The sequence below is a fragment of the Thalia democratica genome, chromosome 2 (assembly GCF_965202585.1).
Source record: "Thalia democratica chromosome 2, ktThaDemo2.hap1.1, whole genome shotgun sequence".
Lineage (NCBI taxonomy): Eukaryota > Metazoa > Chordata > Thaliacea > Salpida > Salpidae > Thalia > Thalia democratica.
The window spans coordinates 49,358,693-49,430,781 of NC_139166.1; the positions used below are offsets into that span (position 1 = coordinate 49,358,693).

Genomic DNA, 72,089 nt, shown 5'->3' on the forward strand with positions numbered 1-72,089 from the left:
ATTTGAATATTGAATTTTAGAAAAAAAAAACTAATTTAAATTCAAACTAAATTAGCGCATCCTGTATACTATACGTGTGATATAAGGGTGTTTTTACTTATTCTATTAATATAAGTTTAATTATCTAAAAATAGTCTCAAGCAAAAAAGTATAAAACAAAATTGTCAACAGAGTCATTAAAATAAATAATTTGCAACATATTGTTGCTGAACAGGAAAATACACTACTAGAGCCATAATACAAACAAGACTTTAAATTATTTCTACACAAATTCTGAATAGCATAATAACTCAGTTCAGAATCGCATAAAAGTAACAATATTAAAATTGTAATCATTATAGATTTTTGAATACTCAGGAAAAAATCATCATGGAGTTAAAAGAGTCAATTGATCTCAGTTATGCTTCTAAAATGTATTAATTATAAATTATCAAATCTTACGGAGTCTGTGATATATTAAGATACAATTCTCTCATACACTAACATACTTTATCAACTACAATAAGATACTATACAAAACTTGCTGTAACAAAACTGTACATCTTAATTATTACGATAAACGAAGTTATAGCTATGTTTAAAACCTTAAATTCTAAATAAATAAATAATTAATTATATGAATCATTAATTAGTGATCTAAATTCTTCTAGATATCGTAAACAAATGTGTCTTTTTTTAGACAATATTCTTGTATTTTTTAACACGCTAAAACTATACAACACAATAAACATTCGTTAGTTGGCAAACTTTGTTCAATAAAAAAAATAAAATATATATTTCAAAATAAATAACTTTTGTTAAACTTTTCAAAAAGATTGTAAATTATTCTCGTTCTTTTTAGATTGTAGTACTAATAAACTTTTTCCTATACCTTATATCATGATAAAAACTAAGAAGCTTTTAAAAACTAGTTTGATTCAGTTTTTACTTATACATAAAAAATAAAAATTATATCTTTAAAACACTAGATTTGAATTATTTTTAAAGATTAATTTTTAGGAACAAATCAAGCAAAGTTCATTAAATATAAAAATAGAGTTAAATTGTACCTATTACCTAAAAAATACATACTACTAAAATAGAAAACATTCTCTTAAAATAACGACTTTTTAGTTCTACAAGTTTTTTAATTTACTTTTATTAGCTAAATAAAAACTAAAAGACGAATATTTTTTTAGATTTATAAAAAGTATACTATTTTAATATATATCAAAAGCATTTCTTTAAATCGAGTCTGAGTATCAAAAGTATTAACTTTTTCTTTCTAGTTCAAACTTGAAAAGCAGTTTACAAAAAATAGCCAAACTTGAATTTACTTGAATATCCTAAAGTGGCTGATAATAGCAGTTGTAGAACTTGTCTTGTAGTTTAATGGACGCATAACTAAACAAAGTTGGACTACCAAATTAAAACTCTTTCTAGATTAGAGTCATTACACCCTTAGCAATTCAAGCTGCAAAGGGGGAGGGGGGGGGGGGGGGCGTGACGAGTGCAGAAGCCATGAGTGGGTATTTTAGAAACGTTTCACGGGAAATTCAAACCTCACACTAGATGTTCTGGGATTAGAATTTACTTTGTGTTGAAAAAAAAATGTCTTAGAAAAAATTTATGGGAGATTTGAAACTTACACTACATACTTTTTTGTTTCAAACTTCTCATAAATTACACTATGTAATGACTGGGGACGATCATACTTTAATTTTCTGAATAATGCGTATATAAAAATGATTTAAATGAACAAAATTATAAATGAACATAAATACTTATTCATAATCATTTTAGTTAAAATGTTTGATACTTTACTAGATTTTTTTGATTATCCAAAGGATTTTTTTTAAATATTAAATAAAATAAAATTCAAGTATACTTACTTTAAATTTAATTTTTTGTTAGATTAACATTACCATTTAATAAAGTCTAAAAATCTAAAAACTATATGAAAAATACAAATAAGTAAATTAAAATTTAGTTTTAAAGTTACATAAATGTACTTTATGACAAACAATACTGATAACTTTCATTCAAAATATTGAGAGAACTATAAAAAAGACTTATTAAAGATAACAGTACACACTTTGTAATAAAAGTTATAAAAAAATATTGCTTAAAAATTTATAAGCACATTTAAAACACATACATTTAATTTATTTTCATAATAGTAAAATAAAAGACAAAGAACACAAGTATAGAGACTATAAAACTAAATTGTTATTATATTATAGTAAAACATAAAAAAACAATAACAACTTAAATTTACTAACCCTTATTAATAATTAAAAGTTACTAGTTAAAACTAAGATGTACAAACTACTTTTAGGTTATAGTTTAAAACTTAAAATAAAATTATACAATGCCAATACGTTGAAACATAAAAATTCAGTTGAAACTAATAGTGAATTACAACTTTAAGATATTTTTTTATGAAAAACATATGCAAAACAAAAAAGACTGAAAAGGGAATAGTATTTACAATATAATACATATTTTTTAGTTTTTGTAACCTCTTTCGTATGTATATATCTTCTTAAACAGATTTTATTAATTCAGACTTTGTATTTCTAATACAAAAAATCTAAAGAAAGGTTGATAATAAAATGCTTTGTATACATACTTTATTTCTACTTTGTATAAATATAAACACTTCGCACATTTAGTAAAAACAAGAACTTTACGCTTAGTGTTTAATTCCCTCAAGGCAATAAATATACTTTCATCAATAAAAAAAAATCAGTAAAATCATAAAACGTTGTCCTAAAAACGAACTAAAACAGTGACTTAATTATTTAAAATTAAGTAAGTTAGTAAAACTAAATAAAAAGTAAACTTAATATTATTTGTGTCTAGTTTAGAAAATATTATTTACAACTTTCTTCATATATTCTTTTGCTTCCACATCCTTTGCCTGCAATTTATTCAACTAATAAACTTAACTTGCATACCATTTAATGAAACATAAAACTAAACAATTTTTCAGGAGACAGTAAAACATGAAACTGATTTTCACTATTTTACACTTTAATTTTTAAGTTGTTTCAATTATCACTGCTTCATAATCTATTAATACTTGGTATAAATTAGTAAGATTTGACAAATACATATTAAAAAGGCGTACCATTCTTTTAATTAAGTTTTTTCGTGTCAACAACACACTGTAAAGCTACTACCAGGGTTCGTGCGCAATTTTTTTTTCATTTAGCCTGACTGAGACCAATTTAGCCTGACATTTTTTCAAAGTAAGAAAAACCTCCTTTAGAAGTCATTTTAGGTTTTGAGAGGTCTTGATTAGTACTATTGTGATCTCCGACTTCAACCAGCTTTATCTCAAAAATAGTTTGAGCTTTAAAAATCTGCAAAAAGCAACTCATAGCTTAATTACAACTCAATAAATTAAGACTAAATTGTGAAAAAGGTGATTAACCCCCCTGTGCCATTTACATAACAAATTAAGTGATAAGTTTTAAAATAAGTGTTATATCTAATCGATTACTAGTGTAAAAATTTAATATAAATTACTAAACACATTTGTTCAACTTAATTTAGCACCAAGTAAAAACATTATAACCAGAAGATTTATAATAAAACAATATGCATTGTCGTGTTTTATTAAAATTTAAAATGAAACGCTTACAAGAGTATAAAATAAGTAAAAAATGTTTATTATAGTACTTTGACTAATACTTAATATTGATACATAATTATAAATCTTGAACTCTAAATAAATACAGTGATTGTTGATGTCGTATCAGATTTAAAAAGCTTTCACTTAAATTAAAAAGAAACTTTAATATTTTGTTCTTGCAAAGAAAATTAAATTGTACCTAAAATTTGTACTCCCACAAAACTTAGTACTTATATCTTAAAGCTAAGTTTTAGTGTTGTGAATATCTCTGATAACTTTAAATAAACAGTAAAATATATGAATAAACTGCTAAGAGTTTTAATTTGAAAAGTATATGGTATAAGCCTTTAAATTAGAAATTAAAACAGTTCAACCAACTAAGCTCTGAAAAACATAGCTGATGTAAACAAATTCAAACAAACAGCTAAGTTGTTGAACTAAACTGTAATGTTTTAACTGTATTTTTTTATGAATTTTTATAATTATGACGTATATAATCTACTCAAAACAAAATAATGAAAGTTCTTAAAATTTTTTTTAAGATTTAACAAAAGGTTTCAAGCATTTATTTTTACAAATACTGACTGATTTTGTCTTTAATAACTTAATCTTTATTTAGAAATATTCTCACATCTCCATTTGATCTTAAAAGATTTCTCAATTTTTTCTATCAAAAGTTTTTAAGCATTTGAACTGAGAAAAACTGAGGTTCTCAAATTTTTAAATAAAAAAACTGATTTAGCCTGACGTTTTTCAACTTTTTTCAAAAAAAATGATTTAGCCTGACTGAGCCTGATTTAGCCTGACGCGCACGAACCCTGACTACTTATTTCACTTCATCACTCATTTAAATTATAAAAACTTCAATTGCTAGTACAAAAAATTAACAATTACTTTTGTAATAACAATTCACAATAATCTTGCATCAATAATTTCAGATGGTAATTTGATCACGTGACCTTCCATTTCCTTGCTGACATCAACTTGACAGCCCAATCGGGAACTGTATAATGTTTGAATATAAACAACTCGTGGAAAGTTACATGTTTATATAAAATGCATTTTTTTTCAGTACCAAAAAAACTGTAATGTTACCAGTAATAAGTAATATAAAGAGAAATCTAAAAATTTAAAAATAACTTACATTCCTTTTTTAATATTTGTTTTAGATATTATAAACCATTATAGTTGAATTTATTTATATTTTTTAAGATTAATTTTTGATAACTTATTTTATTTGAGGTACATCTTGAATTATATTACGTTAAATTTTAAAAAAAATGAGCAGTACAAGTTTCAGACACTTTTTTTAATACCTTTTTGTTTCGTGTTGTAATCTCTGTCAAAGTTTTATACAAAAACCTGGTTAAACAAAAACAAAAATTTTTATTTGTGCTTATACAAGAAAACAAATAAACAAACAAGGATTAACAAACGGTCTGTAGTGCCTTTTTTAGTTAATTATAAGTTAAACTACATTTTAGTTTCTGCATTTTTACAACTTCAAATTTTTCGTTTAACTTTATCATTTTGTATAAACTATTTGATGTAGTTTTAGAAAAAATTGTTTAAATGTAATAGTTTGGTAAATTTTTGGTTTACTTTATTTTAGTTGTACCTTTAAAGTATATTTTGTACAAAATAAGTATACATCGTTTGAAGTTCATTAAACAAATTATACTTTAAATAAAGAGCATACTTTTGGATACCGCTCAGCTTTATTTTCTAAATAAGGACTATTCAAATAAAACGATTTCAAAATTTAAACTTTGTGCACTTAAGAAACAAATTATAATTTTAAATTTATAAAACACACACTTTTAAAACCTTTAGACTCAGAAAAAAAACATTATGTATAATAACTGTGCTAACAGTCAGACTTTCTTTGAAGGTTTTTACTCTCTTCTAGACATTCTAAGTTTTTATAATAAAGCATATCCAAATCAAGGTTTCCCAAAATGGCCTATTACAAAAATTAAGGGGGGCTATGGGGCCATAATTCCAAACTTACACTAGATATTCTTGAGTTAATGATGAAGAGCAGAAAAGGACTTTAGGCGTAATTAATGGTAGTTTTTTGAGAAACCTTGTATGAGGGGGCAATAGCTTTTTTATTTCTTCATAAGGGGCCTTATGAAAAAAAGTCTGCAAAACCCTTACTTAGATCTTATTTTCTGAGTAAACTTAGAACTAGATTGCACTGCACTACTATCAAAAGCAGTTTCTGCGACAATTTATGACGAGTTTTCTTCTCGTTAAACATCATAAGGTAAAATATCAAAGAAAAGTTACTGTAACAGCCTGACCAAACAGCATTCAGTAGCTTCTCTTAGATATGTACACATGACGAGTCTTGATGAGAAGAAACTACTCGTGAATAGTGGCAGGAACTGCTGTGCAGTCTAGTGCGAATAGTATGATAGTAAAAATCATCTCATTTGTGCTATTAATCGCCAAAATACTGCTACCTTTAAGTTAAGGTTATTAAAAGAATTTTTATACTAAACTAATTTAACTAACTTATTGAAACTTTTTACATGCTTCTTGAGTTTTTAAATACATAGTTAGTTCTTATAACTATACAAGTATAAAAGTATCACTACTTAAGTATTCTTTTTAATTTAAAACATTATTTTTTTGGTTTTTATGTTTTATAAACTTTTACAATGTTTAAACTTTAGTTTTAACTAATGTTATAAATGTGAAAAGTATATTTTTCCTTTTCACTATTTTTGTTTATCAATTTTAATGTGTTTCCATTAGTTCGAAAGCTTGTATTTTTTATCATTTATTTTCTGGTTTCAGTAATAATTAGAATTTGAAAATAATTTAATTATAACCACAAAACTTATGGCTTAAAAATACGAAACTTACAGGCAGGTAGATGTATTGAAATAGAATTTTCTTTATTTTAATGAAATAAACTACACTTCTATTTATACCTTAAAAAATATTTTTTAACAATTGTCTACGCCAGATTGGTAAAAGAACTTATCGCTATTTTAAAGTTAAACATTTGAAATAATAATATTAATTTACTTAAATTTTTTTTTTCAAATTTCAAATCGTAACGGTTTAACCTGTTAACTTATATATTACCAATAATACAAACTAACGTGTCTTCCAACCCACACGCCAGATCCAGCATATCCTCTTCCTCCATGTCAAGCTCCTCTGATTCGTCGAAAATTTCCTCCGGCATAATCACGTGACACGTCGAACAAGCGAGCACGCCGTCGCAAGCTCCTATTTGTTGATGACATTTTGGATTACATTTAAATTTCTAGTAGTTTGATTTTTAAAAAAATAAACTGTTTGATATTAATAAAAACAAATAGATTATGTTGCTTAATACCAAAATGAAGTAAACAGCTCTTATTTCAAACTAAAATTTAAATACACAAGTGATCAAGACACACAAGGTATAAAAAAACAGCACGAACAACAAAAATTCTCTTATTTGCCTTACTGTCAATCAGTCAAAACAAGCATTAGAAAAGCTTTTTTACAACTACTAGACAAGTATTTCAAACAGGACCACAAATTAATAAAAAAAGAGCAGTTAAAAAATGTCAAACAGTAGCATTATTAATGTTAAAAGTAATAATTAAAAGACACAACTGAAAACTCTTAAAAAACATAAACGATGAAGAAAACAATAACAAATAAATGTTGCCTTAATAACAAATGCTTGGTCAAATATATCATATATAAAGCAACAATCAGCTCCACAAGAGAATCAAGAAACTAATTGGGGTCAACAAGTGGCACTTTTTAAATAAGATAAAATAACAACAACGATGACTTCGAAATTTTAAAAGAAAAGAAAACAATACTTTCTAAATATATATGGAAACTAAAAAATAACAATGTTTACTTTGAAATAGAGTGGAAAATAATTCATCATAGAGGACAATCTAAAAACCCATACATTATTTGTAGCAGCTGAATCCTTGAAAAAGTTGAAATTGCCAATGTTAATAGTAGAGAAAATTTAAATAAACAGCATAATTTAATCTATATATGTTCTCATTTTAAAACAACATTTCAAAACTTGAACATTATCTGTATTGTTAGCACATGTTTGAATTTCTTTTGTACAAAGTTTTATTTGTATCACCTTTTTAAAAAAAGGTCTTATCCAAACTCAATTACTTTTGTAGCAAACTTGAAACTCCAAACTTGCATGCGCAATGCAAGGAAAATTAACAGATCTTCAACTAAATTTACAACATGATACTAACAATAATATGTTAACTTTTAATATTACTAAGCCTTTGAAAAAAACAAGTATTCACTATCTGAACAAAAAAGTTGAAAAAGAAATATCAACTAAATTTTACTTTATTGCAGTTTTCTGTTTACTTACCACTAAACTATCCCTTAAATTTAAGTTAAAGCAATAAGAAGATTGTAAAATTCTAAGCAGGCACTTTAGATTTTGAGTTACTTAGTTATACTCGTAAAGCAGACCAATGGCATCAAAAAGTATTAACTGTAAGAACGCAAGTTTAACATTTCAAGATAATTTCGAGTTTTATGGTTTTAACGTATAGTTCTTGTTTTAATAGTTTCGATTTACTTAATTTCCAAAGTTTAACACTTCATAACATACAATTATACCAACCATAACCAATTAAAAAAAAAACTATTCTAACTATTTTTTCGAACCTACATAATTTGTTTTGTCTAATACAATTTTAAAACAAGAAAAAAATATTCAATATCTACAACTTTAACAAATATTAAATATTTAAACTTTGAGCTTTTGTCAAAAGATAATGACTAATTTTGTTTATTATTTTCTAGTTTTTGTTTCTGCTTCAAGTAATAACTAATTTCTCAATTTACAATTTATTTTCCATGACTTTTATATGCTTTTGAACAACTATTTACTTAAAGCATTGACGAGCTTTTAGAGCGACATTTTGCTGAATAAATTTTTGAAAACATAAAAATATATTTCATGCAATATCTGAACATGTAGTAATTAAAATTCTTTAAAATTTACTACAATAATTTAAATATTACAAAGTTAAAATAAAAAACAGTACGTTGTGTTTTAAATTATACTTCCGAACATTTTGATAAAACGACCTTAAACTATGTAATATAGTTCTGAGGAAAACCAAAATATTTTTAAAACGTTTAAACATAACATAATTAACATACTATCAAGAGTAATAACTTATTTACTTATCATTAATAAATATAAAATATACTTAAATTAATATAAAATTTAAATAAATAGAAAAATCAATACATAAAATAATGGTATTGTTAACTTATAATTATATTCATGAGCTACTACTAATAGTTATTTTCAAACCCTACTTGATCCTCATTAATGATCAAGAGCAACTAATAACATATTTAAATGATCCATTGTGTCCTAATTACTTTTTGTGATTATTACTTGTATAATTTTGATTGCTTGTTTAGTTTTACTCAGATTTATGCTTGTTTAATTTGGTGGTTGTATTTTTAGGTTGTTTTTCATAAGAAAATAACCTAATTTTGAAAGCTAGCTTAATTCTTTTTTAATTAAATAGCGAGTTATTAATAGCAATGCAGTTGTATATTAGAACTACACAACAAAAAAGATTTAAAATAAACTTTTGGAAACTAGTTTTTAGACACGTTCTTTTTTTCAATAATAACTCCCTACAAATAGTTTTTTTTTTATGTATAACATAAGTAACATACAAAATTTAAAAGAAACTGTAAAAGAAAACTGCTAAAAGCTGTAGAAGATCATTTATTTTACATGAATTACCATTTTTACCTTTGTAATTTGCACCTTATATGTTTGTTCTAAATTTAAAAGCGTTTACTGTTTAATTGATATTGCTTTTATCTGTAAACAACTATAAGTAACTTGTACAGAAGTTGTTTTTAAGATTAGCTAGCTTAAAGTTATCAAAATTTCATTGACAAGTCATAATATGTATTTTTGTGATTCTTTAAAAAAATTTGCTGCTAATTTTGTTTATGTTTTAATGAAACGCTTAAAGCGTATAAACTATAGTAAACAAATCGAACATTAGTTGTTTTTTTTTTTTGTTATAATAATTATCTTATATATACTTAGGATAAAGTTTATAATAAGATTAAGTTGTCAAAATAAAAGCTATTCAACTTATGAGTGATTTTGAATTTTTTTTCTTATAAAATTAATCATTATGTATACTTCCTATTTGACTGAACTAAAATTTTATTTGATAGAGAACAGCTCTTGACGAAAATTTCAAATTAATTTCTAAAAAGGTAATTTTTAATCATAATTTTTTTTTCATTTAAAAAATATCACCTAGCTGTTTGAATTACTTTACTATTTACTCTTTAGCTATTACTCAAGAAATCAATTTATTAATTATAAAAATAATTAAAGTATTACACAAGACACTAAGCATTTACTCACCAAAAGATTCAAAATCAAGATCATTATCCCTGATTACATCTAATAAACTGTCTCCTATTCTTGCCTTAACTGGATGTTTCTTTCCAAAGCGATCTTGAAAACTCAATTGCCTAAACAATGCGTTGAATAATAATTTAATATTATTACTTTTAAGACACTAAATATCTTATTTTAAGATTACAAAAAAAAAACAAATAGCTTTATTAATGTTGTTTGTAATTACAAAGGACTTTTATCATTTTGAAAACCATATGAATCAATAAAAAAATTAGTTGTAGCAAGAATTGCTTGGGGTTACATACTGCAAAATCAAATCAAAACAATTGGAAAATTAAACAAATTTATAACCGTTGTATGTAGTATTATAAGAGCTTGATATAAAGCTACACTGATTATTCCTTAAGTAATTTAAAAAAGAAAAATAATTTAGTTAGCTTGAAATTTTATTAAAATTCAAACAAATAAAAAGAAGAAACTTTAAGAAATGACTTTTTTGAGTGAAACTTACTAAAATTGACAATGATATGGCTACTTGGTAAATTTTTGTACAATTCATACAAGTGTTCTAGATGTTTCTTTAAAATCATATTTATTTAGCATAAAATGTAACAAAACTTACACATGCTTTGACTTCGAAAAAGTATAATGAAAACTTCTTTTGAAAAAACTACATTGATTTTTAGCAGCAAGCCTTCTAATTGTTAAATTTAAAATATTTGCAGCATTTAAACTCATTTTTAAGTTTTTTTACTTAAAATCTGTACAGTTTAAAACACAGTGTTTCAAACTATAATATTGTAAGTCTTATATTTAATATAAAAGTAGAAGTCTAATTTTCATACCCAAATACTTAATATAAAATATTTAATACAAGATATAAAAAATAATATTTAAATATTTAAAGAAAGCTTGTATCTTTAAATACATATACAGTTATGTAAAAAATAAATATGTTTCAGGACTAATATAGAAATTAAACACTTATTGTTTTTTTTAGAAATTATACAAAATGATTTATTAATAATCTATCCCCTACCATTTTTAATGAAATCTTCTTTTAAGATAAGCTCTAATTTATTTATCTTTGTTTCAAGTTAAAAAATTATTTACTTAAAATTTAATAGAATATTTTTTATTATAAAATGATTATATAGATAAATAAAACTATTAACAAAATTGTTTTAGACAAAGGTGGTGTACAACATGTCTGCAAAATTTTAACTGTTTTTATAAATAGTTGTATGTGTTAGAAAGCTTTGGGTAATGGCATATATATTTATAAAGCAAATGTTGGTGTTTTATAAAGAAAAGTTATCACAGTTGTATAATTTTTAACAAATAGTTAGAAAAAGGGTCCCCAGGTCAAAAAAGGAACACAGTGTGCTTAAAAAAAAGATATGTTTACTAATTTTTTCGAAAAAAAAAGTTTAGGCAACAAATTATTTTTTAAAGACAACACTAGTTTTCAAAAATATATATACTATACAAGTTGAAAAAAAGTTGAATGCTGCCTGCAGGCCGCAGTTTGTTAACCCCTGAACCAACAATAAAAAACAAATCAGTAAACCACTGTAAAACTAACAACTTGTCTGCAAATTTTGTACTGTCTTTATAAAGAACTCTTTAAGAAAGAGCGCTTTTTCTGATTTTGTCAAGACTAATTTTGCCTAGTAAAAAATAAATATGCTTTTTATTATGGTCCTTACCTTATAGAATAAAATTCCTGATGACTTAAAGGTGTTTCAGGTTAGACTAAGATACATTTTAATTTAGCTTAATTTTCATATTTCAAAAAAATAGGCTATATGGAGATAGTATGTTCCTGTACAAGGGTTGTAACACTTTTAGGGAAAAATACAAGCCTAAATCACATTAAGCTAACCTTATTTGGCCGAAATTTATATTAAAAGCAAAAAAATATAACTATACTCAGCAAAAAGTACTAATCAAGATTTAGTACCTAAAAACAAAAAAGGCCATAACAAATAGCCTGAAGTTTATAAAAGTTTTCCAAAATGTCCTTTTTTTTTAATAGTATGTTTTTATGCCATAGTCAACAATTTTTGAGGTAAAAATTCATCAATCTAACCTTTTTTGACCCAAATTTATATTAAAAGTAGAAATTCATAATTATACTCAGCAAAAATTAAGTAAAATACTATTAAGCAAAATTAATATTTAAAAAACAGAAACATTTACAAAAAATGATAACAGGGTTGCCACAAGTTAAGTCAAAAAATTATCCTGAGTGACTGAAAACTGCCTGAGTAGGGTGGCCACTAGCTTTTTATAAATTTCTTTCAGGTTTTGAAAGTACAATTTTTTGAGTCTATTTTTAATTTAAATTAAGCTTAAAGTAAAAACTGTGTTAAATATAGGAAAAACATTGAAAAGATACTGTAGACTTGAAATGTGTTTTTTCATTAAAAAAATATTTCATGATGACAAAAAATTTTGGTCTATATCATAGACTTTTTGTGTTAAATCGAATATTCACTACTTAATATGTAAAAATTTTTTAAAACTCCAGGTTTTTTTAGTCTAGATTGTCATATTCCAGGGTTTTCTAGGATTCCAGGTTCAGTGGCCACCCTGCCTAAGTGATCTTACAACTGCCAAGGTCATCCTGACTATTTTTATAACCATTACATAAAAATATCACCTCGGGTGCAAGCTTCTTGTGCCTCATGTTTATTTTTATTCTTAGTAATTAAAAGTGTTATGTTAGTCCCTTCATAATTAAGAGCATACTACTTAATTCCACAATTTTTTTAATGTATAAGTTAATATTATCATCAAATAAAAAACCTTAAGATTTTTAAAACAAAAACATTCATTAAGTTAGTTGGAGAAATTTTGAGCTGTTGGTTTAAGTGTTTCAGCATTAGTTTGCAACTATTTTCGAAGATTTCTGTGTAAGTTTCATTGTCACTTCTGATTTTTCTTTTATTGGTATATTAAATATTCTTATTGACAAGCAATTTCATAGTTCTTAAATATTCTTAGTAATAAATAAATAGATAAATTAGTCAGTAAGTACATAGTTTTCAGATATTTCAGTAGTAAATACATAGATAGATGAGTTATTATAGTAAGTATAAAGTTAGTAAGTATTATAAGCTAGTATTTAAAGATAAAGTATTTTTAACCACATTGGAGTGGCCATTAAATTAAGTTGATATTTAGATATTGAAATATTAAGTTATATTCTAAATTAATTCCAAAACTAAGTATTATAAGATAAGAGTTTTATAAATTATAGTATAATGAGAGAAAGTAGTTATTGTAAGAGATTGTTGAAAAGGGTACTAGCTGACGGCATGCAACTGCTTAGGCGGTACAACTTCTACTAGCTCTACTAGGCCCGTCAAGCAGACAAAATGAAGGTTGTATGTGTGTACTTCTGCATTAGATGTTAACTAAACTTATAAGAAACACTGTTTTTAAGATTCAACTTTAAAAGTTTTAATCTATTCAGATTATAAAACAAAGTTTGTTGATAATTTTATGTAACCATGTTGACCAACTTAACATATAGTACAGAATAATTTGATATTTTTTTTACAATTTAATTGACTAGATTTAATCTTACCACATAAAGTTACCTTAAACTTGATGGCATATTTATTTACTTAAATTAATAATTTTTTATTAATAATTGTTAATTTTAGTTAAACAGTTTAATATAAACTAAAACCTAATAAATATTAATTTCAGATTTAAAATAAAAACTACAATGTTATTTTTAAGGATAGTGAAAAGCTAGACACAAGGCTTAAAAGTTTTTTTATAAGCATTTTAAAGTTGCTTATCAATAAAACCATGTACTTAAACAAAATTGCAGGGTTGCCACTGTTTGAGTCAAAAAATGTTCCCTGAGTAACCTTAAACATCCCTGAGTTTCCCTGAGTTTTTTTCAAATCCTTAAAAATGTTATTATTTATTAAAAAATTACAATGGTAATTCTAGAACTAGCCGCAAGGCTAAAAAAATTCTAAATAAGCACTTAACAATAAATAAAATTAACTTTTTCGAACAAAATATTGAAACTGGATTAACTAAATCTCATTCTAAATCTAGAAAAAATTTTCCTGAAATTTTTTAAAAAATCATAAAATTTCCCTGAAATTTTTAGAAAAAATTAAAACTGCCCAGAGTTTCCCTGATTTAAAAAAAGAGTTAAAGTTCCCTGAGTCTCCCTGAGTCTCCCTGAGTTTCCCTGAAATTTTCTATAACTTGAAAATTCCCTGAGTTTCTCTGAATTCCCTGAGTTCCCTGAGTGTGTTGCAACCGTGAAATTACTTATATAAAATAACAAATATTGAAACTGGATCAACTAAACCTCATTCTAGATCTAATAAAAATATGTTTCGAGATTTTAAATAGATCAAAACTATCCTGAGTTAAAAAAAAATCAAAATATCCTGAGTAATCCTGTGATTTTGTTGATTTTCAAAAAATTCTGAATTATCCTGAGTACCCAAGTGTGTGGCAACCCTGTAATAATAATAAGATAAGTTTTAACAGAAAAATAATATAAGGATAATAAACAGCCTAAAGCTTTGAAAAACATCCAAACTTTCAAAAAAAGAATCAAACAAGCTTTAGTCAGCCTGAGTTTTCCAAATAAGCTCAATCAAGCCTGTGTCAGCCTAAACTAGTCTGAGTTGTTCAGATAATCGCTTGAGGTATCTAGTAGTCCAAGTATCTCTGAAAAATGCTCATTCTTACTTCACTAGCCTGAAAGGTCTGAGTGTTTGGCAACCTCGATTTCTGGTTGAAGATTAATTTTATTCAAAGTTTGTATTTTAATACTTTTATAGTACAAATAACAGTTAACATTATTAAGTGATGTGTAGATCGATAATCAAAATTTATACAAAATATTTAATCTACACAAGGTCCATTGTTAAATAGATTTTATTGTTCTTGTTTTCATCCTTTCTAGTATTTTATGGCTTTGTTTCAATATTTTTGATCACTGTTGACTTTAAAATCATGTTTTCTCACTTTGGTAGTTCCCTTAAAAAAATACTATTTAAGCAGAATAAGAGCTTCAATACGAGTCAAAAGCAAAGATTAAAAAAAAATACTATTATTGTTTATAAAACGAAAAAAACGCTTAAAAGTTAGGTTTAAAGAACCTAGTGTATGAAAAACGTTTCGGTTATCGAGTCATACACCACAGATACAGTTTAATGTCTTGTCCAGGACAGCTTAATTACACAATTTATTAGCAATTATTAACAAGATCTTAGTGTAATAAAGAAAGAATACTGTTTGATGTGCTATTATTACTCATGATTACCTAATTTTCTTGAAAAATATTTTTATTTGTGTTTTAACTAAAAATATTTCTCCTTAATTTGGAACTTTTGGTTTTATTTTAGCTTATTTTTAATGATCACTTAAAAAATATTGTATTATGTAAGTTTTTGTAATTGTTTGTTGTAACATAATAAAAGTTTTCTCAAACTTTTTTACTAAGTAATCTTTCAATTAAAGGTACTCACTATTTTTTTTACTGTCTACATTCTTGGGTAGCATTGCACATATTTAAATGTTTACAATGTCTAAGTAAAACAAATATTACATACCCTTTTTACTCGGTTAATCTCTTCTTTTGATTTTTTTCACAAACCTGCTAGATTATTACTTATGTTATTTTTGATAACTTGAAGGAAAAATTATTATCTCACTACTACAAAAAATGGACGTTGTCGAGCGCGCAAGAGAATAAAATCTTTCCACCTTCAATGCCTTCGTCGCTTAGAACTGCATGGTAACAAATTATTACCAAAAAGAAAACGAACATAAGTCAGCGCAGACTTCAATAGCTCGTTCTTGTTTTAAGATTGGGCGAAGAGCAAATCCCAAAGTCTTTGATGTATGGCGAGTTGGTCGTTGACAAACGCAACCGAAGTCGCCCAAAACGACGTTTTAAGGACGTATGTAAGCGTGAGCTAAAATGCTTGAATAAAAGAACTGATGAGTGGAAGTTGCTTGCAAATAACAACCTAATGTACTGAAAAGACTAGAAAAAGGGAAAAAAATACTTTAAGAAACCGAGGCAGACAAAGAAATGGGCAGCAAAACGAGTTTTTTATATATTTAATTTATGTATTTAATTTTACTTAAAAAAATATTATTTGTCTGTTTTATTTATTAGATGACTGTGTTTATAATTTATTATTGTTTTCAGTTTTTGTTCTTGTATGCACAATACTCATAGCCGATTTCGGCTGGTAGCGGGACCTATTGTTATTATATTATAAAACAAAAATAGTCAAACTTTTCTTTTTCAAGCTAATGAGTTCGTACACCACTTCTATTTGAAAGTTATATATGGCTAAGGATAAGCAATGTGATTAATTTTCTAAAAACTTTATTCTTTTTATTGTAAGCAAGACAGTTATACACCCTAAGGGAAATCGATCCCTTTAATGGTACAGTGCAACTAGCTTTATGTAACTAGGTCATCTTATATCAGAGTATACTTTTGTCTAGGATAGTTTGCATAGATATATTTTTGAAATTGGCATACTACGGCCTGGGTAGTTTGACCTGCCATGAAATGTTTCAGAGATTTAAACTGAAAAAAATTTAAACTTTATGCAGATACTAGTTACCTATAACAGCTACTAGAATATTTGTTAGTAGAATTAAACCGTATCTACTAGTCTAACTTATTTATTTAAAATTTATTGATTGTTTAAAGTCTTTTAGTCTTTGTGATGTGTTATAAAACTATAAACACAGGCAAAAAACAACTAAATGTAAGATAATGTTTTAATTTATTAAAGTCACATAGTTTTACATATATTCTTTAATAACTATTTGTAAATAAATGAGGTGTACATAATAGTTCTGTATAAAATAAGACATATTAACTATTCAAACATATTTTGTGAATAAAATTGACTTATGACGATTATTGCTTAGATACAAAAACTGACTTGAAATGTTGTTTTTAATTTTTCCTATAAAAAAATGATTTATCAAAATGCAAAACCGGTATTGTAATATATTTTACACTACTTTGAGCATACTTTTGTTTCGTACCGCTTATATAGCACAAATACTTCAATCCAGAATAGGTAGTTTCTACTCTAAGCTGTTAAATTTGTTAGAGTATCTCTTAAGTGAAGGAATTAAAGAAGAAAGAATGATTAAAAATGTAGATGGCAGTATTTATACTGAAAATACGGTCGAAGAAAGAACAATAACTTGTCTTTTGACAAAACTACTATATCAAAAGACGGAACAGTTTATACAATGTCTAGAATTCTATTTTCAAGAGCATACTTTAGATGTGGCGGTTTTCTTTTTGCTGATTTACAAATCATTCATTTACTAAATTATGTTACAAATTTGATAGAGCGAAGAATCAAAGGTATCATTCTTCACATTGTAGAAAATACACCGCCAATGACAATGTCACGACTTGTAGCACCAACTATGGAAACTATGTCTAAGGACGATAAGATAGAAAAAGAAATAAGTTTCAACTTTGCAACACGTTCAAGTGAACACACAAAAAAGATACTGCAAATTGTTTTAACTCACAAGAAAATATTGTAAAGTTAGAATGTCTTAGTATGAAAGAAACGAATGAAGAAAAATTTCTTTCTAAAAAAGAAGAGACTAAATTAAGTTGTGCTAGTTCTTTTTTCAAGATACAAACTTCTTCGACTTAATGGACATTCAACCTAGCTTTAAAAGCACTTATACTAAAAGTAAACACAGAGAACTTTCGTTTTCAAGAAACCCAAAAGTACTAATAAGTGACTTCGACTTTGAAAATTATTTATTAACTAAGGATATGATATACACAACAATAAACGATGTAAAAAAACTAACAACGCCACGGTCTGAAACAAGTTTTCAGAAACTAAATAAAAAATAAAGTCCACAGAAGTCTTTATTGAAGGTGCCTCCGGGATTCGAAACGGTATCTGCTGTCAATTTGGTCTCAGATCAGAATCAGCTAATGTACAGTGACAAAGGCTACGAAACATCTCAAAGACTGTCTTTACTGACAGTTCCACCAGGATCTGGAGACATAGATTTTTATGCTGTTATAGACAAATCGGTTCCACCAGGGTTCAGAACCATAAACTCTGATGCTGTTATGGACAAATCGGTTCCACCAGGATTTGGACTCCAAAATTGTAACGTTTCGAAGGTTAAAAATTTTCAAGAATTAAGTGAAGCAAAATCAAATTTTGACGTGCCGCCTGGTTTTAAACAAATAAAAATTGTTTACAAAAACAAGTTAGAACAAAACTTACTACAAGCAATTTCAAATATTGAAAGTTTGACTTTCAATTTTAAGAAAGAACTTAGATCTATAAAACCTCCACCAAGTTTTCAGGAAATTGTCTCAGCTTCTCCAAATGTTAGGTTTCGAACAATCAACAAAACAAAGGTACCACCAGATTTTGATGCTAAAATCCTAAATCAACTTCAAATAAATTAAAAAACATTTGCTGCAGGCAGAGGCGAAGCAACTGGCCAAAAAAACTGCCTCCAGGTTGTAATAAAGTTAATGAGAAAATTTGTTTTCTTTTTTTTTAAGTAACAGAAGTTAAATTGCTTAATTATTTTTAATGTCAGTAAAAGTTATACTACAATTATACTAGTGCACTTTATTTGAAAGTTAATCAAAAGCGGAAGTATAAATGATTATTTAAAATAAACTTGTATTATGCTAAGAACTAGTTAATAACCAACTTGACAATTATTGTCGTTTTAAACTTTAACTAGCACTTTATATTAATAACAGTATAAGATACTTAGTTCAATTTAATTACTTGATAAAAAAACTATGGAACATAGGCTAAATTATGAGCTAATTGTTACATACAATTTAAAGCGGACGTAGAACATCATTTGTAAAGTTCATAAACATTTTAAATTAAAAATAATTCATAAAAAGTTAGCTATAAAAAATCTTATTAATTCTTTTTAGATTATTATTTACTGTGAAACTTTTAAAAACGCAGATTTAAATTAGAAACCTTTAACATTATAAATAAACAATATTGTTAAGTGCAGTTTAAAACTTTGTTTTACTTGACAAGGTCGTAATTTTTTTTGCCACCGAAACTTAGTAGTAAATAAATTATTTAATTTGCACTAGTATTATTATTTAAACAAGCTCTTAAAATTTCAGTAAATTGAGCAATATTTTTCAGTTAGACAAATGAATATATAGTATTTACTTCTCAAAAGCTAGTAAATTTTTTCTTAAAATGTAAAAACAAACGTAAGCTCCTGCTATCTTATGAATTATTTTTCACTTTTATTATTAAACGCACTAACCACAATCTAAAAGAAATACTCATCTATTTTCGCTCGCACATTTTTAAAACAACAACATTTACATAAATAACTGTTTTTTCAAGCTTATTTGTTACTTTTTGTTTAACTTCACAATGATGTCTATCTTAAATTATAAAGTCACAAAACCAAGCTACAAACACGAGCAATTTATATTAAGTTTTTGTTAGATTTTTCATTGAGATTTAATTAAGTTTTTAGTAATTTTTACTAAGTTACAATTAATTTTTTACTGAATTTAACCAGCTTTTACTAAATACCTAGTTTACAAACTAACCAGGGGCGTGTCTAGACTTTTTTCAAAGGGGGTTCACAATTACTTTTGTTCTTAATTTGCCGCTAAAGTACGCATTTCTAAGGTATGAACTGCCAGCTAAGTACGCAATATTTAGCTGAAAAACTCTGTGTTTAAAATGCTTTTTTTCTGCTTAGAAACAAAAAAACATATAAGTAGTAATAGAAAAGTATTACTTTTTTTATTTATTATACTGTATTAAATTTAGATAAATTAAAACTAAAAGAAGCAGAAAAAAGTTATGAACTTACAAATTGTATATCAAAATTCATATATGTTATTTGAAACAAATATTTGTTATTTTTTGAAATTTTCAACTTAAAGAGATTTCAAAACCATCATTAAAATCCCTGCACTATCGGGCAAACATTTAAATAAAATTTAAAGTTATTCTAATTTAATTGTATAAGTCTAAACATTTTTTTAGTGAAATTTAAATTTTCATAGATTAAATGACCTAAAAACAATATTTTTATTATAAATATTTATATAAATGTAAAGAGTTTAAAATTTAAAAGAAAAATTTGTAAGAACTCCATCTATACTAACATTTAAATCAAAATCGAAATTCTCTTTAAATTTTATTTAAATGTTATGAACTTACAAATTGTATATAAAATTCGAATATGTTATTTAAAACAAAAATATTACAGACAAAACTAACTTACTATATAAAAGATTTACTATTTATCAGAAAACAATATTATAATATAATTAAAACTAGAATAAATTTTTATAAAGATAATTTCAATTTTAATTAAATATTAGTATAAATGGAGTTCTTGCAATTTTTTTTAGTTTTAAACTCTTTACATTTATATATCTATTTATAGTATAAAAAAAAATTTCAAGTAATTTAATCTATAAAAATTAAAATTTCACTAAAAAAAATATGTTTAGACTTATAAAATTAAACTAAAATACCTTTATAAAAATTCATTCTAGTTTTAATTATATTATAATATTTTTTCTGATAAAAAAGTAAACTTTTTATAGAGTAAGTTAGTTATTTCTGTAATATTTTTGATTTAGATAACATATTTGAATTTTGATATACAATTTGTAAGTTAATAACATTTGAATAAAATTTAAAGAGAATTTAAATTTTGATTTAAATGTTAGTATAGATGGAGTTCTTACAATTTTTCTTTTAAATTTTAAACTTTTTACATTTATATACATATTTATAATAAAATTGTTTTTTTTTCAAGTAATTTAATCTATAAAAATTAAAATTACACTAAAAAAATTTTAGACTTATACAATTAAATTAAAATATCTTTAAATTTTATTTAAATGTTTGCCCGATAGTGCAGGGATTTTAATGATGGTTTTGAAATCTCTTAATGTTGAAAATTTCAAAAAATCAAGAATCAACTTTGTGGCCAACATATATACAAAAATAAAACAACTTTAATAAAAATATTAAAATATCACTAAATGATAAAAGAATAAATTGCCAGGTGGTGTAGTTGTCTAAAGATGATTTTGAAAACTCTCTGAATTGAACTTTTCAAGGTTTAAACCTAGTTGGTTGACACATAAACAAATAACATAAATGTTTAGGTACAAACACAACATTATTATAAAACAACATAACACAAAAGCTTTACACAACATGATTATATACAATAAACTAAGTAAAATAAAGCTTTAGTGATTATATTGGACATTTTTTAAGTAAAATTACTAGTTCAAAAACAATACTTAGTCAAAAGTTATTTACACTAAGTATTAATTTATAATGGGAACTAAGAGCATCTAAGTAAAAAGTTTCCTAGAAAAAAAAATCTACTTAAAGACTTTTACCTATTATGACGTCACAATTAAAATTCTATTTAAAATCTATTTCAGCTGGGCAAAAACGAGCATTTTTTGCTATTGCAACTTTTAAATCTTTTAGTGTTATAATTTTAACATTCATTATTCAAATTTTATCACTTAACCAGAACAAAGTCAATAAACAACGTTTTTAGTGATATTCTAAGATTTTTTTTTCAGGGGGTTCACAGGAAACAGAAAACCAGTCAAAACACCCCCCTGAAACTAACTGTTTTATAATATTGCATCAAAAAAGCAAAAAAAAAACTTTGGAACGTACAGAGCATTGAAAAACTCGACCTATAGATTATTTCGTCATATTTCCTAATTTTTTTCTATATTCACAAACTTCGCGCCAAAATAAACACTTATTTTGAGGTAGAGGCTTGATAATTAACCTGTAAATTAGTTTTTGTTTTATAGTATGTATGTTGATCTAGTTTGTCTATAAAGTATAAAGAAAACCAGATTTAAACGAAACAACATGTTACAATGTTTTTAAATTAAAAAAATTGAAAAGATAACCCTTAACAAAAAAAAAGTGATAGTATTTAGAACTATCTACTGTTGTGGATTTGCTAAAAGCAACTAAGTTCAAAAAATTGTAGGTTTATTATATTTAGTATAACTTAAAAGCTAACTTAAATTGGAATTTAAGTTATATATTAAAACAGCAAGAAAGAATAAAATCTAGTGAAAACAAAAATAATACTTTTTCTTTTTTTACTAATTTTGTTTTTAAAATAAATATATATAGCATTGTGTTAATAATTAAGTTTTTTAAATAGAATTAATTTTTTTTTAATTATTAAAGGACTTTATTTTAAGTTTAAAGATGTACTGTTTGTTTGTATGCTAGTCATTTTAATATTTTTTATTTATTTTAATATTATTTTTATTAGATTTTGTAGGTTTTAATTTGAGTAGCTTTATTTTTAAATATACAATTACGATTTTACGGCGGCCAGCAATTTTTTTTTATTATTTTCATTTATAAAAGACTCATAGATTAAGTCAAGTAAGTATAGCTAGTGATTAGCAGATTCTTTTTTTATAATTTTATCTAATGATTTTTTTTGCCCATAGGGTTTTCTCAGTTACAAAATCTTACAAGAAAAACTTTATCTCGTCTATATTACATAAAAAAAATATTTCAAAGATTTGAAACCAGTCATTGCTTTGCTTATTGAACTAAAAAAATATTATAAGCCAAAGAGCTAATATACATTTTTTTATGTATTATAAGGTGGTATGTACAGTAGAAAAATTGTATTAAAAATAAATTAAGACTTTTTATCTTAGATCTATACTTTAATTAAGTAAAAGCACACTAAGATTCACTTATACTGCAAAAACATAAGTTTACACACATCTTGAATTTTATACATGCACGTAGAGCTTTTTATTAAACCAATAATAAACTACTCGTATTTTAAGTATCATAATATTATTTTTTTCTTTTGCGGTGTTTTAAACCTATTTTACGTAATAGTTAGACTAAAAAATAATATTATAAGAATTCAATCGATTCATTTAGACCAGGGTTTCCCAAAGTGGGCGATATCGCCCCCCTGGGGGCGATTTTAGTAAATTGGGGGGCGATAATTAGCAAGGGGGCGAAAGGGTGGGCGATAACTAGTAAGGGGGCGAAAAGGGGGGCGATTTTAAAATTTTGGGCTGTCATATAATTTTTACTTTTTATATTGTTATTTTACTAATTTTAGCTTGCTATTAAATATTTGACCCTGAGGTAAAACTTAAACAAAAATATTTTTTTTGTTTATGTAAAATATAGAGAAAAAAATCAAGTACTTATGACTCCTACCTCAAGTAAATTACATATTTTCATTCATATACTTTCTTATTTAACAATTACATAGATCATAGACGATCGGAATCCCTCTAACCATTTTATAACCTGACATATATGTTGTTTGGGATCGTAAATGGTTTATAAAAATCTATGTTATATGTTATAAAATTTCTAGGTAAACTGGCAACCCTGTATACTTTTTTTTTTTTTGGAAATATCATGAGGTGATAGTTATATCACCTCATGATATTTCCAATTGTTTTTGAAAAGTCTTTAAGTTAGACTAAGAAATAAATAATTTACCTATAACCTGAAAAAACCTGGAATTTGACAATTTAGGCAAAAAAAACCTAAAAAGATCTGGAATTTTTATCAATTTCAACATATTAAGTAGTAAAATTTCAATTTGACACAAAAAAGCTATCATATAGATAAAAATATGGATCCCTTCGAGGCATATCTTTTTGAAGTAAACGACTTACAGGAAACCTTCTCAGACTTACAAACTGACCTTGAATTTAAAGTAGATTTTTCCAAAGAACGATATGAAAGCTTTTGGACTTAACAAAAACTAAGGCAAAAGTATCCAATTATTTTAGAGGAATTTAGATTGTTGTTTATAGTTTTTCCTTCTAGCTATATTGTTGAGAAAGCTTTCAGTTCAAAAAAAGAACAAAAAAATTTCTTGAGCAAAAGATCTAATCTAGATATTTGTAAAGGAGACTTTATTTTACTGATTAAGAATCAGGTTAGAAAAGCTTGCGAGCAGTCATGAACCTCATCCTTCAAATTATATTAGACTTCAGTAGCAGACATTATCTTATGAAAGTTTTGTTTATTTTATTTGATCTTTTAAAATATTTCTTATTTAACCTGGTTTGAATTGTATTTAAGTAGTCTTTTTATAATAAAAATTTTATTAAGTTATTTATTGTAGAACAGGTTTGCATAACGCCTAATAAATATTGATTACGGTAGACTTCCTCTTGAGTTCGCACTTTTTACCCAAAAAAAGTGCAAATTTATATTTTCTTAAACTTAACTTAAGTAAAGTCTATTACTAACTAAGTATTAATAAAACAAAAATACATAATATTTAGTAGCTTATATAGATCTATTTTTTTAATGAATGTTTGTTTTATGTCTTAGTTGATTTTTATGTTTATGCATAACCTTATTGCATATAACATATTTAAATTTATTATTTAAAACCAAAAATGGCAACAATTTTTGAGTTTGCACTTTTTTATTTTGTTCAAAGTGCGAATTCAAGCGGAAGTCTACTGTATTTATTAAATGGTTTATGTTACAAATCTGAAAATAATTTTATTTTGACCTGGTTAATTTTGTAGTATATATTTGTCGTTTTACATTACACTAAAAATTTTTATAGCATAGTGATTAAAGTATTTGTTTGAAAGAAATTTAATTGACATATTTTTGTTATTACTTGTTTAATCTGTATAAATAAAAAAATCTTGATAACCATTAAAGTTTTTATTTCAAAATTTTTTTTTTGTTTTAAAGAGTATAGATTTGAGGTCTCTGTTTGAATTTATTTTAAATTTTTCATTTAAAAGATTCTTAAACTCAATTTTATTTTCTAACTTGATTTATTATTGTTAAAAAATCTATATATTAAGGAATTTTAAACTATTAATACAACTGTTTTTCGTTTTATCTTAATTTTTAATATATTAGCAATTAGATTGTGTTGTTTATTTTAATAGTTGAATACTAGCTTTTAGTTTTTCACTATTTTCTTCTGGTAAATTATTATAGGCTAATAACTAGAGAAAAAATAAATTTAAACAGTATTTGTTAAGCCATCAAAAAGACTGCTACAGTCACAAAACAAAATTTTAACTTAATTAAAAGGATTATTTAATCGATCACTTTCTGTTCACAGAATTTACTGTAAATATTTTGATTTTATTTTTTAGAATTTAATTAAGAAAAAAGAAATTTTTTAAATTAAGGTTTAGTTTCCTAAAGTTTATTCCAAGTCAAATACTATTTAATAGTATTCTACTACAAAACATATAGTTTAAAAATAAGTTTTTAACTTTACAACTAACTTGCTTATAATATATCTTAGCATTGAAATTAATAATTTTATTGCATTAACTGAAGCTGTTGATGAAACCACTTTTCATGTGAGATAATCAACCAGTCGGTCAAACTTCCTCAAAACTAGATCAGAAATTATTTTTTAATATTTATTTTATGTAAAATAAACTGTTCATTCTTTTATAGCTTTTTAATCTCTGGTATAGTAATTTTAGAATATGCCTATCTATAAAATAGTTTAAGTATTTTGTGCGGTTTAAATAAGTTACTTAGTATTAACTTCTAAATGTCCGAAATTCGTTGTATGAGAGATTGTTATAATGTGAGGTTTAAGTTAAGATTTCAGATGGGTAACGTACGGTTAAGATCCAGTCAAATTTCGACCCGCTAAGTAACTTGAAAACTACTTGTGCAAAATAAACAAAATTTAGTCTTTTGATACTTAATATTTTGAAATACACTTTCAATTTGGTTTTCAGTTCACAATAGTATTTCCTAGATCACAATAATACTAAATAATTTTATTACAATTTTTCTCGAGTTTTTTAATTTTCATATATGTTATTTTTTTAAACTATGCGGCCCGCAATTACATTTTTTAACGAGTTGAAACTAGAAAAGATATTTTAGTAAATATGAATTGCTTACTACAAAAGTTGTCCACCACTACCCTAAAAGTTTCAAAACAATTCATATCTAAACAGAATTGATTACATATTACACAAGGCTTTTTAATAATTAAGTATTTTAATACACTTTACTGGGCTTATAAAAAAACAAATGTAACTTATTTTCTCAAGCCCTGTAAACTACCTTAAACACGGCCCAAAAGTGCGTGCATAAGAAGTACCAGACTAAGTTACATTTCGAACACAATTTTTTCGGCTCAAAAGTTTGTACTCAAGAGAAAAAATACTTTGTTAAATCGTGGGGGGCGATTATTTTTTAAATTTCTGAAAAGGGGGCGATTTAGAAAATGAGTTTGGGAAACCCTGATTTAGACCCATGAAAACAAAGCACTATATGGTGGAGATTAGTTACGAAAACTGACTTATCAAAAAATGTAACAAATTTTAATAATCGCCAAGATAAATACCTACAAAAAAAATCTATACATTTCAAATTGTTCACAAGTTTTATTCGTTTTCGATTCTTTTCATTTCTTTGATTAATTTTATAGCATTTTGCAAAGAAAGTTTCAAGTCTTTAATTACGGTTCTATAAGAAAAATTCTTCATTCGGTTGTATGTGTCGAAAAGAACTTTTAAGGATGCACCATCAAATCCTAACAACGAGTCTGGAAGGCCAGCTGTAAAATAAGCTTTGTTGTCTGCGGAATTTTTTTAGCTACGTCATTTAATTATTTCATCAGAAAAGTTTTGAAAGTTTTGAATTTTGATTAAAGAATGCTTTGTAAAAGTTAAAAAAAAAATACATAGTACTTTTGTTAATGGAATTATAAACTAGCTATAATAAAAATAAAAATATCTATAAATACTACAAAGTTTACAGTAAATAATTTAATTTTAATTACTACTATTACTATTAATAAAAAGCAAAAAGCTTCTTTTTAAAATACTAGCTTACTCAACAAAAGTAAACACAGTTCAATATCTAGTAATGTAAAACATTTTTTACTATCTAAAATTGTTTATAAGGTTATAATGCAACTAAAGTTTTAACGCAGTAAAAGAAATTTTTAGACAAACCGATTTCGGTATTTATAGCCCAGCTTTGAACTCTTTCCTCTGACCAGTGTTCATAACTGTTTTTATTTTCGTAACATTTAGGTAACTCTTCGCTTCTTAGCTTTTCTAAACAATATTTTTCACAGCATAAATTAATTATACAAACAATTCTTTTGTTTTATTATCGCAGTAGTACTTTTTATTAAGTGCATTTAACGTGTACGAATAACATATTTTACAAATTTTCTTTAAAAAAGTACACACGTACTACTTTTTACACTAAAAATAAAATTCAAAACCCTATTAAGGTCATTTGTACTAAAAATATATAATATTTTTCAATACTCGATTGTTATTATATTCGATTTCAAACCTGGTGTCTTCAAGTCTACCTTTGTATGTACATTAATCTGGTTGAATATATCGGTAAATTTATCATCAACGTTTTTGTCAGATATTTCTACGTAAAGTTTCATTCCAAGCAACGCTCCCAGCCAGCCGTCAGCCTCGTAGTTTTTCTCAAGTAGCAGAGGAACAATTGGTTTTTTCAACTTATACGCGTACTCCGCTTCTGTAGAAGCCAGTTGTAAAACGACATCAATTAAACTGAATTTATCTATAAGTTTTTATTTACTATACATATTGGTAATACTAAGTTTAAAACTGTTTTTTTTTTATAATTTAAACTAGTTTAATGTGTTGTAAATTTTATTTTTCGAACAAGTTAACGGTTTTTAACTTTGGGTTAGTTTCTAAATATTTTCACTTTACATTGACATTTTGACTATTTTAATATTCTAAAACATTTTAATTTCACATTAAGGTTTACAAAAATGTGGTCTGATGATCGAATTGTTATGGTAAAACCTATATATTAAAATTAATTAAAACATAGTTTTAAAATGTTTTATAATATTTTTGATTGATAATTGATCAAGTTTTATATTTTTCAAAAGATGTTTAACAAATAAAACAGCAAATTACTTTATCTCAAACAAAAACGTTTTTGGTAATGAACAATTGTCAGGTTTAAAATTACAAACAATGAAAAATCAACAATTTTTTTTTTTAATTATGAAATAAAATAATTTTTAACCTGTGCGACAGTTAGCGCTTTCCTTGTACTTTTTAGACAATCCGATTAATACAACATCAGACTCCTCAATACCATTTGCCATCGATCCCAGTATAGATCCTTCCATTTTGTATATATCCATCCAAACTTTTAAACCACTATCTTCTAATAGGCTTGCTAGCTTTAAAGTCTACTATAGTAAAAATTTAGAACTATGAAAGCTTATTAGTAATGTTTATAGTACCTGCAACATCTTCTTTGTTTGGACCATTACTAATTTATTATACTTTGCCTATCTAAAACATAGAAACAGATGTTTTATACCAGGGTTTCCCAAACTCATTTACTTAATCGCCCCCTTTTCAGAAATTAAAAAAAAAATCGCCCCCAACGATTTTACAAAGAAGTTTTTCTCTTGAGTACAACCGTTTTAGACAAAAAGTTGTGTTCGAAATGTAATTTAGTGTGGTACTTCTAAAGAACGCACTTTTGGGCTGTGTTCAAAGTAGTTTACCGGGCTTGAGAAAATGTTTTACAGTTATTTTCTTATAAGCCAAGTAAAGTGTATTAAAATACTTAATTATTAAAGAGCCTCGTGTAATCTGTAATCAATCTTGTTTAAATATGATTTGTTTTGAAACTAATGAAACTTTTAAGTCAGTGGGGGACAACTTTTGTAGTCAGCAGTTCATATTTACTAAAAAATCTTTTTTAGTTTCAACTCGTTAAAAAAATGTAATTGTGGGCTGCCTAATTAAAAAAATAACATATAAGAATACTAAAAAACTCGAACAAAATTGTTATAAAATGATTTAGTATTATTGTGATCTAGGAAAAAATATTGTGAACTGAAAATCAAATTGAAAGCGTATTTCAAAATATTAATTGTCAAAAAATTCAGTTTATCTATTTTGCACAAGTAGTTTTCAAGTTACTTAGCAGTTCGAAATTTGACTGGATCTGAACCGTAAGTGACCCATCTGAAAACTTAACTGAAACCAGGCATTATAATAATCTCTCATATAACTAAATTCGGACATTTAGAAGTTAATACTAAGTAACTTATTTAAGCCGCAAAAAATACTTAAATTCTTTTATAAAAAGGAATATTCTAAAATTACTATTCCAGAGATTAAAAAACTATAAAAGAATGAACAGTGAATTTTACACATAATAAAATAAATATTAAAACATTATTTCTGATTTAGTTTGAGGAAGTTTGACCGACTGGTTGATTATCTCACTTGAAAAGAAAAAAAAGAAAAAGTTTATTATGTTTAAATTTTACCTCAGGGTCAAATATTTAAATAGCAAGCTAAAACTAGTAAAATGTCAAGATATAAAGTAAAAATTTTATGACAGCCCAAAATTTTAAAATCGCCCCCTTTTCGCCCCCTTACTAGTTATCGCCCACCCTTTCGCCCCCTTACAAATTATCGCCCCCCGACTTACTAAAATCGCCCCCAGGGAGGCGATATCGCCAACTTTGGGAAACCCTGTTTTATACCATAAGATGTTTTCAATAAGATTTAGAAAAAAGTAAAAACGATAGTTAACTTTCAATTCAAATAAATACTTTATTTTTTCACAAACAAAGCTTTACTACAAAATATACCTTTAAGTAGTTTTACTTTATTACAAACTGTAGTTTTAAATAATTTCAATTAAACCTTTGATAATAGTTAATAAATAAAAACTAGATATTTTAACTAGCAATTTTATATAATTCCAAAATTTATAAGGTTAAAATAATCAATAAAAAAGTTAAGGTTTTTTGACCAACAAAAAAAAATTTGATAAGTAAAAAATTTTATTCTTTAATACATAATAAAACTCATTTGAAACACTATTTCCAAAGTTAGCACATGGAAAAACCGAAACACTTTAAATAAAGTAGTCTTAATTTCAATTGTTCTAACAAATTCATTTAAATATTATATATTTAGTTTATAGTAGTGTCTAATGCAGGGTTTCCCAAAGTGGGCGATATCGCCCCCTGGGGGCGATAATTTGTAAGGGGGCGAAAAGGGGGCGATTTTAAAATTTTGGGCTGTCATAAAATTTCTACTTTATATCTTGACATTTTACTAGTTTTAGCTTGCTATTTAAATATTTGACCCTGAGGTAAAATTTAAACATAATAAACTTTTTCTTTTTTTTTCTTTTCAAGTGAGATAATCAACCTGTCGGACAAAATTCCTCAAACTAAATCAGAAATAATGTTTTAATATTTATTTTATTATGTGTAAAATTCACTGTTCATTCTTTTATAGCTTTTAATCTCTGGAATAGTAATTTTAAAATATTCCTTTTTATAAAAGAATTTAAGTATTTTTTGCAGCTTAATTTAAATAAGTTACTTAGTATTAACTTCTAAATGTCCGAATTTAGTTATATGAGAGATTATTATAATGCCTGGTTTCAGTTAAGGTTTCAGATGGGTCACTTACGGTTCAGATCCAGTCAAATTTCGAACTGCTAAGTAACTTGAAAACTACTTGTGCAAAATAGATAAACTGAATTTTTTGACAATTAATATTTTGAAATACGCTTTCAATTTGATTTTCAGTTCACAATATTTTTTCCTAGATCACAATAATACTAAATCATTTTATAACAATTTTGTTCGAGTTTTTTAATATTCTTATATGTTATTTTTTTTAATTAGGCAGCCCACAATTACATTTTTTTAACGAGTTGAAACTAAAAAAGATTTTTTAGTAAATATGAACTGCTGACTACAAAAGTTGTCCCCCACTGACCTAAAAGTTTCATTAGTTTCAAAACAAATCATATTTAAACAAGATTGATTACAGATTACACGAGGCTCTTTAATAATTAAGTATTTTAATACACTTTACTTGGCTTATAAGAAAATAACTGTAAAATATTTTCTCAAGCCCGGTAAACTACTTTGAACACAGCCCAAAAGTGCGTTCTTTAGAAGTACCACACTAAATTACATTTCGAACACAACTTTTTGTCTAAAACGGTTGTACTCAAGAGAAAAACTTCTTTGTAAAATCGTGGGGGGCGATTTTTTTTTTAATTTCTGAAAAGGGGGCGATTAAGTAAATGAGTTTGGGAAACCCTGGTCTAATGTCTCTTAACAAACAAAAATGATTAACTCCTTATATATAAAAATTCAAATTTTTAAATTTATTTTACAGGTCAATACGAAAATCATTTAAGTTTATAGAGCATGCACATACACAGTGATTAATTTTTAATTAATTTCTAAAGTTCCAATTATATTTAAAATTACTTTTTTTATCTAAACAACTTTCGAACTTAAGGTTTAAATTAAAGAAGGAAGGTAAACAGTGTACTTTGTTTAAACCTTTTTTTTTACTTTTGACGTTTGTCTTAGAGTAAAAAAGTAAAAATATAGTTTTTTTATGAAACATGGATACATAAAAATATTATTAAAGTTAGGTACCTTTAGTTGTTTTTTATTAATAACTTTATTGTAAACTGTATTCTAAAGTTTAATAAAAAACTAAATTTAAGCATTACTGTATCAAAAACTAATTTGAATATTCTGACAATAGTAAAGAGCATATACATAAATTACTGATATTACCCAAATAAAAAACGTATTAAATCTGTCTACTAAACCTTACTTAATGTACAGTCTATATGATATACAAATGGGCTTGTTTCAAATTTTTTTACTATAAATAAATTGCTTTTTCTCAAATATGAATTTTGTAATAAAGTTATACTTAACTAATACAAAAACAAATGTGTTTTTAAATTTGTTAATATTTTCTAAAGTTGTACTTAAACAAAATTTTACACTTTTATTTACTACATGTATCCTTTTTAAATTAGTAGAACAAAAGCTTTTATTTGTCATTTTAGTTTTTAAGAGCAGTTGTTTTCAATTGTTTTCTTTAAAACATGTTTTAAATTTATCATAACTGCTCTTACTTTGCCTAATAGACTCAAAAAATAATTTAATACAGATTATAATGTTACAATTAATTATTTTACAGTTAGACTTAAACCAGTTTTTTCGTACACTACATTCATAGACCAAATTTTTTTGAGTGCCTTTTTTGTTTTTCAATAAACTATTTAATAAATTTTGTAGATTTATTTACAAAAGTATACAACTTTTGTTATAGTTCTTCTTATAAAGTTTTACTTAAGAAAGTTAGCCTTTAGTTTAGAAGTCTTTTTTTTTTCTAAAAAATCACTAAAATGTACTTTTAGATTGGTCTAAAACGGTGTAAAACGGATATTTTACTTTAAAAAATATTATAATTTAGTTTTTAACTATTATAGACATAGTTTTAATTTATAAATACTACGAAGTCATAAAAAAAATCCTATTTAGACTTCCAAGTGACGTAAAAATACTTCTTTTAAAGTTTAGTAGTTTAAAATATTATCGTATATTAAGCATATTTTCAACGAAGATAAAATAAAGCTAATTTCCTTATTTTGTTTTGTTTATGTAAACTTTTATCACGAGTAAAAAGAACTTGAAAACAAATAGTAATAAAATGCTTACTTTAGTCATAGTCTTTTGATTATCCCACTGATAGCTTATCATTACTTGTTTCCTGATTTTATTGGAATTTAAAAGAAACACATTGTCTAACACTGTATCGATTTCTTTTACTATCGTATTTTCATCATTATCCTGTAATTTTATTTTCAGAATTCAATAAGTGACTACGCATTCTTAAGAAAATACTAACTTTAAATTGTTGGGTATTAACACTAGAGTATCTGAAATCAATATTTGTACTAACATCTCTATCTGATAGTTTATTAAACTTGAATTCGCAAAAATGTATAGCAAAGACTATAACAAAAAGAACTTTACTGTGCATTAACATTTTAGTCATCTATATACGTTTTTGATATGTGTATAAAACATTATGTACATACAAAACACAAAAAATCCAAGTGTTTGATTTTAAGCTTTTTGATAACTATGGACTTTTTTATTCAAAAAGTAAACATAATACTGAGCACACGTTGAACAAGTATTATTTAAACCAACACTTTGTTTGCTTTAGTTAGATTAAAAACACATTGAAAGTGAGTATGCACTATTAAAGAAATTAAAACTATTTATAAAAGGTTCAAAGTGAAACAAGTATAGATTATGATTTGCTATCAAGTTTAAAAGTATGTTTTCTAAATATTTTTAATTTGATTTGAAAAAAGAAAATTTTATGTACTTTCGGTTTTAAGTGTAACAATTAAGGTTTTAACTTATGTTCAAGAAGATCTATTTGAACAATAGTTTAATTATAACTGAAAATATCTAATAAAGTGAAATATTGCTTTACCACGGAATGTTCAATAAGAATATAAAACAAGACTAGCATAGTACATTTTGTATGTGTTGCCATATATCTAATTAAAAAAAAACAAATCATTATTATATTATTAGTTACTTTAGGAATCAATTCCCAGACTTTTAACAAAGTTTGAATAGTTGATACAACGTTTGATACAGTAGTTATTACAAAAAATCAACTAGAATAACTTTTTTTTACTAACGTGTACAGAACAATAAGTATTACTGTAACTTTTTCTCACTTAAGTATCTTTTAATTCTACTCTGATTCTTCAAACTGTGCAATATTTGTTTTAAATTCTGACTACAACATATAACTAAAACGATAATCAAGTTAAAAACTGGTAAAATCTAATATCGTTTAAAATTAAACAAGTTAGTTTTCCAATTGTATTGCTAGTTTATATTAATGATGAATTGTTTAAATTAAATTTAGTTAAAGACTGTTAGTTTACTGTATGTATATTAAGAAACAAACTTAGTTTTATAAAAACTATTCTTATTGTTTTCTTTATTTTATATTTTGTATAAAAATGTGTTAATTTCTTTTATCGAAATTTATTTTAGAATTTTATAACACAAATTAAAAAAAATAAAAGTTATCCCTGGTTTTTCTAAATTATTTACTTTATTTACTGTTTTTTTTTTAATTCAAACAAACCATATTTATCTAGGTAAAAAGTAGTAAGTGTAAATTATTTAAAAACACTTTTTTTTTGTGATTGATAAATTTTAAAAAAATAAAAAATAAACATTAAGTAAAATTTTTAAAATATAAATAACCAATTTTAGTTGTCGGTTCAAAATCGTGTAAATTTTTGATGGAAAAAGAAAAATAAACTAAATAAATGTCATAAGTTTATTTTTAAAAAAACTATAACAAACAGTAAGATATTAATCTAAGTTTAAATTTTTAAGTGACAATAACGTAAACTTATCATATCTTCAATCATTTCATATAAGCAATGAAAAATGCTATTTTTTATTAAACTTTCTATCGGGGTTTAGCAATATTCATTTTACTTTTTACTTATCACGATTAAAAAAGATGATCATCATTATGTCACTACTTTATTACTCAAAGCTTAGAAAACGATCCAAAGCTTTAAAAAAACTAAAAAAGATGTTTGTTTTTTAAATTAGCATTAAGTATTCCACATAAGACAGCTTGTTTTTATATCTTTTCTAGTTGTGATAAATTTTTTTGCCTTATATACATTAAGTTTTATATAACCTGTTTTTAAATATCTAATTTAAGAATTTTTAGAATTATTTAATCAGTGCATATCGTAAAGAGTAACACTAAATTTAAAGCTTAAGAAAGCGCGAAATTTTTAATGCTTAATTAGTTAAGCTATTATTTAGGACTTTTAAATACTAAAGTACATTTATTGTAGGTTGGTTAGTTTTAAATATTTTATAGGTTTTATTCATTTATTAAAAAATGTTTACAGCAGTTCACATGTACTAAAGTTTCGTTCAAAAGCCATAGACGGAACGTGACACCATATAAATAAGTGAACTTTGTAGAAATAATTAGTTGTTAACTTATAATGTTTTTTTTTTCTAAGTATTCATATTTTTACAAAAAGTAACAAAACTAAAATTGTGTTTGTAACTGCATTTATAAAAATACAGAACTTTTAAGTCCTAATGTATCCTTTTGTAGACACTAACTGTGATTAAATCAACTAAGAATTTAAAGTTTTTTGCATTGTGTGTATATTTATAATTTTATGATTATTGTCCTAAACTACAATGTATATCGTTTATAAAAGGAATAAACAAACATATAAACAAATTTTTATCAAAAGTTTTCAAAATAGAACTTAATATTTTTAAACTTTGGATAATTTTTAAAACATTTAATTTATAAAGAGTTAAGTAAAATTCTATCTCTTTGTGTACTTTTTTTTACTTGTTTTGTGTTTATTTTAGTTTAACCTCTTTTTAATAATTACTTGTAGTGTTAAAAAAGTGGTTTTGCTTAAAAACTTTATTTCAAGAATATACTTGAGTAAAAACAACATTACTTACTTATAAGATTATTAAAAAATGGTTAATGAAAGTTTTGCTTACAAATTGTCTTCTTTTATGTCTCTATCAATGATCTGATCCGACCGATTAGAAATAAAATGTTGATCGAGTTGTTCTGAAGAAAAATTTATTTAATTTTTTTTTAAAGTTAAATTCCTAGTTTTGTAAAATGCTATCATTTTAGATTTATAACAAAAATTACTTTATTCCGAGACAAGTTTTAATCAAACTATCAAGCACAAAGATATACAGTATAGTAGATACTTCTAAAAGTAGTAGTTGATATACTCTTTAGAGATTTACAAACATCTAATATTTTTTTCAAAAGTTAATTAAACAGATTGTTACTCAGTTGACAATGCTTCAAGTCAAAGGATCTTTAAAGATTTAAGTAACATTAAAAATAACGATCCTTTTGAATGAAGATCCTTTTAGGTGAACATTGTCAGCTTAGTAACAATCTGTTGAGTAAACTTTTGATAATCCAGCTCTCTAGTATTAAGCCCTTTATTTTATATAGTTTTTTAACTGATGTGATTTTTTTTCGTTACTATAAAAGTCAAAAAAACGTTTAATGAAAAATCTAAAGCTAAATTTTTAGTTTTGCATTATTGGTATAAGTTTTTTTTTTATTGCATCATTAAAAGCTTTTGCTTAATTGACTTATAGTAATTTTGTTATCCTCTTTTAATAACACATTAATACTTATTTTTATTTTTTATACTGTTCTAAATTTTGATGGCAATTTTCTATTTTTAGATAAGTGTATCTCTGTAGACTTTCATCACGGTTTTGAACTCTTAATTGAACTGAAAATCAATGAATCTTAATTTATTTTTATAAATTTGTTTATTTATTTGTAAGCTAGAAGCTAATAATAGGTATTAAATTAGTAACAGAATATAATAGAATTCTAATTTTGTAGCACTTTATTTAAAACTTTTTAGTTAAGAAACGACTGGATCTTGATTTTAAAAACCTATTTGGATCCGGCCGCATCTTGATTAGAAAAAAAAATGGTGTATAGTGGATTACTGGTCTTAATATTTATGTAAGTTGATATTTTTAGAACTGTAATTGTGCCGAAAGTATCGGTTGAAAAGAAAGAATACTTATAGTTTTTTTTTTGTACTGTAATTAATTTTTAGACATACCATCCAAGCTTAAAAATAACAAGTTAAAAACAGTAAATGGTTGAAATTACTTAGTTTTAATTTTTTTGTTATTTTCTAACAACCTTTTTATGTTTTAGAATACAATAATAAACAACCACTAAGACTTTTGAATATTCTAAGTAAAAGTATTTATATAAAACAAAATATACTTTATAAGTTTTTTTATTTGACAAGTTTTGTTTAAGCAATTAAAAGAAATACATAAATTAAATTCTAAAAGTATATTTATACAAACTCATTCTATCTTCTGCTTGAATTTGTTAGCAATTACGTGTAATTTTCAACTATTTCAACTTTAATACAAAATTAATGATTGTTTTTTTTATGGAAAGCTTTATATTTTTTTAATTCATAAATAACGAACTATCAATAAATTGCGGCTTAGATAGCATAAAATTGTATTTACTACTTTCATTAAGGTATTTTTGATCTTTTATTAAAAAACTTTAAAAGTAACTGCTACAGTTATAGTAGTTTCAAAAAAGTTTTAAAGATAACAAAATAAATGATAGATTCATTTACTTGAGTCTTAAAAAAGGGAAAAAACACATTATTGTATAAAGTTTTAAAATTTTACAAAATAAATCTTTCTATTATTTTAGTTATAAATTTGCCATATACTTTGTCAAACCTCCTTAAAATTAATAAAAGTACTAAGACTATTTAAGTTTTCTATGAGTTAAAGTAAAAATAAACGGTAACTGCATTAATTATTTTTTTTATGTAAACAAAAAACATATTGTATACTAAGCTTTATGTATTTATTTATAAAGCTCGAGAAAAAACAAAGCAATATTCAATCAAAATAAAATAATTTTCAACTACTATTTTTTTCTTTTAATACAACTTAATTTTACTGGCAAATTGTTTTTAATAAATGCACTAAACTTGACGATAAAACAAAAAAATTAACTTTATCTACAAAAAGTTTGCGAAATAACTAAAATATACACATCAAATAAAACTTACAATTAACTTCAAAATGAACAGTATTTGAGTATAATATTTAGTTTGAATATAAATACTAAAATTAACAGTATATACAACTACAATAAAAGTTTACAGACTTTCTAAAATTTACAATACTAGTATTCATAGAAGCTTTTTTTAATAAAAAATGTTTATAGCTTTTTCGAAAGTTATGAGTTATCGACTTCTACTGTTTGTAGTAGACAAAAATATACAAACAGTAAAACATTTTTTATAAATTGAGGCTCTAACGCGTTACTAATTGTGTACAAAAATTATTGCGCATAAATAGTTATATGATAATTTATAAGGAATTCAAAAAACAATTGGTTAAAAATTACAACAGTAATAAAGTTTAAAACAACTTAGTTTTCAACAAACGCAACAATTTTTTTAATTTATAGTTCAAACAAAATAAAACGATTTGGCAATATTTTTTTTTATTTTCGATTAGCTTAAGCCTGAAATAAAAATTACTATTTATATAACTCTTTTGTTTGTAAGTTAGAAAAAACAGTAACTGTACATAGTTCAAATTAGATGAAATTAAAAATAATAACAAATATAACTGGTCTTTTATCTTCTAAATACTTTCTTTTGTTCACCTAAAGTTTGTCATTTAAAGATTTCTTCCTTTCAATAAACTGTTAACAATGCTAATTTCTCAAAGCTGAAAATAAAAGCAAGCATAAGATATTTACTTAGGTAAGGTAGTTTTTATACTTAATTTTTTTATGATAATTTATTTTGATAGTTATAATACTTAAATTAAACAACTATAATTTTAAGTTTAAAAATTTATTTTAAAGGTAGTTATAAATTTAAAGTCTTTAAAAAAAGTTTTGTCATACTTCATAAAGTTTAGATTGATAGATTTAGAATTAAAACTACTTTAAATGACAACAACTACTTTTAACTATAGTAGTTATTTCAAACTCTCTCTAAACTTTTAAATAACAAAAAGTATGACACTTAATGCATACATATGTTTTGAATTTTTTTTATAATTAATTAAATATTTTAGTATATCTAAGTAAATTCGCTGTTTGTTACTCGGTCACCAAGGGACACTTTTGTACAAAGAATCTTTTGCACCAAGACGTTTTTGCACGAGGAGTCACTTTTACACGGATTGTCATTTTTGCACGGATTTAAACTTGTTATATTTAATTATTTTATATTGATTTTTTTTTTACCCCAAACCCTTACCCTTGGTTGTTATCTTTTTATTACTCATTATCTTAATTAATTATCATTATCTTATACTAAGATTTTTTTTCACTTTCATTGTTACCTGTGACCCTTACCCTCGGTCGGAATTTATTTTATTATAATTCTTCTTTTTTTGTGCAAAATTGACCCTATGTGCAAAAATGACCTTTGGTGGAAAAATAACCCTGATTGCGAAAGTGTCTTCGTGCATATTTGACCCGTCCCCTTGTTACTCATATACTAGTATCAAAAATTAAAGAATTATTAATTACAAAGTTGTTCTGGTCATCACTGATAGTTGTTGGCACTAAATCGTTGTTGGAAGTGGGTGGAACTTCCCACTCGGAGGAGTAATCGGAGAAGTTATTGTTGGAGTACGGAGTAGTGCTCATCATGGCTGGGGAGGAGTTGCTGCTTATCTACAAAAAAACACTTTATTTATTTATAACCTGTCAAGGTTTTTTAACGACTAACAAAAAGCTTCTTTTTTTTCATTAAATTTTTCTATCATTTGTAAGCTATACTGTTTAACTAATAAATATAAAAATTATTAATGTATGTAGCAACCTTTATACTAAGATAACTTTAAAAGGTTTACTTTATTTACTTCAATACTTGTTTTATTTAAAACTATAAATAAGTAAAAAAAATCATATAGATAGAAAGTTTATTTATAGTTTAAACTCAACAAGCTTTATTTGAAAAGTTTTTACCCTTAGAAAAAAACACTTTATATGAATTAAAAATAAAAAATGGTTATAAATATATTAACCATTAAAAAACCACTGTCTCAGACTTTTACAAAACACTAACATTAAAACGATCTTTCGTTTATTATATAAGCATTATCAATTCTTATTCAATGAGAATTCAATAATAGAATATCTATTTGAATAAGAATTGATAATGTTTATTTAATAAACGAAAGGTCTTTTCAATGTTAGTGTTATATAAAAGACAGTGGTTTTTAATGGTTCCTGACCATTTTTTATTTTCATTTAGTTAAATTTTCAAAAACTGTCCAGTTTTCAAATTCAAAAGATGCAGACTATATTCATTCCATCATTTTAATTTCTAATATGAAGTTAAAAAATCTTTTTTATTTTACAAAAAAATCTACAAATATATATGTATTCGTTATATTGCCTAAAGTACTTTCAAATTTTCTTCTTCAGTAGGTAATTAGAACTAACTAACAGTTAACATTTTTTATCAAAAACGATTGATAAGGACAAAAAAATCACGAAGAACAACACACAACCAAGGGAAGATTTGAGATACTAAAACTTAATATTCTTACTGTAATATGAAGTAAGAATCTAATGATATTAAAAGTTTGATATATTCTTAATTAACTAAACTTGCTGCTTAAAACTAAAATATAGCTAGGATAATAAAAGCAAAAAGTGTTTAAATCTCAAGATAAAATATTTTCTTTAGTGAGCTTTTTATAAATATAAGCTTTAAATTACTTCAAAATTATTTTTTTTATTTAGCTTAGTAAAAAGATTATTTAATTGTTTTGCTCATTTCGCAGCATTAACAGTTTTTAACTTTTTTTTTATTGTTATTTTCAGATTATTAAGATTTTTTTTCAGATTAAGAAAAGTCTTATTACTATTACTCTTATTTTTTCATCGCAAATTAGTTAAGAAATATAAACGTTTTTATCACCAACCTCCAAGTCGTTATAAAATCTTATTGTTAACCATTCACAAAATCAAAAATAATTTATGATTTAATTTATTAGCATGCTTACTGAGAAATATCGCTTCAGATTAGCTATTTGCTTCTATATGTATCAACTTTAATTCCGATCGTCCGAACACAAAAACTTTTATTTTAAACATAGACGAAAATTATATATGTACAGTTAAAAACAACATTTTTTAAAACTAATAGTTAAAATATGTTTAATATAAAATTATAATAAAATAAAGCAGCAACTTACAGTACCGCTCGTTCTGCTGAAAGTGTGCTGTTGTGCTGACGGACCGCCAACGTATTGTTGATTCATAGCTAAAATTTTTGAACTCAATAAATCAAAACGTCTAAAATTTCCAAGTTTGACCAAAGTTTGTTTTAAGTATTTGTGTATATTTTTTTAAGTATCGTGTTTGACGAAAAATCTTAATTGATAAACAGTTTGTTTGTAAATGTATTTATTTGTAAATATGTGAACACGTTTTAGAAGAGAAAGTTAACTTATGGTTTGTATAGCAATATGCAGAATGACTGGCTTTAATAAAATGAGTTTTGAAATACAAAATATTAATAACTGACAAAATTATCTTTCAGTTTAGTACACTACTTGAGTTATCATAAAATATGCTGTTCAAATAGTTTTTTTTTGTCTGACTTTTTTTCAACATTAAAACATAAGCAAAAAATATTAAAATCATTTCAAACAGATGTTTTTTAGTACTTGTTTAAAGTAAGTAAAAAGAGGTTCGTTTCGAAAAAAAAACTTAATTAATAACTATTTAGTAGAACATGAACACAATAAAACAAACTTTATCAACTTTTAAATGTTTCAATAATTATAAAGTATGGTTTACTTTTAGTATGGTTTACTTTTAACCGTCAATTGTGTTACTGAAAATGTGTTTAGTTTTAGATATTGCTTTATAAATAGTTTTTTTATGTATTACGTACCTTTAAATTTATCCTTAGAAATTATTACATTTTTGTTCACATTGCTGTAATGAGTTGCAGCATCTTTTGCGTTGAGATACTCTTCAGCTTTTTGCATTGGGTCTGTTGTCTAATTTATTATTTGTAATTTTTTACTTTTTTTTTTCTTCATTAATGTCAAAAAACAATCTACATATTTTTTTATTGTTTTGCTTTCGTTTTTCTAACCCAATATCAATTTGAAATTATCATATTTTGTGTTTTAACAAACTTATTTATTTACAAATTTACTTTTAAAACAGTTTTTTAATCAACTAATAAATGATATTAATGAGACCTCAGTTATATTAAGCATTTTAATCCAATTGAATAATAAAAAAATAAAAATATTCATCAAGTTGAAAAAAAAATAATAAATATTTTATTCAGTTGGTTCAAGTTCTATATCTTTTTTTTATTTACTAACTTGGAACTTAACGGCGATCTCTTGCAAATCGAGTTTAGTAGTCGACTCCTGATACGCGACAAGATCCATGTCATTCCAACCTTTGTCCGGTGGCGACAAGTTGGGGAATTCACCAGAAAATTCTTGAATGAAGCTTGGGTTTTTCCGACTTTCCGCGTAAAACCCGTCGTTGTACGGAGCCGACTGCTGTGGGTGAAATGGCTGAGACTGCTGGTGCAAGGGCAGCTGCTTGTAAGGTTGTTGAACAGGCTGCAAATTCGTATAAAATTTCAATGGAAAAACAAAGTTTAATAGCTCAAATGTTGCTTATAACAAAGAAATATTCTATTAAGTTTGGGATTATAAAAAGAATAGCATTACAAAACTCTCTTTTTTACTAATTTACGAAAAACTTAAATAGGTACAAGCTTTTTCGTTTTACATCTGATTTTATTAAAAATATACTGAATAACTTCCGTAAACCTTTACATTTCAACTTTTGAAACTTTAACGTTTTTCTTAATAAAAACTAATTATAAATCTGTATAATTACCATATCAGTTGGGTAGTGCGAAATGGTAGCCGACGGTTTCCTGTCCCAAGGCTGCTGTTGAGGCTCAAAGTTGCTGCAAATCGAATTATTCATGCTGGCGGTCGAACACGCTTGCGAGCTCATGTTGTTCTTCAGTTGATGGTTATACGAAGCTTGCTGTCGCGTGGGAGGAAACTTTTTGCCTCCGATGCCAGAAGGTACTGAGAATCCGTCATTGTACGGATAAGGTCGCTTGAGATTTCTGTTTGACTGTTGGTTGTTTGGTAGGTACGGCATGTTCATGGCAGAAGTTTGGAAATTGTTATCAACATGTTGAACTTCCATTGGAATTTCAGCGAGAGTTTGAGAATGCTGAGGTTCGACGAGCGTTGACGTCAAGTAATCGCTTTCAAACAGGTCAATGTTTGCCTGAGGAGGATCTATTTTGTAAAAATAAGTACCAAAGTCGTTGTTTTCCAACGTGACCAGGTCTTTGTTTCCGGGATCTAAAGGCATTCTACCGCCTATGACGGACTCGTAAATATCATCAAAAATTTTGTTTTTGTTGTTTTTCTCTATGTCTTCATAAATTTCACCTGCCTGCATCGCCTGCGCTTCGAAAAGTGATGTCCTGTTTGTAGCTAGCTCTAGAGGATTAGTCTTTTTTGAGGAGTATATACTTTTCTTAGGTTGCGCTTGGTGCTGACTTTCTTGGTTTGGCGGCTGTTGCGGCTTTGTACCTACAGGATTCACTTCTCCATACAAGACTGCTTGCCCGGTAAAATCGAATCGAAACTGCACAGAACGCTTTCTAAGATGATCTAACCCTTCTTCGTCCCTGTTTCAGTAATTTATAAAATAGAATTAAGTAATCGAAAACAAGATTAGTTTGAAATTCATTGACTTTATAAAATAATTTTAACAACTAACGGAATGGGGCGATGAGTGGAGACAATGTACTCCGGTCTTCCATGCCTCATTACAATTTTCGAAGATGCTGTCACCCAAAGCCACTTGTTTTCCTTGTGGAGAATTCTAAACACTGTCATCCCGGATTCCCCATGCTTCATAACTAAATTTACTTTTTTTTGTTTTTCTGTATAAGCCAATTAATCAAAATTTATATTAATTTTTTTATGAATATTTTTATACCTGTTAATAAAACATACATAGTTTAAATAGGAACTGGTAACAAATTTACGGAGCGGTACTTTAGCACGAATTTTAGCTGTTCTAATAAAAACCTTTTACAATTTAAAAATCTAATTCTTTAAAAATTGTTTTCCAATAGTAACTAGCCTGCTAGTTCATTTTTAAACATGAATTTTTTTTGATTAAACTTTGATCAGTTTGTGCAGAAGTGTCGATTTGTGCAAAAGTGATGATCCGTGCATTTATAATTCCCATCGAGTTTAAAAGTTATATATCATCAAGTTAAACATGTTTAAAGTAAACTTATTCTTTCTCAATCTTCTACAAAAACGTTTTCAATCCGGATAGTTTAAAACCTAAACTTTTAACTTTTAATTCATCACTAACTAAAACTTAAAATTTTTTTTTGGATTTTTCAACTAATTCTTAGTAACTAAAATTAAAAAAAAAACAGCAGTTTTTTTCATTATCCTTTGTTTTTTGATTATCTTAGGATGCTTATTTTTAGTCGACATTCTTAAACGTCTTTTTACAACATGTTATTATAGTTTAGTAATATTTTTATACATCTATTATTTCCAAACTTTTTATTTGAACCTTAATAGTCCATAGTAAATTGTGTTGTCTGTAGTTTTTTATTAATGTTTCATTTATAAAGTATTGCAACTCTTTTATTAGCTATGACTTTTATAAACTAAACATTATACAATAAATTTACCATATTCTAAACTACAGTTTACTAGTTGTACTTGTACAATTATTTAATGAAAAACTAAGAATAACAGATACCTAAAAAATTGTTTTTTATACACAGTGTACTACAAACCAAAATATAACAGATATGTGAGTAGCTGGTAAAAATTTTTAAATACAAAACAAACTATCAAAAATATTCAGTTGAAACATACGTTTTGTATGCGCGTCAGCACAGTGCATCATGTCAGCGGAGTGAATGAACTCGTAACCAGATCTCTGCCGCATTTGGTGCTCCGTATACCCCAGTACCACTCTTCCTCTGAAAAATTATTTGTTATTTTACTGTTAAAGACATTTAAATTTTCCAAACTAACGTTCACTGTACTTTAAAAGTATTATATTGAGATGTGTAAAACGAAGCTATGTAGTAGTTTATAACACTTTCCTTTTTTTGAAACAAAAAACAAACTAATTACCAAAATGTTTTATTTTACAAGTTTCAGCTAATTAAAGCGTAGTTTGTTTCAACAACTTTTATTTATCTAATAGAGTATATAAAATTAATATTTTGGAGTTTTTTTTTTTTAATTTTAGATTTAATCGACACTTGAAAACTTGTTTTTAGAACAATAAACTTTTATTCATAACTAAATAATCTGTTTAAGTACTCAAAAACAAAATAAATGCTAGTAAAATCTGGATTAAAAATAAGTCACGTTTTTTTTTTTACTATATACTATATTATTTAACAATCAATCAGAGAGTTCAATTTTAATCAACTAACTTTGCGTCTATACTCAGCGGAGTGTAATCCAATTTATGCTTTGTTCTGAAAATAAAGTTTTTTGTCCTTATTTCCAAAATAGAAGGAGACTCGAGGGGAGTTGCAAGCAAAAAGATTGCCGTTTGAGGTTGACTTTGGTTGTTCTTATCTTTGCACATTACTTTTGATCCACTTTTTTCATTTGAGCTTTGCTTGTTTTGACCGTGAAGCAAGCGAATATGACCAGTAAAATGGAGTGCCTTGCAAAATTGTATCATGCTTAAAAAACATAATATGCTTTATGTTATAACTTGCATTGTTAACTTAAAAATATAGTTAATTGATTTTACCAAAAACCACTAATGGTCAAATCAAAGTCTTGCAAGTTACTTAGCAATAGTTTATTCCTACATATGACAATAAATGTTAGTAATGAAATATTTAGGTCTCTAAGTTGGTCACAATTTCTTTATTTACTGCTAAATAATATATAAAGAAGCAACTATTCAAAATATAAATTCAAGTTTTTGTTAATAAAAGATCCTAGTGAAACAAGTTCACTGGAATATATAATAATAACAAACTATGCAGTATCCTTCTTTTGTTATACCGACATATGTTTCTGTGTGTTAACGGATTTACACACTTCAGAGCCCAGTTAAAGTGTGTTAAACCGTTAACACACAGAAACATTTAAAAAAATATAAATTTTTAGTGAAACAATATTTGTTTAATTTAAAACAGTTTATTTGTTTTTTTTGTAGCTAAAATATTTATACATAAGCAGGAAATGAAATGTATAAAGTATAAAGGTATTTATAAAAAACTTTATCCTGAGTTTAATATTTACTGTCATTACTTTAATTCAATAATTCATAAGAAAACTATTGAACTTTAAAAACTTATCATTACAATTAAATTTCTGATAACAAAATACTTTGAACCATCGTCTGAAAAATTATTATTTTCAAAATGTTTGTACATATTTTTTTTAAATAAATTACGTAGTTGTAACTGTTGTATAAAAAGTTTCGCTATTTTAACATATTATTTGACCAAAATTTATTGAGTCATGTCATTATGTCTAGCATTGAACTTAAAACAATGGCTGTAAATCAAATTTTGTTGCACAATGTAGAACTTTTTACAATGAAGGTTTGGAATGCTTTCAAGCTTTTCAGAGAATTTAAAAGTAAAATAACTTACTAACGAAAAAAATTTCGAAGTCAAGTTTGATTTTTAAATGCTGTTTTTCGACATTCATAAAATTTGTTTTGAAAACAACAACATGGTTAATTAGTTTACACAAATATTTAACAATAGTTATAAAACTGAAGTTAATGATATGGAATAGATTTTAAACTTTTAATTGTACGAAATTAAAAGAGTCAAAAAAAATTATTAAAACAGAAAACTAAGAGAAACAACAAAAACAACACTCGAATGCTTCACTAGTCAAATTGAATAGAAAATAAATAAAACTTAGTCAAGTATTTTTATGTCATTGTAAACCACTAATAAATTATAGCAATATACAAAACATTTTAAAGCCTTATTTTTTTAATAAATTTTAAAGTGTAATCTATTTTGATCAAAAGTATACATTATGTTTTATTTTAGTTTGTTAATTTGAATTTTATTACTTTTACACAATTGGTTTTAAGAAGTGCTATAATTTTTACTACTTATTGTTAATATCAATTAGTTTTGATAGACTTTTTGAGTTTTTAAAATAGTAACAGCAATTTACTTATAAAAAAGGCTTTAAATCATTGTATGTTTTTTTTAATAAAACTTAATATTTGTTTATTAGTTGTGCATAAATGAACCTTTTAGGATTTATGTTGAAAAAAATTAAGATTAAACTTACAAGAAATCCAGATGAGTTGTCTATCAAGCATCTAAGTCTACAAATAAACGATCGGTGCATCATACCCTTGTTAGACAGGTCTGATTGAAAAATAAAGACATTATATTTGAGAAATTAAAACCAAAGGTTAACATTTCTTAGTTTCTTAAAACTATACTGTACATTCAAAGTTAAATGTTTTGTAAACTACTGTAGATGTAAATACTTTTGAAATACAAAAACTCATTGTATTTTGAAAACGTTTTAACTTAAAATCTTTATCGTACAGTGAAAAAAAAATGTTTATATTCTACCAATGAATCTACTGCTAAGTAGTGCTTTTAAATATCAAGCTTGAAAGATTTACTTGAGTACTTCTAGCATTATTGTTAGAACAACAACACTCAGGTTTAACTACAACAGGTCTAAAACAAAGTTTTTTTTTCAAATACAAACTTACTTTCAAATATTTCTTTCGGAATTCCAAGTTTTTCATACTGAGTTTGAAATTTATTTTTGCCGAACTTTTCATTTGGGTGAACCGAATTCATCTGTCCGATGGAATCCGATAGTCTGCTGTCCTTCGAATCTATTTTCATGTTTCTCTTGAATATTTCCCGGTCGTCGGCGTGAATCAAATCGAGCATTGAAGTGTTCATGACGTCACACTGCGTTTCAATGCACATTTTCAATATAGATTAATTTATTATAAAAATTATTTTTACACTACTCGTAAAGTAGTTTTAAAAGCAATCAAAGGACTTAATAAACGCTAAATTTGGCATAAATTTTAAAGTAAACAGAAAATTTTGGTTCATTAAGTTTTCTGATATTAAATTAGAGCAGATTTTTAAGCAGAAACGATCAACAATATGCAATTGTTGAACAATAAACCTAATGTTTTCATAAATAGGATAGAATAAAAGAAAATATTATACATACTTTTACGACTAATTTAGAACATTTTGTTAATTTATTAGATTAAATAATTAGTTTAAAAGTATGAACTTTTAAGTTATACACCATTTTTCAAAAGTTAATACCTAATATAATTTTTTTATTAATTTTCTTTTAAAAATATTAAAGGATAAAATTTTAGGCTTAACTTTTAAAAATAAAAGGTTGATCGAATAAATTTCATTTTGAAGCAAAAACATTTACTGTAAAAGTTTATTAAAAAGACACAGTACGAAAGAAAAAGTTAGATTGCAATGAATGAATCAACAATATGAGATCAAAAAAAAAACTCTGATTTTTACAAGTACTAAATAATTATTGTTAATCGGGTTATCTAAACAAAATTTCTTTTTAATTTCAAAAATTTTTTTACCCAATAAACTAACATTTACAGAGTTTTCTCGTAAACAACTAAAAATCAAAGAACTTAAAGTAGTGATCTACAGGATTAACAAGTTTTCATCCTGCGTGATCCTGGTCGGTTTTTTAAGTCAAGATTCAGGCAGATCCAGTTAGTTAGAAATTTTTATGTTTTTTATGCTAACCTAAACTTCAAAGCTACTTTTTTCATTCGTTTATTACCGATAACAGGGGTGGTAATTTTTTTCTTGTCGATGGACCAGGTTTACCAGAAAAAAAATTTGCGCTTCGGTTATCTTGGAAAATAAAACTCGGCAGACCTCGTAACTTTGTAATACTGTTTTTTTTTCAAATATATAATTGCAAAACTGTACTGAAATAGAACATAAAAAGAGGATATTTGTATAAGAGCTCAATGTTAATTGTATTCAAGCTAAAATTATGCTGTCTTAAGGCGAAGAAAAAACATCTTTTTAAGGCTATGTCAAATAGTCTGGCCTTTTGTTTACAAATGCTGTCATATTTGGCCCACCAACTAGAGAATTTTCTAAAACCTATAGTATAACAAAGACTTGAATAATTAGGAGTTCAAAACTTAATTAAGGTTTAAAATATTATTTTTTTAAACTGTTGGATTCATAAAAAATAAATGAAGCAAAGCTATTATAAATAAAACAATCTTCATGCCTTTATTGATACAATTAAGGTAAATTTATGTAAATTAATATTAAGTAGAAAATATACCCTGAATTTTTTAATTAAAAATGTTTGTACTTTCAACAGCAACGAGAATTTTAAAGTTATTATTTGTGAACCTGCGAAATAAACCATTAAAGTTTGTATAAAAACTAATTTTGTAACTTTTTTTGTGCTTAAATTTTACTTGTGTCATATCAGGAACTTTTTTGTTATAAATTTAGTTTGATAGTTTTTTATAGAATTTTTCAGTAGAGTAAATGATAATTTCCCTTTGAAAAAAAAGAATCTGGGTTTGGATTTTAACTAAGATCCGGCAGGTACCAAGATCTACTTTGAAACAAAAATCCGGTCGGATCCGAAATCTGTGTCCGGTAGATCACTACTTTAAGGTTGATAATATTAAAACCACTGATTTACAGTACCATCAATTTGGTTATGGTTTAATGATAACTTTTTTAAACTTTCAATACAAATGGTTTTAAAGTTTAAAATTTAACAACAACAGTGTTTCTGTTAAGTAAACTGACTTTTTTACACTTTATCACCGTTATAAAAGTTTTAAACTAACAAAACTATTTTAGCTTGATATCTTAAATAATTAACTATGTTCGTGCAAAACAGCAGTGTTCTTTTTGTATAAATTTTTCAAATTTTTGTTTAGCTGACTTTAGTTTTTAGACCTGAAGCATATTAATTAAGAAACAACTCTACAATAGTAAGACACAATAAATACTCTTATCTCATATTCATTCGAGATTGAATTAAACAAACAGTCAAAAAATTATTTAAAGTAAAACTTTTAGAAAATTGACTAACTTGTGGAAATCCTAGGAGATCTTGTATGGTCTCACTCACGTAAAAAATACTGTTAGACTCATTCACTACTACAATGAATCCATTTAAAGCCTAATATAAAATGAATAATAATAATCTTCAACTGTTTTTAAATAAACAATAAACCTTTTTATAAACTTAATTGTCTTTTAGTGAGTGTATACTTTAAACAATAAATAAGTTTAAAAAGTTATGAAGTTAAACTTGAATTACAACACTAAAAGCCATTTTTCAACAAATAAAGTTGCTATAAGTACTGTCCGAGATACACATTTGCATATTAAAAAGAAAAAATAAATATCAAACGTTTTAACTAACTTCTAGTGATACTTTAAACTCTAATGGTAGGTTGTTGTAAACATCTGATTGGTTAAATTGAGAAAGTGTATCTGGTGTGCTTAAAACTGCAATTTATGTTATATAAGTTTTTCTAATAAATATAAAACATCAATGTTTCTTTTATTTTTTTTTTAGTTTATAAATGCAAACTGAAAAGTGTTTACTTTTTCAAAACAATACACATAATCGAATAGATACAAGGTTTAAAAATATAGCTTTTTAGTATTAAAACGTGCGTTCATTTGACTACTAAAATGTAAATAAAATTTTAACTATTTATTATATAACATAAAGTTTACTCTTAGTTTAAATAGTTTTTTATAGAAGTTTTCACTATTATACATAAAATAAAAGTTTAAAGATAGATGAATAATTCATTTCACAAAAGTAGTATCAAAAACTAAACTTTACAATTCAACATTCTACCAAAAACAAAAAAAGTTTCAGAAAGTGCAAACTTAATGTAACGTTGTCTAAAAAATGTATCAAAAATTAAATACATGTGTAAATAGATTTAACTTTTTGCTTGCAGCTCGTATTCCGCAGAGCCGAAAATTTCAACCAAACAATAGTTTTCGTACACAAGAAGAAAAACGAGCCGTGGTCAGCTAAATTATTGGTGATTTAAAGTTAAAACACGTCACGGATGAGCGATTTCGTTTGGACGTGCGCACAAATAAGAATGTAAATATTTCTGCCTCGCAGCCAATCACCAGACGCCTGTGTTTTAATTTTTCTCTGTTGCGTGTGCCTTCGTGTATTTGCCGAACCGTTTGTTTGTTCTGACTTTTCTGCCTTTATTTTGCGTGCATTTCCAGCTTCTATTTTTTGTTCATCGTTTTTGTTCTGTAGCGCGGTTGAATTTCAGCGTGGTTGTGTTCGAAATTAAATGTCGCGTTGCAAGCGGTGAAGGAGCGTTTTTTGTTTTTGCAGACGGCATCGCGTATTAAAGTGCTTGTGCGCCTTTAAATATACTTTTTGCTTCCTAGAACCGCCTCAGGCCCGCCACAGATAAACACTTTGAAACTTAATATCTTTATTTTATTGCAAACCAATTTTCAAAGACCGGTTTGTAGAATACGTTTGTGTCTGAGCGAATAAACATTTTTAAAACCGTAACAACTAGCATGTACTTTCAAAAAAAATTTAAAATTTACCTTTCCAAAAACTTTATTTATTTTTTATACAAAAATTACTATTAACCTAAGCTAAAAGTTATAACTGTTAATTGAGTTCTAATTGTACTTAATTAACCTACAAAACAATAAAATTGTTCTAGATATTTTCTAAACAAAAAAAGTCATATCCAACAAGTAATATTTTTGCTAGCACTTCATGAAAAGCTATCTTATTTTAATTTCTATTAACTTTATTAATTAAATCAGATTTTCTAATTAGTACATTATGAATTATGGAATGAAAGCTTAAATGCTACAAAGGCATAGTTTTATACTATTTCAACATAAACTCCTTCATTTAGTTATAGAAAAATAACTTTAATTTTTGTATTAGTAAATTGTTACAACTTTTCAGCATAATTCTGTTTGTTTTTATTATATGATTCAGTACTACAAGTAGTATAAACTCGTTTCATAGCTAATAAAACTTATTGGGATAAAATTTGTTTTCGTTATTTACAACATAAAAAATATACCTTACTTTATTCAAAATATGTATACAGATATTTTTGAAAATAGAACAGTTTTGAAGCAAAACTTATCATACTTAGTAAAAAAATAGTTTAAGTATATATTTAGTTTTTGAAATAAGTTTAAGTAATGAATACATATAAATTTTTTAACTCAAAAAAGTTAATAATTTCTTTCAATAAAAAGTATTTTTCTGTTTTACGTTTTTTAATTAATAATTAGCGATAACGTGCTTAATTTACGTATAAACATTATAATTTTGTTGTATATCGTATTTTTTATTAAGTGGGTGTTATAAGTACTTACTTTTTAACTGTTTTAATTTAAAATATTATGAATTTAATTGATTTGAAAACTTTATAATAAAATTATTTAGAATAAATGTTATATTTAAATGTTTTATTCCCTAGTTATCTTGAAAATGTTTGTATGTTGATTGTTCTTTCATACAACAAACCTAGAAGTAATTAAATAAATGATTTAAACTAAATTTTGCTGCTTCAACTTTAGTAATATGAAATAAATTGATATGATAAAATCTTGTTTTGGTTACTTAATAAACACTTTTAATTGCTTATAGACCTTTAATTATCATAACTACTGCAAATGGTTTAAGCTATGACTCTGTTTGTCTACAGATTTTATTGAAAGACAACATTTACAGATCAAATAACTTACATTTTTTAAAGAAAAGTGTTTGCTTTTTGATATTACATTACGCTGATAAAGCTTTTTTTTGGTTTTTATATTGCAAATGTTTTGTTTATGTATAAAAGGTAGTACGTCGTAGACTAAACGTCTAAATGAATTTGCCTTAAAATGCATTAAAACTATCACTTTTGACTAAGCTTTATCAAGTCAGCAGTGAGCACTTTGTAACGCGAAAATTGAGAAGTTTATTAAATTTTCATCCTTGTATAGCACAGAAACATTAGCGTGTAGTTGTAGACCGATAGATACACACATACTTTCAAAGACAGAAAAAAAAAACTTTCGTTTCAGGTGAGCAGCTTTTTTGCTCGACACGATCCAATGATTTCAAGTCGTCAATTCGCGCAAAGAGATGCGCCGTTGACCTTTTTTGCTCTCCTTCTACTTTTTTATGTGCCTTAATATTTTATTGAGCAACAAAAGCAACTTGCATAGAGTTTTCAAGTTTTCGACGATTTTTGAAGACTTTTTCGTTTTCTGATCGTTTGCAATTGCCTAGTCTTGTAGTATTTAAGTACGGTGTTTGTGCGTTTTGATTTTTGATTTTTAAATTTTAAACAAGATACATCTGCAATGAAAGCTTTCTCTGGTTTGTTCTCTTAATGAAAATGCCTCTCTTTAACGCAAGACTGTTTGATAACATAGTTATATAGTGGAAAAATTCATAATATAAAAGACTGTTTCTTTCATAAACTTATAAGTTTTTTGATTCACAAACATATTTTAATTAAGAAACTAGTAAACTCATAGGTATTTTATTTTCAATTTTTTTTTATATAGTTTGAAGCAAAAAAAATATATAAATTAAGTATTCATATAAAAAATACAGTAATAGCTATGAAAGATTATAAAAGTTAGTTTACTTTTTTTTAACAAATAAAGATAAGAAATAAATTTTTCAGCTCCATGAATTAAAAAAAATCAATCAGTTTTTATACTTGTTTTATAATGCATAGTGTACTATTTCTTGTATAAGATTTAATTAAATTTTAGCTATTTTTTGAAATATAAAATTATATGTTTTAATTATTTATATTTATATTTTTGTTTGTTAAATTTTAATTAAACTACTTACAGCTACAATAAAAACTGACAAAAAACTAAAGTTTTAGACCTATACGTTACTTTGATGTTATTCCTTTATTTCACTTACAACTTAAGATTTCCTGTATTATGTTTAAAGCAAGAAAACTTTAGAAGAAAGAATGATACTTAAAACAATGAATTATTTTAATTTAAAAATAAATAAGACTAATTAATTTTTAAGCCATAAGTATTTTTTGTTTTCAGATAGGTAGGTAGGTAGGTAGCTAGTGTAATCTATTTGGCAAAAAAAAAATCTCTAGACTTTATTACTGTTAGTTATTTATTTAACTTAAAAATTAAAATAGGTGTCGTAAAAATATTTTTTTATCTTTCTTTTTTTTATGTTATCATCAACTTTGTTTTTTATATACATAAAAATTTAATAACAAGTTATTCTAAAATACTGGTGCTCAAACATAAAAAAAACTAAGTCAACTTATTGTGTAAATAAAAAACATTTATTCTTAAATCAAAACGTACATAATATCATATGAAAAAACTGGGTAGCTGTTTAAATTCCACGAGCGTACAAAAATGCACAAGGGGACAAAATTGCACGAGTGCACAAAATTGCACGAAAATACTTTTGCACGAAGATACTTTTGCACAAAGGGTCACTTTTGCACGAATATACTTTTGCACGAGCAGACAATTTTGCACGGGTTAAATTTTTATCTTATTTTCTATATTTTTTTATTAATTTTATTTTTACTTTTTTTTCTTACTATCTCTGTTACCCCTTACCCTCGGTCAGTAGCTTTTTTTTTTAGTATAAGTTTAATTAACTGTTTTTTTATTTTGTTTTTACTATCACTGTTACCCCTAACCCTTACCCTCGGTCAGTAACTTTTTTTTTCTTTTTTTCTTTTGATTTTTATTAATTTTTTTTCTCTTTTTTTCTTGTATATTTTTACTCTCTTGCAAAAATGTAACTCGTGCGAAATTGACCCTTGGTGCAAAATCGTCTTCGTGCAATTTTGTTCCCTCGTGCAATTTTGCGCGCTCGTGCAAATTTGGCTTCGTGCAATTTTGTACTTTCGTGCAATTTTGTTCTCCTGCAATTTAGTCCCCTCTTGCAATTTAATCTTTGTTGCAATTTAGACTCGTTCCCGAAAAAACTATTACTATGATTAACTTGTTTTTGTTTATATTTGTTTTTCTACTATTTATTTAGCATTAAAATTTTACATTATTTAAAATATTAGTGATTAGTTTTTTCAAGTATAAATTTTTAAGATCTAACTGATCAACTTTTTATCTGCATAGCTCATTTTGCAATTCAAACTATTGTGCATTTTTTAAACACTATCATATCCTAAACTTTGTTTATCAAATTGTTATTAGAAGTGTTCACAGTTTTTTTGTTTTGTACAAAAATAATAACATTTTTACAACATAGGTCTTAAGCTTGTAAAAATAAACTACACGCTAAGTTGATAGTATAAAGATTTTATTAAAAAACTAAGTTTTATATTATTTAAAAAAAAATTTAAGTAAAAATCTGTTTTTAAGTCTATTTTTTTATAAGTTTTATAAGTCTGTATTATAAGTCTGTTTTTAAGTTTTTAAGGAATAAAAAGAAAATATTTAAATTAATTGAAAGCACTAAGTAAAACAGTTTTTTTAACCTTCTATGAGACATTAATTACTTTAGTTTCCTTTCAATTTTGTTTTTATTATAAATTTATAGTTTTTAAATTGTCATTTAAACTAAAGGTTCCGATGTACTTCATAAGAGCTAATTTGTTTTACAAAAAAAGACAACTGAGGAATAATTTAATTTACACATAACAAGTATATATTTTATTTTGGCACTAAGATTTTATGTTGTATTAAATCATTTCGGAAAAATATAAGAAAAAAATATTTTCTATATTTAATCCATGTGATAATTTCTTGTTGTATAGTGTTTGATATACATACATAAAAATTTACCTTTTTTTATTTAAAACTTTAATTGACGTTATGTTGTACTTAGACTTTTTAGTTTGTTTAAAAAACTGAATATACTAACTGTTGTGATAACTTTTGTTTCTCAAGTACGACACAGCCAACCTCAGAATTGATAGCTTGTCCAATTTGTTTATGACGTCAAAAGGGAAGGGGATAAGCTGAGCGAGGTTGTCGAGTTCCTGGTTCAGTCGGTCTCTATGTCTTTTACTTGGATTCGATTTTGTTTCAGCACCGGGCTTACTGGCATTTTTTTCTCTGTAATGTTATAATGGTTATAATTTTCCTTTTATTTTTATTAATCAAAAGTATAAAGATGATGCACAAACTTCTTTTAACAGAAATAATTTTTGATTTTTTTTTTCTAGTATTCGTATTGTGAGTTAAAGCTGAAAAACATATAATAATTTTTTGTGTAATACTTTAATTATATAAACAGAACAGTTAAACTTGAAATATAGTAATACTAAGTTTTTTTAATTAAAATTAAGTTCTAGAAGAAAAACTTTTTAGTTTGTGGCCTTCTTCTCTTTTTAACAGTGTAGTGAGTGTTCAAGCTTCCAGCAGTTGCAGATATAGCCGGTTTCCCTGACATTTTCTTAATAGTTTTATTGAATTGAAGTTTTATTCTTTTTTTGATAACATTTCTGTTTAAGTTTATTAATTAGAAAAAATTGTTTAAAAAACTAAGAAAAAGCTAGAGAAAACCGAGAAAACTTAAAATATTGAAGATCTATGATTGTATTGAAATTTTTATCTAAATAAATATGTGAACATATTATTGCGTTTTTACTTAGTTAAAAACAAAACAGTTCCATAAGAAAAAAAAACGTTTAGGTAAACAACGTTTTTGCATTTGAACTTTTGGTTCAATATAGAATATAAAATTGAACACATAAAGTTTTTTATGTTAACAAAAACCTACACTTTTGTTGCATGTTATTACAAATTTAAAACTTGGGTACAATAATAAAAACTAAAGAAAAATTAGAAAAAATCTGTAGTTTTAAAATTATTCATTTAAAATCTACTTCTTATTGATTGTATTTTTGTTACACAAATCAAAAGTAAAACATTACAATAACAAACAATTTTATTTAATTTCTTAATACACAGTATTGGCAATGTTTGTAATAAATACATAAAAGTATTCAATAATACTATTTATTTACAAATCTCACATCTCAAATTATTTTATTGTATATTTTTAACTTAAAAACACACAATTAATCTTTAAAAACTTTAATAAAGGTTGTATTATTAAAAAGGCTCAAAGGCTGATGTAAAAAACAAATTCAAAGGTTAGTGATTGTTATAAAACTTTAAACTTTACTACACTATAAATCATCAAAAGAAATAGCTACTACTGAACAATAAGTACTTAGAAAAGCAATATAAAAAATAATTCTTAAATCAAAAGCAACATTAAAAGCATGTCTTTTACTCTTTTTTTTCTTAAGAATACACTTATTTTAAACTGTTCCAATTTTTAATTTATTCCTAGCGCGAATTGATCACGTTAATTTTTGGCTGCCAGCCACCAACACTGTTCAAGGAACACGAATTATTACGTCATAACATCATATGTTTTGTTAATATCAAGAATAAGTTCAATGAAAACTAAAAGTTGTGGAGTTTTTGAGACAGACCGAGAAAGCTGCCTTAAGACAAACAACTTTGTGCCGATCGCCGATAAGAAGCTGCGCTGTTTTCAAATGGCCAGAGGGGAAAGGAAAATAAATTAAACTTCTATTTGTTGGTTTCGATTTAAGAGCAAGTGTTTCAACTTATTTGTACTACTACTAGACTTTCCTAGGTTTCTGTCTAGAGTTGTTTCGAAACTACAGCGCGAAATTTAGTTTTGTTTAAACAAAACATTTTTATTGTTTTTCAACAAAATCATCAAAACTTAAAACTCGTTGCAACTTTTTTTCTCTAAGTTTAATAAACAACAAAACCATACTCTTACTTTATAACTTTAATACTGAAACTTTTTTACAAAAAAATACTTTGTATAAAATTAATTAAAGTTTTAACAACTTTAACTGTAAATATTTGTACTACAAAACAATACAAAAATAAAAACTAACTAACACCTACTTTTTAAAAAAGGACTTCAACAAAATTCGAAACTAATATTTTTACTTAAAAATATCCGTTATATTTGTTTTAAACTTTGTTTAAATAACTTTCTAATGTTTTACTTTTCAACAACAAAAAACTAAATTTAAAAGTGTAATCAATCACAAAGTTTTTATGTTTACCCTGTAAAGTTTAAAACATCATTGCAATGCATGCATGAAAAAATGCTGTCGCACATATGAGAGAATAAAATTTTAGGGAAAAAATCAGCAAGATTTGTATGGTTATTTTCAGGTACAAGGAAGTTTTAGGAAACAAATGTTTACATTTTACACATTTTCCGAAAAGTCTTGTAATAAAACAGTTTAAAGTTTAATTTCTATCAATTCTAATCTTAGAATATTTTTTTATAAACAACTTATACTTATCTTTACAATAATACTTACTTATTTTTTGCTTATTTTATTTTCTTCGTACGTAATTAAGCTATTTTAGTTTACTACAGTTTAAACCTAATAATATACTTTAAGTTAAACCTAATAATATATTTTGCGAAAACTTTCCAAAACGACATTATATAGTAGCACAATGTAAGCTTAAATGTATAGTTTAGCTTATCATTGATAAAATAAAAATAGTAATGAAAATATTTGTAAAAAAAGTACTTTAATTTTAAATTAAGTTTTAAATTAATTGAAAATACAAATAGCGTATTCAAAAGCTTTTAAATTGCTCAATTTATTCAGATGCAAAAAAAAACCATAAAGGTACGTGCATAGTTTACAATAGTTTCTCTTTATAACTATTGTTTACGCCTAAGGCATACATTGCTTGAATAAAGTTAAACCTGAAGTTTGTATATGAGTAAATAACAAAACAAAAACTTATAATGGTGAATTTGAAATTTTTTTGTTAATATGTAAAAAAACAGTACTTAAACAAAGTTTTTTCTAAAGTTTTACTTTTTAACAAATATTTTTTATAGTAAAAATACTGTAAACAAATTACAAAAATTTTAACATACTTGTTTCAATATATCTCAAGGTTTAGTAAATCCAAAAAATCAGCAGTTTATATTCTTTTTGAGAATTTATAATTTTAATAAAATTAGTACATTGAACAAAAACGAAAATTTGCTCAAATTATTTTTGGTTTAAGGACCTGGACACACAAAAAGACCTCTCGGTCATCGAGTTGTATACCCAACTTTAATCTAGGTTATAATGAGCTATAAAATCAATAAAAAATTCATTTTATAGTCCAAACTTAAACTCTAAAACGAAAAACTCTATAAAAATGAGACTATTAAACTTTATAACATTAAATATTTTTCTAAAAAACATATCAAAAAAATTAAATTAATTAATAAATTTGAAGTTTTTTAAAAGTATTTTTAAGAATTTAGATTCTGTTATCAAGTTATTTTAACTTATTAAAAAATAAGTAATAATAAAATAAGGCTATAACATTACAAAAATATATAGTAAGTAGTTAAACAAAATAAAGCTGCAATATTAAAAAATAGTAAAATAAAGCTGTATCCAATAAAAACAATATAAATAAATTAAAACGAATAATTTTGCTAAAACTAAATAAAAAGTATAAAATATATACAGCCTTTTAATTAAAAGTATCAGGTTTTAAAAACTTGAACAGATGTCTAAATATAGGAGTTTAACAAAACAAAAATACAATGTAAACACCCAAAAAAAAACTTAAAAATATAAATAAGTTTTTTTTTTTTAAAGTAAATAAATAAATAAAATAATAAACAATAATAATCATAAAATAAATCAACCTATAACTAGTTTCAAATTTTATCAGTAGTTTCAGCTTACAATCTAATTATTTAACTTTCTTTTTTTTCTGGCAAAATTGTATTTAGAGATTAATAATTTTATTAACACAGATAAAATGTATAATATTAAATGAATTTTTTACTAATACACTAACAAACTATAAACAAATAAAATAATATTACAACTTTCCAGAAACTAGACTGGGCCAATGCTATTGAAACTAAATTAATATAGGCCAAATTAAAACGAAACCAATTCTATGAAAGTCAAAATATACCACTTATTCTTCTTATAAATTTAGTATTTATCTAAATGCAAAAAAACTAACAACATATGTACTCACTTAACATTCTGTTTGTCTTTAAGTTTTTTAATTTGTCCTATCAATGTTATGTATATTACGAAAAATAAATCTTAAAACTTCTAGTAAAAAAAAAATAGTTTTAACTTCTTTCTTTAGTTTTTTAGTTTTGTATTTTTCGAAAACACAAAAGTACACATGAAACAAAGTTAAATCTTATTACCTAAATAGTTTACAAAGTTAGTTTAGTTTATCTAAAAGGTATTTTTTAAAGTTTGTTTATAATTTCTTATTACATTCTAAATTTTTATAAGTATTTATGTTGAAAAATGTACTCGTATAAGTATTAGTAGAAAGTAAAAAAGGAGCATTAAATATATAACTAGACAAATTTCAAAGTTTTACAAATTATAAACTCTGAAACTAAACATTAAAATATTTTTTCAACAAATTTTTAAATACTAACAGTTATAGTAAGCAAACTATTGACACTAATTTAAACAAGTTCAATATATCCAAAGTAGGGGAACACTTAAATAATTATAACACAATTAATTGGTTATTTAAAGGTCATGTAAAAAACAACTAAGAAGTTACAGAAAATCTTAATAATAGAGTCCAATTAAAATGACTTTTGTATTATTAATCTCTTTTTACAGTAAGCTGGGAGAACAAATTATGTGTGCTCGGCTTTACAGAGTTTATAGTATACTAATATTCCGTTTTTTTTCCAAAAATTATGGAAAGTAAAAATATTTTCTAGTAAAGGAAGTTTTCTGTAATTTATAAATCTTCCGAATAACTAAGCTGTCGTATAAACGGTAAAACTTTATTCTTCTTAACCTTTTTAGTAATAAATTAGAACTTTATGCAAGCTATAGATTTATTCAAGCAAAACATGTTTTTTTATTTATTTTGTAGTCACTAAATCATCGATGTATCCTAATTAAGTTTTCTGCTTCATAAAAATTGATTGATTTCATACTTAAAGTAGTCCATAAACATATTTGCTAGAGTTTAGCCCGATGGGTAACAAATCACAAGTAAGTCATTTCGGTTATAAAACATTACTAAAGCTAATGGCAATTTGCAATAATAAAGTGAATAATATTGAATGTAGTAACAAATATAAATTACTAAGTTTCCTAATTGTTATTAAAATTACAAGCACTTTTATTTCTTCTTTTTTAAGTACAAAATAACTTATAAAAAAGGTTAAAACTGCCTTTTAATGTTTCAAAATAAAGTTGTGTTTAATGCACTAATTTACCATAGTAAAAATCATACATATTTTATCTACCAAATAAGTATTTATTTTAATATAATAAACTTATAAAATACATGAGGCTAGCAAAGGTTTGGAATAACAAATAATAGAAGGGAACTAACTATAATATCAAAACACTTAAAGTTACATTTCGAAGCATATTATTTTATTTTTCTTAATTAAAGTTGAACTTAATTCCTAAAAAGTACAAAGCTATATTTATTTTAATATTATTAGTTATTTCGTTGTCATACATTATTTTGATAGAAAAACTTTTTCAAGTTCTTATAGACTTAAAACTTCTAATATTTTTGAGTTAGAAGAAGCTAAGATTTTATTAGTCAATAATAATTTTAGAAACGTTTTTTTGAAACAACTGCTTTTAATTTGTGAACTATTGAAAATAAGTAAAGCAAGTTAAGTACAAGATATGACATGTTTTCTTTATATTTTTATAATGTTTTTTAGTTCAATATATATAATTTATTTTCTTCATTTTGTGTATCAGTTTTTTATTACGTATAGGATTTCTTTATAATAAAAATTACAAAGTATAATAATTTTAATATAATCAACAAAATAATTTGAGATTAGTTTTTCACACAACATTATGTAATGTACATCTAAAAATATTTAAAATTTGTGTTTAGAAACAAAACTTTCTTACTTTTAAGAAATTTTCAACATAATTTTTTAAAAGCTAAAGTTGTAGCATCTTAAAATAATTCAGTATATTTTACTAATAGATTCTCAATAGCTGATGAGTTTAAACAAATACAATAAAAAATATTTTTAAGCAATTTTTATTTACTAAAAGCATTAAACTTTTTTCTTTCTTTTTTTTATTCAAGAAAAACACTTGAATAAAAAAAATATTTATCTAACTTTTTTTTAAGTTTAATATATACACAAAATAAAAAACAGCAGCTAATTACAGTTTATATTATTTCAAGTATGTAATAGTTGAAATTATTCTGGTTTTATTTAATTTTCAATATTTACTATTGCTAAAAAGAGTTCTAAATTTGGAGGAAAGCTCAAAATTTCTTTAAATAACAGAAAAAATATTTTATTAAAAGTTTTAAACTTTGTCTACTAACTCGATTTTTTTCTATTTTTATGAAAACTTTTTGCAAATTTTCCTAACACTTTATATTAATTATTCACTAAACGCGATAACTAGATATATTTGTATGTATGCAATGCAACCGTTCCACAAAATACTTACAGAAGTATATAAAAAATATTGTACAGTTGCATGGATAGTTTAAAAACAAAAATTCTTATTCACAAGTCACAACAATAAAACATTAAACAACATAAACTTTAAAAACAAACAAAAGCCTGCAACTGCAGAAACGAACAACGCTCACTAAGTAAAAACCGTATCCTGATTAACCATGCCACAATAAAAAACGACATCACAACAAAAATTTAAGTAGGCTCCACTAGCACAATTTCTAAAAGCTGATACCAAAACCATAAAAAAAGCTTCAACAACAGACTAAAAAGGTACAAAACTATCATACTACATATGAGATTCGAAATATACAAACAAGAAACACAGTTTTAAATGGAAAATACTTTGTATGGCCAAAACAAAACCACTAAAATAATAAAATAAAAACGTGTAACTTATGCAGCATAGGGAAATATGAAATAGAAAAAGTTAAAAAAATATTATCGCCTTACAATATGATTATTATTGTTTATTAAACGATAAAAAAAGCGCTCAAAAAGTTTGATCTAAGGACCTGGTGTACAAAAGAACCTTTCGGTTATCGAGTCGTACACCACATGCTTATAAAGTTTCTTACGAGCTATTACACATTATTTTTTTAACATTTAAATGTTTAAATCTTTAGTAATGAACAATTAGTTAAATGAAAAGAAAAATTAAACAAAATAAAACTAAACAAAAATTAACTGAATCTTGTGTTCAATAATGTACTATGAATCTTGTTTAGTAACATATGAACTAAAATATATATATATATCACTTTGAATTAACTTTTAAAAGTAGATAAACAACACTAATAACAAACGTGTGAATACTTGAATTATAGGTCACAACTTTTTTAAAGAAATTAAAATGTTATACGCTGAAATTTTCTTTAAAAAATTTTTTTATATGTATTTTTGTTAAAAAGGTAATTTTTATCTTATTTAATAATTTTACTTGAACAGTAAAATACAATTTTACATTTGAATAATTAAATAAACTATTGTAAACTTTTTTTAAAGAATTTTGAGAAAGTGGTTTTTACAATAACTGAACTTAACTTTTATAAAATATGAAAACAAATACTATAAAGTTTATGCTTTTAATAAGAAAAAAAAGATAAAAAAATATAACAATTTAACAATAATGATATTAACAACAACAAATTTCCTTCTTTTTTAAAATGTTCTTTTTATTTTATTTTTTTGAATACTTGTCCAAGTCTAAAACTGTAATATTAGAAAGCAAGCAACATTTGCAAACATAAAAAAAAAAATTCTTTCATTTGCTTAAAAAAAAAATATCTTAAGTTTGCTTGGAACAGTTTTCCTAGCTTACTATTTAAATACTTTATTTTCTGCCAAAGTAAAAATATCTATGACTATTTTTATTTACATTTGCATGCTAAAAAAGAAAAAAAAAATACATAGGAAAAAAAAAGTTTAAAGTATTCTGAACTTAATTCAAAATAGTATTCTTAAAGAATAATCTTAAAATATAAGCAGATAGAAAATGCTCAATCCTAAATTAAACTAATGTAACTGTAACCAAACAAGTCAATTTTCGAACAAAAAAAAACAAAATAAAAAGAATAAATAGATTTTAGATATTAAATGACAAATACTATTAACTCCTTAAACAAAGTAAATAGACGAGTAGGAATGATCACTATTGACCTTGAGAATCACAATAAATAAAAAAGACAACAAATTTTTCTACATAGTGACAATATTTTTTTCAAAATAGTAATAATTTTAAATACTTTTACATTTGGAGTTTTTTAAATTAACAAAGTAAATTATTTAAGTTTAATACACATAATGTGTATGTTTATAAAGTTTTTAATATTTCACTCAATAAAGTTAACTTTATTTTGCTTTGATAATTGGTGCACTGAAACCATTGTAAGCAACTTCACTAAGTTTGTTATTTATAGAAGCTCTATCTATAAATTCATTAACCGTACTTTTAAACTATACAACTAGCATGCTTTTTATTTATTTAGTTATCCTTTTAATTACTTCGAAATCGATTTAATTATTGTTGTTATATTGTATCTCTTCATCATAACATTAGAACTTTGGGCCAGATTTTTTTTTTAAATTACCGTCATCAGTACCGCCAAAATGTTATACTAAAAATAAAACACTTATATGAAAATTTTAAGAAATTATCATTAAACGAGACCTACTGTTTACTTAAAATAAAACTAAGAATGCAATTGTAAATATTTGTAATAAAAAACTCATTTTTGATTGCTTCTCTTAAGTTGTTCTACGTCACAGACCAGATATTTCTACGTGAACGGCTGGATCTGACCCATGGACGGTATTTTTGCGTCACATGCTTTGAAATTTAAGTATTTTTTTATTAACAATTACATTTTTAAACATAAAAACGTTTTGTATATTGAATTTTTTGTTGCAGTTTACTTTTAGCTCGGCAGATATCTAAGCTTGAGCTGCAAAGTTTTTATAGTTAAATGTTATAAAATATTAGTTTATTTAACTTGATAATTTTTTTTTGATACTAATCAACTAAAAGAGTTTCAAAAATACTAACTAAGTAAGTCCTAGTGCTTTTAAAGAAAGTTAACCAAATTTATACCAAGGACGTGTTTTTAATTTTTCTTGGAGCCTGTGCAACCCCTAAAAAGTTATAAAAAGAAAGTTTAAATAAAGCACTAAAAACGTTTTAAAAAAATAGACTTTACATATGTTATTAGACTTGCTTGTGCTTTTTAGTAAATCAAAAGATTTGAGAGCCTTTTCGTAAAAAAAACTCTAACTATAATCCTTTTTTTTTTAATGTTAGGATAAGAAAATAAATGGTGATTATGCTTTTTTTTTGAACAAGAAACTGCAATTTTACTTCAAAGTTATTCAATGTTAGTCATCAAATTTTAACTAGAGTAAAGTCCTTTTAGAAAAAAGTACGTTAACCAAACTTTTATCTATTGTAATAAAATGCAATTAAAATCGGGGCGATAACTAGTAAGGGGTGAAAAATTAAATGCGTAAATGACTAGTAATGGGGTTATATTCAGTGAACGAGGCGATTTTTATTGAGTTTTCCACCAAGGAGACGATTAAAAAATGATTTTTGGAGTCCCTGATCTAAACTAGTTATCATCTCATGTAAAAATGAGTCAATCGTTTCATTCTAATTACAATATATAGTTTGTTTGTGTTTACTTAATACTTAAACAATTTTAAATCGCTTATCCTTTTTGATCAAAAAATTACAAAAATTATAATTAAATCTGTTGTTATAGAATTGAGAAAAAGCAATTAAATAACAGTTATCTTCTGGTAAATAATGTACTTAAATAATATTTTTTTGTAAATTTGTAACTTATTATAAGCAAAAGTGAAATTTCAAAAAATTTAATTGGTTAAAATAAAAAAACATTTTGTACCTCATCTTTTTGAACTAAAAAAATTATAGGAATTATGAATTATGAATTAAAGCTTTGCAATTAATGATTACTTTTTGCCTAACATATTTGTTCAAGTAGATTTTTAAAGACATTATAAAGACTCTTAATACAATTTATAGTGTTTTTAAATTTAATTTTATTTTTATACGTTAGTTTAACAATCAGTATCTACAAGTTGTTTTTAAGTATATATTATCTAGTTCTAATAGATTATTTTAAATATGTTAAGTTACACAAAAATCAAAACTATTTTTAAGTATTGTTTAAATTTGTAGAACTACAGTTTTGGCGTAATCTTTAAACAGCTTTTTTTCTTATTAATGGTTGCATAGGGTTCTATAGGCCAGTGCTTCTGAAATGGGGTTCCGCGGAACCCTAGGGTTCCGCGACGCCTCTCAGGGGTTCCGCGAAGCCTTTCGAAATTTAAAAAAGAAATTTGAAAGAAAAAAACATAAATCATAAAACTTCAAAAAAAATGGAACACATAAAATGGAAAACATATAAAATAATAGCATTCATTGATCTGCTTAGTGTGTATCTAGCGGTAGGACTTTTAATTGGTATTAATTATGAATAGGTGTCCTGGTTGCGCAAATTTTTGCAAATTTTTCGAATTTCTATTTTTAATGAAGTCATGAAAATACTGGTATTATCACTAAAGCAAACAATGTAAGAGCAATCAAAACAAATTCTAAATGTTTACACAATAAAACTAAATAAAAATCTTTATCAGAAACTTATTTCTGGTAAACGTAAAATTAGAAAGTTTAATGATGAGTATTTGCAGTATGGTTTTGTGGTGATTGAAAGTGGAGGAGAACAGAAAAGCCAATGTGTTGAGGTTGGTTGCAACAGATTGGCAAATTCATTATTAGCACCAGCAAAATTGAGAAGGCACCAAGATGCATACCATAAAGACAGTAAGTCTAAAAAGATGGACTATTTTAAAAAGAAGGGCTTTATTCTTGCAAAAGAATGCTTTGAAATCATCCATTTACCCTTCCACCTCAATTTTAAAGGCAAGTTATAAGGGAGCATTGAGAATTGGGATATGCAAGAAGGCTTTCACTATTGCTAAGGAGTTTTACCTTCCTTTCACTATTGATCTGTGCGAGGAGGTTGCATCAAAAGCAGTAACTTAGAACAATTCCTCTGTCTAATGAAACCATCCAATCCAGGGTCATGGAGATGGCTAGTGACACAGAGGATCAACTACTGGAGAAATTAAAAGCCAGTCTATTTTATGCTGTGCAACTAAACGAGTAAGCGGCAAAGCCTTGTTACTCGTTTTTGTTAGATATTGTGGGCAGGAAGGATTCAACGAAGATATATTATTTTGTGGAGAATTACCCACAAAAACAACTTCTGTTGAAATAATGAAATGTGTTGAAAATTATTCATCAGCAAGGGTTTAGAGTGGAATAAATGTGTCGGCATTTGTACTGACGGTGCAGCGATTATGACTGGGTCCAAAAATGGTTTAGTGAGGAAAATGAAGGATAAAGCGTTTGAAGCTAAATGAATACATTGTTTTTTACATAAAAAAAATTGGGCAACAAAACATTTTCCTTCGTGTTTACAAGAAGTCCTCTCAGCGTCGATTAAAACTTTTAATTTTATAAAGAAAAGTGACACAAAGGCCAGATGTTTCAAAGACCTATGTGAAAGTTTAGATGCTGACCATCTGTGACTTCTTTATCACAACGAAGTTTGCTGGCTGTCGAACGGGCGGACACTGGTTCGTCTCGTTGAATTAAAGAAGCAGGTGTTCACCTTTCTTAAAGATGAAGGCTCATAATTAGTGAAGTTCTTTAAAGATGATGTTTTTTTGGCCAGGCTAGCTTATCTCACCGATATTTTCGAAGAATTGAACGCTTTGAACTTAAGCATGCAAGGGAAGCAAAGTTCCATTTTGTCATGACAGACAAGATTGAGGCGTTTGAAAATAGAATTAACTTTTGGAAGAAAAAAGTTAGCAATGGTAATCTTGCGATGTTTTACCGGTTGAATGAGGGCCATGAAAAATGCATAGAATTCAACTTCTCTGACGAAATATACAACTACCTTGATCTTTTGTCTATAAAGTTTCAACATTATTTTCCTGAAGATGTTCGCATAGTAAATTTCTGGATTTTGAATCCTTTTGTGTGTGATATTGCTTCAGAAGAAGTGAATCTTCTACAGATACAGAAAACGAATTGCTGCAACTATATGAAGATAGCAATTTAAATTTGAGTTTCAAAGGGAAGGAGCTTTTAGATTTTTGGATATGTGCTATTTCAGAGTACCCCGTCTTAGCAAAGCGTGCAGTAAAATTTCTTTTACCATTCACCACCACTTATCTTTGCGAGTCCGGCTTTTCGCATGTAACAAACATTAAAACGAAGCAAAGGAACTGTATGCTGATTCCAACCTTATCTGCCTGTCTCCGTCTCAGTCTATCCAAAATCCAGCCGCGCATTGACATACTTCTTGCTAAAAGACAAGTTCAAGTTTCGCACTTAATGCTTTTTTATTTATTTTTCGTTAGGTATCTTTCCCGTTAATTACAGTAATCTGTGAATTCGACATGTTAATTTCGTTATTGATTGTAGCTCTCATTTTGTTTTTAATATGCAAGGAAAGATTTTTATGACGTTGCGATTAATGATGTTTGTTTTCGTTTATTTATTAAAGAATCATAGAATACTATTGCCTCTGGCGCACTTTGAGTTTGACTCGACTTAATACTATTACAATTGGTATGATTTCTAACAATGGTATAGTTTTGCTAAAAAAATTGTTTTTCACTGAAAATCTTTTGTTTTTTGTAGGAAATATTTTATTAAATATTTTATGTAAAATTAAATTAGGGGTTCCGCGGAAAAGTTGAACTTTGGAAAAGGGTTCCGCAACTAGAAAAAGGTTCAGAAGCACTGCTATAGGCTATACTAATATTAACGATACGATATATGTTTTGAAACTAGCTAGAAAAACTATATAAAAAACTTTTTTAAACTGTTTGTATATGTTTTAGATAAGTCTTTAATTAAAAGCATTATAAAATACATAAACTAAAACCGTGAGTTTCTAAAATGGCAATTAGTTATTGATTTAATTGTGTTATTTTCTAGATACCAGATCCTTTTGAAATATTCTAGAAAAGTTTTAAAAACGTTTTCAAATATTTCATACCGATTTATTGCATTTTTACTTATCGAAAGAATAAATCTTATAAATAATAAATGTAATAAAATATGTTCTGGTTAACCTAAGTTAAAAATAGTATGATGTAACTTTTGATTTGTATATCAATTTTGAAGCATATATTTTGTTTTTAATTTTTTTCTATTGAATACATTATTCATAGTTGCTATTTCGAGAAAAAAAACCTAATAATCGTAATTACAAAAAAAAATCCCATACAGTCTAGTGTGCACAAAGTACTTCATTTGCTTATGTACTAAAAATGTAAGGTGATGTACACAGCTGTATAGAATGTTGTAAACACCTGGTTGAGGCAGTGCTAAAAATAAATTTTACGCTGATCTAGCTAAATTAAAAGTCCACATTAAAGAAACCAAACAGCTAGTATTACTAAAAATATATATATAAATTTTTTTTTTCTTATGTCAAACATTACAAAACGTAAAAGCAACTTTTATATATTGGTTTACAAACTTAAGTTAAAACAACTTAGTTAACAAAATTATTTAAAAGTTCATTTATCATTGACCAAAACTCAAGTCTTCAGGGTTGCAACAAATACAGCTGCTTATAATCAAATATTTTTCAAAAACTTTAATAGAAGCAATGTATTTAAGTTTTGCGTCAAGTGTCATTAACTCAGCTCAACATGCTTAAGTTGCCTAGCCAGCTGAAAAGATTTGATAAACGTGACAAATTCAAAGTTGTTATCGCAACTAATTGGTTAACGATAATTTATAAAACTTAAAGAATAAAATAAATGAAGTATATATAAAACTTGGACAGCACGTTTAAAGTTTGCCGATAATTTGAATGTTAACAATCATTTAGTAACGAATTAAAGCTTGAATGATGTCTAAATCAACACGCAAGGAGCCTAATTGTTTTGAAAGAGAAGCAAAAAGTTGTTTAAAATTAAACATTCTAAGTGTTTTGCTCAAATAAATATTGTAAAAGGTCTTTTACTTGAATTTTTTTTTTTTTAATTAAGTTTGATATTATAGCTCAGTTGGTTAGTCTTTTTAAACTTTCCTTTTACTTGACTTTTTACTATAAGTTTATTGTTGATAGAAAATTGACCGTTCAGTATTAATTTTTTTTTTTTTACTTTTTATACCTTTATAATTTCAAATGACATAAACTTTGTTTCATACTAACTAAAAAAATGTAATTTGATCAAAATTAACTAAGTATTCTTCTACTTTTTATGTTCACCATCTATTTTATGAACAATCACAGTTTAAACTAATGTTAATCAATTATTTTCATTTAAAATTTGTTGGAATACAAGTTCAATCATCCCTTTTAACTACTTAATGAATAAATGTATAAAAAACATGGTAAATTAGCAGAATTTAAAGTAATGAAATATTTTAACAAACTTCGAAAGATTTTTAGAAAACACTTTTATCTAACATTTTAAATAATATCCTAAGCAAGTTAATAGCTTTGAATACAGACTATTACCAGAAAAATAAAAGTTGGTGAGCTCTATACTCCAAAATATAAATGTAAAACTAAGATAAGACTATAGATACAAAAGAGTTTTAAAAAATTGTCAACTGGTTTATTATTAAGATTCTTTTGAATGAAAAATTTTAGTGTTAAATGTTAAGATTCAATACTTTGTTCCGATCTGTTTACTAATCAAGTGTTTAAATATTTATTACAAGTTCTTTTTAAAAAGTATTCTTCTAACATAAAAATTAATATAGATATATATATTTTAGATAAAGAATTAAATATAAGATTACTCCTAGAATAATACAGTGATATAGTAACCAACAACAGCTTTAATTTTTATTAATCGGAAAAATTTTGAATATTCACAAAATAAAACATTTATATATATAACTATTATCTATCTATGTAGTATCTACATATTTAGAATAATTTTATAAGGCAGAGCACAAATTAAATTATAAAATAAATTAAATTTAGTATTTATGACTCAAAAGCGCAAACTTAGCTGTACTATTGAATAGTATTGTTATTATTGGTGTTTATTGTGCAAAGATGGACTCGGACATTAATACCTGATCCGCTTAAACAATACACACGAAAAAGAAACAAACAAATTACATTCAATGAAAACTAAAAACTAAACATAACATAGTAAAAAAAAATTACAAATAAATCTTGTACGATGAAATATAACTTAGTATGCACAAAAAACAAAACAAAATAAACTTCAATATATAAACTTATGTAATGACTATAAAAGATTACACATTTACAAAAACTATATATAACAATTTATCATCTGTAGGGGGAAGGCGTAGGGAAGAAAAATTATTCTTAGTGATACAAACATTTTAAAATAAGTAAATAAAAACTACTTCAAACCATCATTATAATAAATTTTTAATCGATAATCACTGTTTTTTACTGGTGTTTATATTATTTATATCTATTTTTTTTAGTTTTAATCGAAAATGTTCCACCCTCCCACACGAAACCACATCCTGCGGTAACTTATTCCACATACTTATTGTTCTGCAGAAAAAAGAACTTTGCCACTGACTGTTGTTTTAATTATATTTACACTTTATTCTTTTATCATTTTCTCTCAATTGGTATGAGAAAAAACAAAAAACAGATTGAAAAATTATTTATATTTACCATTAATAATTTTAAAAAGTGTTATCAAATCAAACTGCCATCTTCTATATTCTAGAGACTCCAATCCAAGCTTTACCAATCTATTTTTGTATGAGGTGTTTGAAATGTTGCATCTATTACAAACAAAACGGGTAAAATTTCTCTGCACAGACTTAATTTTTTAATAATGTCTTTTTTTAAATAGGGGGACCATATTGGGGTATTGTATTCAAGTTTAGGGCGAACGTAGATTTTAAATAATTTAGTCAGAATACTAGAAGAACTAATCTTAAAACTTTAAAGTATTTGTTAAAATGAATTTTGAGCAATTTTATATAAATAATTTATATGTTCATTCGATTTTAGATTTTCAGATTCCCTAAGTCTTTAAAAAATTTTACTGTTGGTATTTTAGTTTTATTAATCAAAAGGTATTAGAATACCTTTGTAATTTCAAAGTAAATTTTGACAACACAAAATCTAAGAAACAAACCGCTTAACAAAATTCACTTTCGATAAATAAGCAGTCAAACGTGAGCTTGAAAGGTTCCTTATGGACAGTGCAAACGAAAAACGTGAAAAAAAGTATTACACTAAAAGTATTTCTTGTCCTTCATTTTTTAAATTTTCTTAAATATTTTACAGTTACTCCACTTCTATATTTTAATTTTTTTCATCT

General features: G+C 25.3%; 3 protein-coding genes across 3 annotated transcripts; all 3 read right to left on the reverse strand.

The window, feature by feature from the left end:
- Positions 1 to 2,460: 2,460 nt before the first annotated feature.
- Positions 2,461 to 10,794, reverse strand: LOC145829528 (2Fe-2S ferredoxin-like). The gene is made up of 5 exons (XM_082937360.1): positions 10,660 to 10,794; positions 10,041 to 10,150; positions 6,736 to 6,865; positions 4,514 to 4,622; positions 2,461 to 2,902 (listed from the first exon to the last, which is right to left on the reverse strand). Exons 1-4 carry the CDS (start codon positions 10,773 to 10,775, stop codon positions 4,529 to 4,531), a joined length of 450 nt encoding a protein of 149 aa, XP_082793486.1. The 5' UTR covers positions 10,776 to 10,794; the 3' UTR covers positions 2,461 to 2,902; positions 4,514 to 4,528.
- Positions 10,795 to 27,407: 16,613 nt separating this feature from the next.
- LOC145828645 (uncharacterized) lies at positions 27,408 to 28,271 on the reverse strand. Its single transcript, XM_082936400.1, has 2 exons — positions 28,166 to 28,271; positions 27,408 to 27,685 (listed from the first exon to the last, which is right to left on the reverse strand). The coding sequence occupies exons 1-2, from the start codon at positions 28,269 to 28,271 to the stop codon at positions 27,408 to 27,410; spliced, it is 384 nt and encodes a 127-aa protein (XP_082792526.1).
- A 9,152-nt stretch (positions 28,272 to 37,423) lies between these two features.
- Positions 37,424 to 56,156, reverse strand: LOC145849614 (aryl hydrocarbon receptor-like). Its single transcript, XM_082954585.1, has 15 exons — positions 56,020 to 56,156; positions 55,578 to 55,771; positions 50,097 to 50,182; positions 49,761 to 49,850; positions 47,389 to 47,596; positions 46,950 to 47,029; positions 45,101 to 45,339; positions 44,529 to 44,635; positions 43,399 to 43,540; positions 42,490 to 43,306; positions 41,958 to 42,206; positions 41,513 to 41,621; positions 40,809 to 40,876; positions 39,130 to 39,276; positions 37,424 to 38,315 (listed from the first exon to the last, which is right to left on the reverse strand). The coding sequence occupies exons 1-15, from the start codon at positions 56,106 to 56,108 to the stop codon at positions 38,310 to 38,312; spliced, it is 2,631 nt and encodes an 876-aa protein (XP_082810711.1). The 5' UTR covers positions 56,109 to 56,156; the 3' UTR covers positions 37,424 to 38,309.
- Positions 56,157 to 72,089: the final 15,933 nt, after the last annotated feature.

Bases quoted from the DNA above. Each gene is read 5' to 3' on its own strand.
- LOC145829528 (XM_082937360.1), bottom strand. From the start codon at position 10,775: ATGAGTTTAAATGCTGCAAATATTTTAAATTTAACAATTAGAAGGCTT. The intron at 10,151-10,659 runs GTAAGTTTTGTT...CGCATTGTTTAG, and splicing joins TTTTCGAAGTCAAAGCATGT to GCAATTGAGTTTTCAAGATC. The intron at 4,623-6,735 runs GTTAGTTTGTAT...AACATTATACAG, and splicing joins GCGTGTGGGTTGGAAGACAC to TTCCCGATTGGGCTGTCAAG.
- LOC145849614 (XM_082954585.1), bottom strand. From the start codon at position 56,108: ATGTCAGGGAAACCGGCTATATCTGCAACTGCTGGAAGCTTGAACACT. The intron at 44,636-45,100 runs GTTAGTTGATTA...ATAATTTTTCAG, and splicing joins CCGCTGAGTATAGACGCAAA to AGGAAGAGTGGTACTGGGGT. The intron at 41,622-41,957 runs GTTAGTAAATAA...ATAATAAATTAG, and splicing joins AGATCGCCGTTAAGTTCCAA to ACAACAGACCCAATGCAAAA.
- LOC145828645 (XM_082936400.1), bottom strand. From the start codon at position 28,271: ATGGAAGGATCTATACTGGGATCGATGGCAAATGGTATTGAGGAGTCT. The intron at 27,686-28,165 runs GTTAAAAATTAT...AAAAACTTATAG, and splicing joins AAGCGCTAACTGTCGCACAG to ATAAATTCAGTTTAATTGAT.